General features: G+C 44.4%; 1 protein-coding gene across 6 annotated transcripts; it reads left to right on the top strand.

The window, feature by feature from the left end:
- Positions 1–50,576: 50,576 nt before the first annotated feature.
- Positions 50,577–69,896, top strand: DYRK2 (dual specificity tyrosine phosphorylation regulated kinase 2). Of its 6 annotated transcripts, XM_039519736.1 has the most exons (4): positions 50,914–50,959; positions 51,900–52,036; positions 59,076–59,182; positions 63,778–69,896. In XM_039519736.1, exon 4 carries the CDS (start codon positions 63,799–63,801, stop codon positions 65,377–65,379), a length of 1,581 nt encoding a protein of 526 aa, XP_039375670.1. In that variant the 5' UTR covers positions 50,914–50,959; positions 51,900–52,036; positions 59,076–59,182; positions 63,778–63,798; the 3' UTR covers positions 65,380–69,896. The 6 variants fall into 6 exon arrangements, with proteins under 6 accessions (XP_039375668.1, XP_039375670.1, XP_039375669.1 ...); XM_039519734.1 differs by lacking the exons at positions 50,914–50,959; positions 59,076–59,182 and adding an exon at positions 50,577–50,687; XM_039519735.1 differs by lacking the exon at positions 59,076–59,182 and having other exon boundaries at positions 50,920–50,959.
- Positions 69,897–72,089: the final 2,193 nt, after the last annotated feature.

Here is a 72,089-nt window from a genome sequence, read left to right as displayed (position 1 = left end):
AATGCAGATTTCCTATATTCACTGAGAAATCTCAGGAGTAACAAATTTGATAGAAACTAGACAACTGGAAAAATTCTGTACTGACTTACACCCAACACAATCGAACTGAAGTCTTCAGTTGACTTCACTGATTTTCTTCAGTGAGGTTGCCTGGGGCTGAGTCAGCACTGAATTTGGCTCTATGCATATGACATATCAGACGCTAAAGACCAGAACAACAAAGCCCAGACTCTCTCCTTCTATAGCCACTTTTATGTTAGTTCAATGGTATGAAGTGGCAATGAAGCCAGCATATTTGTCAATCCCAAAATTCCTCCAGGGTAGGGATATCCCAGACGGTGACAGGCTGGCATAGAACCTAGGTGTAGGAAGTATAGAGGACACAGCCGAGGAAAGGGAGTGTGGCCCGAGCACCTCTGTACTCCAGATGTCAGAATGGCCCCCTTGGAGGCCACAGGCAGCTGGTTCAATTTAGAGAGGCCTTTGGGCTGCTTTAAGTTACACCCAGTGGTGCCAAGATCAGATCATTGACTTAAAGCGACCCTTGTATACACATCTCTCTCACTAAACTGCACTGAGAACAGCACATCTGGACCAAAGGCTCTGGCTCTTAGTGACATATGGAAGTTGGGAACAGGTAGCTGGGACTAAGACTCCTGGCTTTGTTCTGCCACAGTTAGCCAAGTCACTTAACTTCTTTGTGCTTCAGTTTATTCATCTGTAAAATGTGTATAAGATATTTCCCTGCATCCTACAGCTATTGTGAGATTTATTGCAGAGTGCCTTGAGAATCCTTGGCCTCAAAAGTACTGTTACTTATTCCTTGCATGGAATGGCAGCCATTCAAGATCTACTTATGCACTCTTTTAGGAGAGTTTTGTGGCAATTTAATATTACCCTAGATACCTCACAAACCAAATTTTCATTTTCAGAGATGATATTACAATTTGTAGGATCCCAGCAAAGAGCTCCAAGCTGCCACAAGGGAGAGATTTCAATCAGGCTCTGGTGCTGCTGCTAGAGGGAAAGAGCCAGTTCAGACTTGTGAGGTATCAGATCAGTGCAGGACTGTGAGTGCCTTCCAAAGCAGGGCCCCCAAAGTAACCGCCCCCATTGCTATACCTAAGACCATTGTTTTACAAACTGTTTGAAAGCATATGCCCAGTTTAGATTACTATTGCTAAAATGATGTGGTTTAAATTAACTGAATGCCTTGGCTTCAGCCTTAGCAGTGTGGATGGTAGTGTAGTATTCGTCATGCTGCATGCAATATTCTTATTATTGAGTCATTCAGTTTGTTCCTTGACGGAGAAAACATGATCAAATTTTACTCCATGATACTCAGTAAATGTGGCAGTGCTAAATAGAAGGAATTTCAGCCAAAATTAAAGCCAGCTCCAGGCATGGCACAGATTGAAAAAGAATGAAAGGGACAGACCAAGAGACCAAGTTTGTTACTGAGCGGATCACATATCTTCTCCCAGGGGAGACGATATGAAAGACACAAGAAATATCATTTGCAGTAATTAGAAGAACAGTGTGACCCTCCTGTATAAATATTTTAGATTTCAGCACATGTCCTGTGTAGGTCATGAACAGAAAGACTAAAAAGGAGGCGGCGGGGCTGGCATCAGCTGTTGACACTGTAGTACTCCAGCAGATAATGTAAATGGCACTGACAGCCCTTCAATGAAACCTTTTGAAAATGATATAAAGGACAAAACCAGAGTCTAAGCAAAGAACTTCAAGATCAGCAAGTGAGATCAGAGAGGTAAATTTAGTGTTACATAGGAACATCCAAATGCCAGGAGAAGACCTAGAGGTTCACTGAGGCTTGTCCTTTAAGCAATATGCTTCAAACAATGTAAAATCAATCTACTCCTCAGCATCTTTTCCCTAGATTCTACAGGTGGCTCTGTACTGTCTGGTTTGGCTCTTCTCTAAAATTCATCTCTGTCTTATGCTGATTTGGACCCTGAATTTGTTCTACACATAGGTGCTGGAACTAGGCGTGCAGGGTGTGCTGCTGCACTCCCTGGCTTGCTGTGGTTTCCATCCTATACAGGATTTAGGGTTTGGTTCAATGGCTTTCAGCACCCCCGCTGTACAAATAGTTCCAGCACCCTTAGTTCTATATTTTCAATTTCCCTCCTGAAAAGAAATTCTGTCTGAATTGCTTATCACCAATCTTCACCCACCATTAAACCGCTTTTTGATCAGCTGTTTTATAAACAGGATTATATCTTTGAGATGACTTTCTTCCTCCAAATGGAAGTGTCTGACTAATTCAGGAAAAGTGAAGTGTAACAAAACTGTCCTCATCTTCCTAATGGAAATTCCAGTAGACTCCATTAGAATCCTTCAGCTGGTCTATGGATTACTACCGGTTTCTATTGCTTTCTACTGGAAGACTCGTATCTCCAGGATGAGCAGAGATCAATAATAAACCCGATGCTCTGTTCCAAAATCGGCTTTCCAACTGGAACTAGTAGGAACCAGTTGCAAGTTTTCATTTGGAATTTCCTCTAGGGCTATCAACCACATCTCCACTAGGAATCATTCCTCCATTCTTTGGAGTGGGCATTACATTACAAAGGCTAGCCCTATCAAGGATAAGGAATAGGGCGCAGGTGCAAAAGGTCAAAATTGTCCACGCCCAACTGTGTGTTAGAGGAGAATCAGCATAACCCCCCAGCATACCAATATATTTCAAACAACACACTGAGCTTAAAACACAAGGTAAGGCACAGTGAAAAAGATGTTTCAGTCAAAAACAAATTATCAGCCCAATCATTTTAAATGTCTTGGCTATATCTCTTTGAAATGCATATGGCTCATTAGCTTTCTCTGCTTGTGACAACGTGGTCCCTTAAAGAAATAGTTTCAAGCTCAAAGTACATGGTAACAGAATATATAGGCTTCACCAGAGACTGGCAAGGAGATATTCTATGTCTCAGCAGAAGACAGACTGTTTCATTAACAATACATGATGTAGTGGGCAGGCAGAACTGTAGGACTGAGATATTTGTTGACCATGCATAGAGGCCATTATTATAAGCTGAGGGTATGTTTACAGTGCAAGGTAAGCATAGGGCATAAACGCAGGCTCAAGCCTAAGCTCCCTTCAGTATACACACAAGTCTCACTAACCCAGAGCTTGGATCCAGGGTCGCAGGATCATATGGAGATGGAGAGTCCAAGCCTGAGTCAAGCCAGGATTCAAGCTCTGTAGTTTTGTAGTGTAGATACAACTCCACTGGACTAGTGCTCTGGGAATTTGCCAAAAGTATTCCATGATTCCATGGGCCGACTTTCTTTGTCTTCTGGACAGTCAACTTGACTGTCCACCAAACTTTCCCCATACTGTACCATGAACAAAGGGCTAGAGCAGCCACGTTTTGGGAGGGTGCTAGGAAGTCTGGGATATGTATATTTGGACTTGGGCCCTCATAATGCAGTGTAGACACTGGAGCCCCAAGTTGGAACTCAGGGTTCAACAATTCCTAACCTGGTGTTACAAATTAGTGTAGATGTTCATGCCCTAGGTTAACAAAGCCAGGGTCTGCTAACTCGAGTTCTAACCCTAGGCTTACATTGCAGTGTAGACATACCCTGTGGGTACAACCTTTCAGTGCTGGGGCTGAAAATTGCTGTGTAGATGTTTGGGCTGAGGTTGAAGCCCAAGCTCTGGGACGCTCTGAAGGTAGCTCGGGCAAGCCAGAACGTCTACACAGCAATTTATAGCCCCACAGCCTGAGCCCCGCAAGCCGGAGTCAGCACCAGCCATGGCCATGCTGTGGGTCTTTTATCCCTGTGTAGACATTCCCTGAGAGGCTAGTGCTTGTCTGCAAGGAGCCGAGTCATCATCTTCCATTCCTGTGTGCCAGGTGTGCTGCCAAATGAGGTCCCTCCTGAAGCCTGTCCCTCTTTCTCCAGTCCCACTCATCATAATACAAAGACCACAGTAACATGTCTTCTGTGAAGGGATTGTTGGGATAGCATGGGTCTGCTAACTGTCACAAATTCAATAATTACCCCTATATACTGAAGAGAAGAAAATGGAAAGCTCTGGGGTTGACCTGGTTGGCAGTAGAAGCCAGACCCTCCTTGAGGGGTGGAAACAAGAAAATATTAGCTGGGAAAACCCTTTTTCTACTAGCATCAAACCTGGGCTGCACTATGTCTTTTGGAACACTCCTGTTAAGCTCTGTCTATAGGTGTTTTTGTTTATTTCATCAGTGCTGAAGATAGCCATTTTGACTTCTTAGGCCTGGTCTACACTAGGAGTTTATGTCGAATTTAGCAGCGTTAATTCGACTTAACTGTGCACCCGTCCACACCAGGAAGCTAATTAGTTTGACCTAGAGGGCTCTTTAGTTCGAATTCTGTATTCCTCCCCGACGAGGGGAGTAGCGCTAAATTTGACATGGCTATGTCGAATTAGGCTAGGTGTGGACAGAAATCGACCTTAGTAGCTCTGGGAGCTATCCCACAGTGCACCACTCTGTTGACGCTCTGGACAGCAGTCTGAGCTTGGAAGTTCTGACCAGCCACACAGGAAAAGCCCCGGGAAAATTTGAATTCATTTTCCTGTCTGGCCAGTTTGAATCTCATTTCCTGGTTGGACATTGGGGTGAGCTCAGCAGCACCGGCAACGATGCAGAGCTCTCCAGCAGAGGAGTCCAGGCAATCTCAGAATAGAAAGAGGGCCCCAGCATGGACTGACCAGGAAGTCTTGGATCTGATCTATGTGTGGGGCGATGAGTCTGTGCTTTCGGAGCTGCACTCCAAAAAACGGAATGCAAAGACCTATGAGAAGGTCTCCAAAGCCATGGCACTCAGAGGATACAGCTGGGATACAACGCAGTGCCGCATGAAAATCAAGGACCTGAGACAAGGCTACCAAAAAATCAAAGTGGCAAATGGACGCTCCGGAGCCCAGCCCTAGACATGCCGCTTCTACGAGGCACTGCATGCCATTCTCAGTGGGTCTGCCACAACTGCCCCACCAGTGACCGTGGACTCCGACGATGGGATAGTGTCAACGGCCAGTTCCTCGGCGATGTTCGCGGACGGGGAAGATGAGGAAGGCGATGAGGAGGAGGAGGCAGTCGACAGCACTTACAACACTGGTTTCCCCGACAGCCAGGATCTCTTCATCACCCTCACGGAGATCCCTTACCAACCCTCCCCATCAGTTACCCCGGACCCTGAATCAGGGGAAGGATCAGTCAGTAAGTGCTTTAAACATGTAAACTTTTATTATTAATGTAACAGGAATCTGAACTATGTGAAAAGGAGGTCTATATATATATATGAGGATAGAACAGAAATCCTCCTGGGAGATCTCCACGAAGCTCTCCTGGAGGTAATCGAAAAACCTCCACATGAGGTTCCAGGGAAGAGCTGCCTTATTGGGTGCTCCGTGGTAGCACACTTTTCCGCACCAGGCTATCCTCAGGTACTCTGGGAGCATTGCCTCCATGAGCATGGCAGCATAGGCCCCTTGTTTGTGCTGGCTTTCACGCAGCATGCGCTCTCTATCTCCTTCAGTGACCCTCCTCAGGGTGATCTTGCTCGGCGACTCCTGCATCTAATTAGGGAAATAACTGTAATGTTACGCCTGGTCCAAAGTATTTTTAAAAAATCTCCAGACAGACGGCATAGCAGAGAGTCGGCACGCTGCTGCGTGACAAGCGTAATGGAAAGCCAAAGAATCAAATGGACGCTCATGGAGGGAGGGAGGGGGGACTGAGGACGCAAGCTATCCCATAGTTCCTGCAGTCTCCGAAAAGCATTTGCATTCTTGGCTGAGCTCCCAATACCTGTAGGGTCAAACACATTGTCCGCGGTGGTTCAGGGCATAGCTCGTCAATGTACCCCCACCCCCAGAAGGAAAAGGGCAAAAAATCGTCTCTTGACTCTTTTAAATGTCACCCTATGTGTACTGAATGCTGCTGGTAGACGCGATGCTGTAGCACTGTACTGTAGCATCCTTCCCCCACCGCCTCATGGGTGGCTGACGGTACAATATGACTGATATCCGTCATCATCATCAGCCTTGCGGCAGATGGTGTAGTGCAATACAACTGCTATCCGTCCTCATCATCAGCCCATGAGTGCTACTGCTTCCCAGTAGACGGTACAGAACGGCTGTTAACCGTCTTCATTATAGCAACAGGGGGCTGAGCTCCATCAGCCCCCGCCCTTCATGTATAAAGAAAAGATTCTGTACTGCCTGGACTATCATAGCAGCAGGATGCTGGTCTCCTCTCCCCCACACTGCTTAATGTCCTGTCTGGACTATCATAGCAGCTGGAGGCTGCCTTCCCCTCATTTCATTTCACTAACAAGTCACGGTTTCTTATTCCTGCATTCTTTATTACTTCAGCACACAAATGGGGGGACACTGCAACGGTAGCCCAGGAAGGCTGGGGGAGGAGGGAAGCAACAGGTGGGGTTGTTGCAGGAGCACCCCCTGTGAATGGCATGCAGCTCATCATTCCTGCATGATCTGACACGGAGCAGCTGTGCTCTCTGGTTCTCTGATACACTGGATCTCTAGTACACTTGCCCCATATTCTAGGCAGGACTGATTCTATTTTTAGATACCATAAAGGAGGGATTGACTCGGGAGTCATTCCCAGTTTTGTCTTTTGCAACCCTGGCTGATCTTGGCCAGGGGCACCTATGACAGCAGCAGAAGGTATAGTGTAATAGGACTGATAACCATCATCTCATCGCCAATTTACAATGGCATGGTTGACGGTACAGAACAGCTGCTAAACATCTCTGCTGTCATGCAAAAGCAAATGAATGCTGCTGTGTAGCGCTGCTGAATCGCCTCTGTCCGCGGCATCTAGTACACATACAGTGACAGTGACAAAAGGCAAAACAGGCTATGTGGTTGCCACGCTATGGCGTCTGCCAGGGCAATCCAGGGAAAAAGGGCACGAAATGATTGTCTGCCGTTGCTTTCCCGGAGGAAGGAACGACTGACGACAGTTACCCAGAACCACCCGCGACAATGATTTTTGCCCCATCAGGTACTGGGATCTCAACCCTGAATTCCAAGGGGCGGGGGAGACTGCGATGGGGTGGAACAGGGGCAGAGTTTGTGCTTTCCGGATTGCCTGCAGCAGGAGTGCGCACGAGACAGGTGCTGTGCATGGTCTTGTTCACAGAGACAGACTAGACTGTGTTCATTGTTTGCAAAAATGTATCTTTGCAAGGAATTCACTCCCTTTTTCCCATCACACAGCTTTGACTGTCTCCAGACCTGCCCCAGCATCCCCCTCACAGAGGCTGGCAAAGATTAGGCAGTGAAAGAAAAAGACACGGGACGAGATGTTCGCTGAACTTATGGGCTGCTCCCAAGCCGAGGCGGCCCAGCAGAGCCAGTGGAGGGAGAACCTCTCTCAGTACCAGCGCTCACACAGCGAATGGGAGACGAGGTGGCGTGAGGAAGACAAGCAGGCGACTCAAACGCTGCTTGGACTAATGAGGGAGCAAACGGACACGCTTGTGGATATTCTGCAGGACCGCAGGCAGGAGGACAGAGCCCCCCTGCAGTGTATCTGCAACCACCCTCCCCCGCCACAAAGTCCCATACCCCCCCACCCAAAATAACAAGAAGGAGGGGCGCCAGGGGCTGTGAAAACTGTCACCGCACCCCAGCAGAGTGTTCAAGTACCCAAAAGCTCCCATTCCCTAAATTTTGAGAAGTCCTTCCCTTCAGACTCACCCAAGCCCCAATCCCAGTTTCATCCCCTAACTGTCTAGTTGATTATTAAAAATACTTTGCTGTTAATTACTGTTTCCGTCATGCTTTTTTACACAACGCTGCGTTTGAAGGGGTGGGGGGTGGGGAAGGGGGTTGGTAATTGCGTAGGACAGTCACCTTTACCAGGGTACAGACACGGGGCAGGATCAGCAGCAGGTCACACACACAGTGCAGTCAGTAGGCACCCTGGTCAGTATGAGAGGTGGTTTCCATGTTCTGTGTGGGTGGGGGGGTACGTGACTTTGTAGCGGGGGAGGGCGGTTACAGATCTTATGCAGCGGTCCTTGTCCTGGACCACAGAGCCATGCAGCAGGGGAATCTGTAGCTGTCCTCCTCCATAACAAGAACACATAGCCCCCGCACACAGAGTCCCAAAAAGGAGGGATGGCAGGCTCCGTTGAAACAACCAGTCCGGCACTGCGGACCGCTCTAGGAGCAGGAGCCTGTCATTCCTCGACTTTAGAGGCGGTCTTTACATCACCGCACACCCTACCCAGCACAGTCTGCATCCCAGTTTCAACCCTTTAACGCAAAGTCATTAATAAAGAAATCTTTGTTAAGTAACAATGGAACATGTATTTTATTTTTACATGTGTGTTGGAAGTGGGGAAACGGGGTGAACGGTGTATGTAACTGCAGAGGATAGTCAACAGTAACTGGGTAAAGAAACAGGGGCAGGTTCAGCTTCTCTGTAAAGAAACTGAACAGTCACAGGTCACGCTGCTCGCTGAGGAACCTAGCTTTCAAAGCCTCCCGGATGCACAGCGCTTCCCGCTGGGCTCTTCTAATCGCACAGCTGTCTGGCTGAGTGTAATCAGCAGCCAGGCGATTTGCCTCAACCTCCCATCCCGCCATAAAGGTCTCCCCCTTGCTCTCACAGAGATTGTGGAGCACACAGCAAGCTGCAATAACAATGGGGATATTGGTTTCGCTGAGATCCAAGCGAGTCAGTAAGCTTCGCCATCTCCCCTTGAGACGTCTGAAAGCACACTCCACCACCATTCTGCACTTGCTCAGCCGGTAGTTGAAGAGTTCCTTGTCGCTGTCCAAGGCGCCTGTATAGGGCTTCATGAGCCAGGGAATTAGCGGGTAGGCTGGGTCCCCGAGGATCACTATAGGCATCTGCACATCCCCAACAGTTATTTTGTGGTCCGGGAAGAAAGTACCTTCCTGCAGGCGTCTAAACAGACCAGAGTTCCTGAAAACACACGCATCATGAACCTTGCCCGGCCACCCGACGTTGATGTTGGTAAAACGTCCCCTATGGTCCACCAGTGCTTGCAGCACCATCGAAAAGTAGCCCGATTTCTCAGCAGCTGACTGTGGAAGAGGTGGACGATAAGGTGCGAGGAGTTGACAACGGCCATAACTACAGCAGGTTCCATGCTCGCAGTGCTGTGGCGTCCGCACTGTCACTGACCAGAAAAGTGCGCGAACAGATTGCCCACAGGCGCTTTCAGGGAGGGATTGCGGGAGTGATGGTTCAATGATGACAGTTACCCAAAAGCACCCTCGACACATTTTTCCCCCAGCAGGCATTGGGGGCTCTACCCAGCATTCCAATGGGCAGCGGGGACTGCGGGAACTGTGGGATAGCTGCCCACAGTGCACCGCTTCCAAAGTCGACGCTTGCCCCGTTAGTGTGGACTCACAAAGTCAAATTAATGTCCTTAGTGTGGATACACAAATTTGACTTCGTAAGGTCGATTCCACAAATTCGACTTAAGTTGAATCGAACTACTCTTGTAGTGTAGACATACCCTTAGTTTCAGTTCTATTTTAGGGTATTTCTAAAGCATATATCATGGTGGTGTCTAATCCAAAGGGTAGGAAAGAGCGTTAAGGTTTTTGTTATTGTTACTGGGTCCTGAAAAATATCTATTTGTCCATCCTTTGAGAGTTTGGGATAGGCAGGACCTGAGATTGCCTGATTTATTAGATGTGTGTGTGTGTGTGTGTGTGTTTCATATCCAAAATATTTCCAAGAAACCACACAGAGCAATCTTAGCATCTGGACAATGAGATCAAAAAGATTGTCCCAGCTGTTTGTATCTGAAGCAGTCTGTCAGAATCCAAAACTATGTATATCCAACTTTTCCATCTTTAGTCCTCAATGTATAAGCATCATCAACAATTCCTTTTCTCCTCATTCTCATTCTATGTATATTCTTTGACTATCTGTTCTGACCTTCCCCATGGCAACAACATCCTGCAGGCAATGTGCATTGTTTCCCTGTCTGCTGTATAGGAAATGTCTCAGTATTCCTATAGTCTCATTCTCAGGCAGGGTCCTCTGTGTCCTTGATCCCTGTGCTCTCTCTGCCATACAAATTCCCAAAGGATGTAGCTACCCATGAAAATACCAGTGCCATCTTAGAGGTCTCATGGAACTCTCCCTTTATGTCCTTCTGTTATTACTTCTTAAACTCTTTCTTCTCCTGTTGGTACCCTGAGCTTCAATAATAAAGTGGGTTTATACTCTGCATCAGAGATGACCAAAGTGTAGTTCAAAGACCACTTCTGGCTTTCTCCAACACAATGATTATTTATTTAATACTATGATTTATTTGTATTGTGAGGCCTCAGTAAGGATGAAGGCCCCACTGTTCTGGGTACTGAACAAATATGGTCCTAGCCCCAAAGAACCTACATTCTGATTTGACGCAGGATGCCATAAGAGAGTGTAATGAGCAATAGGAGGAAAGTAGGGAAGGAGGACAAGGGTAATGGTAGCAAAGGACACGAGTTAGCTGCATACTCAACTTGATGGTTCCAAACAATCCCTGACTGCCGTTAGCTGATTTCCTGAAGGTGGCACATCAGAGCTGCGTCTAGAAGGAGAGGGTAGTAGCTTATCGGATTAGTTCAGGGAGGGTGTGCAGTATGCAAAAGATTGTGTGGAAACAGCACTGAGACCTTTGTAGAAGAAGCAGGAGAATGGGCATTCAAGGCTGACATCACTGTTGAAGCAGAGGGGGCAGTGGAAAAGGTGATAACAGGCCAGAGCAGAAAGAATAAGAATAAGGCCATATCTACACTATGGGCACTACTGCGGCATAGCTATGGTATTGTACCTATAATGCTGTAACCTTAGAGTGTAGATGCTGACCACAGCAACAGAAGGGGCTTTTTCTATCACTGTAGGATCTATCCACCTCCCCTAGAGATGGTAGCTAAATCGATAGAAGAATTCTTTTCTTGACCCATGTCTCCACTTGGGGGGTTTAGATTGGCATAGCTTCACATCCCTGAATGCAGTAGCTATGTCAACCTAAGCTTTAAGTGTAGACCAGGCCTAAAATTGTGCTTAGCCCCTGCACAAGTTGGGAAGAGGCACAATCAATTGCCCTACCCCTACAGTGTGCAAGGATTTTGCACAGTAGTAATCCCTGTGCTCTCTTGATCCTGTTGTATTATTTCCCTTCTCGTTTTTAAAATATGTGATTGGTTGCAGGAACACTATCAAGACACTAACAAACAAACAAAAATAGGAAATCGTTCCAGAAGAAACCTAGACAGTTAAGAATAAATGATGGTTGCTGCCAGTGTTCCAATTGTGACCGCTGTCCAGAACTGAATTAAAATATGATGATGCTGAAATGAGCTGTGCAGAATGCCTTTACTTGGCAGAGAGCAAGGTGCTGTTTATGGCACCACTAAGTAGCGTGAGAATGCTGGGGTGGAGTCCCTCACTGTGTTATTAGAGCTGGAAGAGAAAGCACTTGTGGCCTGAGGCAAGGTGACAAGCTTGTGAGCAGCCTGAAGGATAAAGCCACTGAGAAACACCCAGTCTCCTGCACTAATAACAATATTCATCTGCATCCCTCTGTTCCCACAGCAGGGCACTGCCTGCAACAAATTACAGCTTATGTGCAATGGCACAGTTTCAAAGCTGCACTTAACACACTTGGGATACATTTGACCGGACTTTCTCTACTTGGGAGTAAATGTTTTTAAAATGCCAGGCACCCAGGAAGTCAGAGGCATTATTTGTGCTTGAAGTTTGAATTATTAGAAGCATTTTATTATTAAACTATTGATATTACCCTAGTGCTGGAGGCTGGAGCACCTTTATACCAGCCACTGCACATTTACCTATGAAGATACAGTGCGTACCCTAGAGACCTTACAGGCTCACAAGACGTGACATGCAAAGTGTGAGAGGAGAGGGATACAATCAATTATATACAATTTTTACACGCTGTGATGCTACACCCCATATTCTTTATGAAAGTAAGCTTATGATATGGATATGGCACAACTGAGATATATTTTAGGCAAGATGAGTCTTGTAAGGTATGATCAGAAAGGTTATAATTTACTGAAGGTGATTATTCAATTTGTATGCAGGTATTATTTCTCTATCTAACATTAGGACTATTGACTATGTAACAATTACAACTGTGTGTGTATTCGGGAGGCACCCACCAGACAACAGGCCACCAGGCTTGATGTGCCATTAGGAAGAAACAATAAGACTTAGAAGATATAATTGCTCTCCTTCCTTAGAGGCCTCCTAGGACGTAGCTGTGACACTACTAGGTCAGGTGGTCCTGTCACATGGTACTAAACACCATCTTGGATTTCTAGTAATTTTCCACTAAAAGGTGGTTGAGGTCAATACTAGGAAACAAAAGATTCCCGCCTTGGGAATCTTATTTAAGGCTGGGGAGTAAGGCAAACAGGACTCTTCTCCATTGCCTTCCTGCCCAAGAAGAAAGACTGCTGAAAGTACCTGAAGAGATAAAGGAACTGAGCTGAGGTAAAGGCCCGGGCTGAGTCCAGACTAAGATAGGAGTCTAGTCTGTAAAGAGAAATAAGTGGAACTCTAAGCTACAGAAACTCTGCAACTTGCCTGAAACAACATTTAGGGTGAGAAATTTCTTCTTGAAACCAGTCTACTTAAGAGCTTAAGCTTAGTATGTGTGTTTTGTTTTATTTGCTTGGTAATCTGCTTTGTTCTGTTTGCTACCCCTTGTAATCACTTAAAATCTTACTTTTATAGTTAAAATCTTGTTTTTGTTTGTTATAAAACCCAGTTTGTGCAATTTATAATTCGGGGGTGGCGAGAAGTTGTGCATATCTTCCTCCACATTGAGGGAGGGGGCGAATTTATGATCTTACGTTGTATAGAGTTATCTACAGCACAAGACAATATTAATTTGGTTGTACTTTCCAGAGGTGAGCTGCACTTGAGTGCTGGACAATTTCCTAGCTGAATCTTCCCATAGGGAGCTGCTTGCAGACTCTGTGCGATTCTACAGCTAGTGCATCCCTACCTGTGTGTGTGTGTGTGCTGCATGAGGCCAGAAAGCCTGATTCAGCAAGATACAGGGAGAGGGAGCCCAGGCTAGTGGAACAGGCAGGCTCAGTGAAATCCCAGTACATCAGGTGGCATCCCAGGCAGTGGTTTTCTCCTTATAGAGATATAAATGCCAACTCTGTGCCCCTTGAGCCATCACTAATTTGTTGATTCCTAGTAGGCATTATGGCAAAGGTGGGTTTGGGGAGGCTTAAAGGACAAGAGGGCTTATGAATCAATGTGGGGAGATCATTCCATGTGGGAACACAGACGAAGGCACAGAGAAGCTGACAAACAGGTGAACAGGGCTGACCCTGTAGCTGGAAAGTGGGGGGCAGGGGTCATGTGATAAGAGATGAGAAGGGATAAATAAGAAGGGGCAGAGTTGTGAAGGGCTTTGAATGTGAAGTTGAGACACTTTAACCCAATGTAATGAAAGGGGGGAGCCAGCAGAGGGACTCAGAGGAGTGGGGGTGAGGTCAGTATGATGGGCAAGGAAGACCATCTTAGCAGCTGTATTTTGTATGAACCCAATGAGAGTGTTGTGGGTGTTATAGGACAGAGGAGAGGAGGTCACAGTAATCAAAGCAAGAGGAGATGATGGCCTGGACTAGAGTTTTCATGGTCTGGTTAGTTGGACAGGCAACACATCTTGTCAGTCTAATTGAAAAGTCAATAAGATTTTGTGCAGAGAAATGAGGAAGTAGGAGTAGGGAGAATTTTTAAGAGGGAGTCAATAGGGCTGTACTTAGGGGAGCCAAGGGGGGTATTTACACAGCCCACAACAGCGAGGCTCCTAATCCAGGCTGACAGACTTGGGCCAGTGGGACTTGCACTAGTGCTCTAAAAATAACAGTGTAGACAGCACTTGGAAGTTGCGGCTCACACTGGAGTTTAGGCTCTCAAGCTCACTCCCTCTCACTAGGTTTCAGAGACCAAGGTGTAAATTCAAAACACTGTCTACACAGCTATTTTTAGAGCGCTAGCATGAGCCCTGCTATCCCAAGTCTGTCAACCTGGGTTGGGAGGCTCAATGCTGCAGGCTGTGTAGACCTATCTGATGAGATGGGAAAAACAGTGCTGTTGGGCAAGGCCTATGACAGAACTGAAGGAGGAGAGAACAAACTGGTAATGGATGCAGTCCATGTGGTTGTGAGTTTTTCTCCAGAGGCATTCAGTAGTAGAGATGCAGAGCAGAGGTGGCAGATGTTGGGGGTTAAGGGACAGACTTTGTGGAGAAGTGACACTCAGTATAAATACTACATATGCTGATAGGAGGGGTTCTCCTGTCGGCACAGGTAATCCACCTCCTTGAGAGGTGGTAGTTAGGTCACCAAAAGAATTCTTCCATCAACCTAGCCTCGTCTAAATGGCAGCTTAGATCAGCTTAACTGTCACTCAGGGGCGTGGATTTTTCACACTCCTGAGCGATGTATCTGGGGCAACCTAATTTTCTAGTGTAGACCAGCCCTAGTGAGAGGAGAATCAAGCCCCACATCTCTGATAGGGTGGTTGCAATTGAAATGTCAACTTGTCCCTTACACAAGTGCTGTGAATGCTCTGCTAGCACAGTGTGATGACACGGTTGTCACGAAGCTGCAAAACTCAGCTTCACTAGTAGACAAATACCTCAGCACTGTAGATGTGATGAAAGTAGAATTACATTGCTTGCAGTCATGCAGTATTGGCCTCTGTGAAGCAGTAACACGTTTGGTAATGGATTCAATGTGCAGAACTGATGAATTTGTACAGCAATGAGTGATTGGAGCACGTTAAAAATTGATTACACACTACCCAGCCTAGAGTGTCTCAAGGCTATTATGAAGTGGAGATTATAAAAAAAGGGAAATGGCTAATGGTATTATACCTATGCATGTATCACTGTTATTGTATATCATTAATCATTTACATGGCACCTTACAAAACACAGAAAATGAGAATATAAGGAATAGGTGGAAGTGAGATCATCTGTCCTGTGGGTCCAGTCCCAGCAAATCAAGCTCAAACTCCAACTGCAACATGAACAGCCTCAAAAAATGTGGAGGCCAAAATAAAACCAAACAATTTCCCAAAAGCTCTAGTGGAGCATTTGCAGGCCTAAAGGAAAGTTCTAACAAAGCACTGCTGGTTTGGGAATGCACTGCTAGTGCAATACACAGCTGATTCTTATCATATTGGCAGTTCCAGTGAAACAATTCACACGCAGCTCTGCATACATGATAATAGCACCCAGAGGCACTGGCGTCTAATTTTCCCTGGGGGTCCTCAGCCCCAGGCCCCGCCCCCACTTCACCCCTTCTCCCAAGCCCCTACCCCTGCCCCACCTCTTCCCATCCCCACTCCGCTCCTGTTCTCTCCCCCACACCACCCCTTCTCCCAGGCCCTCACCCTGCCTCTTCCTTCCCCCACTCCGCCCCTGCCCCGCCTCTTTCCTCCCCCTCTCCCAAGCACACTCACTCACCACTCCTCCCCCTCCCTCCAAGTGCCTCCTGCACACCATGGAACAGCTGATCCGCGGTGGGTGGGAGGCACTGGGAGGGAGGGGGAGGAATTGATTGGGTGGGCAGGAGTGGGAGGGAAGAAGGGAAGCTTGGTTGCTGGTGGGTGCTAAGCACCTGCTAATTTTTTTCTGTGGGTGCTCCAGTCCTGGAGCACCTACGGAGTTGGCACATATGATATCACCTATCCAGGCTTCACTAAAGAAGACATTCCTTGAGCATTGAGCTTTAATGAAGTACAACTTTGCCAAGTCATTACACTTGAAAACTAATCCTCAAACTCTGTTTCTTCCCATAAAGAAAAAAAGAGGTTGCCAAATATGTCTGAATATTTGTTACACCTCTACCCTGATATAATGCTGTCCAAAAAATCTTACCGCGTTATAGGTGAAACCGTGTTACATTGAACTTGCTTTGATCTGCCGGCGCGCGCAGCCCCACCCCCCAGAGTGCTGCTTTACCACGTTATATCCAAATTTGTGTTATATTGGGGTAGAGGTGTATTTAATTTGGTTAAGAACTGTTAACTTTTTTAAAAGGACACATTCTATTATGTTATTTATCTAAAAACAGAAGCATGTCCATACAGGGTCAGCCCAATGGTCCATCTAGCCTGGTATCCTGTCTTCCAACAATGGCCAGTGCCAGCTGCTTCAGAGGGATTGAACAGAACATGGTGTCCTGTCCCAGCTTCAGGCAGTCAGAGGTTTAGGGACACCCAATGAGGTTAATCCCTGACCATTTTGGCTAATAGTCATGGTAGACCTATTTTTCATGAATTTATCTAATTCTTTTGTGAACCTAGTGTGTTTTCCAATGTGCATTACTTTGAATTTATTAACATTGAATGTCATCTGCCATTTTGTTGCCTAGTCACCTAGTTAAGATCACCAAGCATCTTAATTTTACACCATTGGATTTACTTCCAATCCAAATTGCTTGTTTTCAGTGAAAATAATATTGTTTGCTCCAGCAGAGCAATGTTCCAGGATCATTCTTGCTGGTGCTTTAGAGCCAGGCAGTTTTCTAGTGCCTCATCCTGGCACAGCAGGGAAGGGAGGAAGGACAAGGCCCTAGAAAATCCAGGAAGAATGAATCACACAATCAGCACTTTTAGGTGCCCACGGAAAGAAGAATTGGTCTGTAAGGTTTTACATCCATACCTTGAGGAGGTACCTCAATTGCTGTAGTCGTAGCTGTGATAGCTTCATAAATCAGGTGATGTTTTAAATGTGTGTAACCCTTCTGCCGGGCCGAAACGATAGCAGCAAGGGCCGGGTTCAATACATAGGGGTCCCTTCCCCACAACATAATGCAAAACCAACTTGAGCCCCCACCCAGTGACCTGGGAAAATTTTACACTCACCCCTGGGTGCCTCGAAGAGGCAATACTTTCCCTTTCGCAAGCACAGAGTCTTGGTGTAGCAGAAAGGTTTAATTACATGACAAACAACAAGCATTAAATTGGGAAAATACCTCAGCTAGAGTTCATAGGTCAAACCGTGAGCAAAGACCCACTCCAGCAAATTGGACCATGTCCTTCTCTCGGGGCCCTTGAGTCCAGCAACCCCCAAATCACCCACAGTCCCAAAAGTCCCACAATCCAAAAGTCTCTGTCCCAGGTCAGTGCAGCCCCAGAGCTCAAGAGTCTCTCTGCAGGGGTCCCCCTCCCCAGCCTGGGTAGAAAGGGGCACCTTACATGGTTTCGGGGCCAACTGCCCTGCCTCTTCGTGGGGTTCTGCTTCCACTAGTCATCTCCGCAAACAGCTTAGCTCCGCTTGCTCTGTGGGCTGCTCCGCTCTGCCAGCTGCTCTGGTCCACCAGCTGTCCTGTGAGCCACTCCAGCCGTCCTCGCGAGCTGCTTGACTCCACTCACCCAGTGGCTGCACAAACTGCTCCACTCCGCTCTGCTAGCTGCTCTGCTCCACAGTATGGCTTCAGGCTCCCCCACTCATTAGCACAGTACTTAGTGCTCTCAGCTCAGCAAGTCCAGCTCTTCAGTGATTCCAGCTCTTAGTAGGGGAGCCCCAGTACCACTGAATTCAGCTCAGTAACCTGCATTTAGATTCTTAACAGAATCAAAACTTAACTCTGACATTCCACAGTGGAGAGAGATATCGGTAGAACTGGTGCTTCTGGCTCACACAAGGAGCCTGCACCACCAAGTACAGATTTCTATCCCCAGCCTCTCTCTCTCTCTCCTTGACTGGATTTTGGAACCCATGTCCCTTGTCTAGCAAGTGCTATTTAGTTGACAATGAAACCCTCTATCATAAGACAGTTTTGTAGTTCCTCATTTACTTAATCGGGATGACAACATTTTATTGCTCCTGCCCCAATAACAACAAAATTGGGGCTCCCATAGCTGTGAAAATAACCATCCCAGGCTGCTTTGCGGTATGCTAAGTGGGGTGGGAGTGCCCATGCAAATAACTGAAATGCTAATGCGAATATTTGAAACTTCTTTCCGCACTCCCAATAATCTACCACCAGATGTCAGGGTAGAGCTCATCCTGACTCTGCTTACATGTGTAAACTGTTTTGTTTGCTTAGTTTATCTTATTGGTCAGTGTTATTAATGGTTACAATCGGTCCCTACGTAGTAACTTTTAATTCCAGTGTGTCTTCAATTTTCTCTCCACTTTGATGTGTGAGACTCACAATTTTATCCTGTTCTTCCCTAGTTTAGGGCCAGATTGTTCCTCGTGTTGAGGTGTGAGGATGTGAACCCCTTGCACAGCCCACTTAAGTGCTAAGTTGAATTGCAGCCCCTGTGCATGATGCTCCAAAAGGGGGTGTGGAGGAAGAGGTGCAATGGCTTGGCCTCCCAACTCCAGCTATCAGAGCTGGTCCACTATGCAGTGGAGGGGAATCAGTCATGCCCCAATAAAAGGGGTAGTAGCAGGCATGCAACTTCTGTGCACCTATTTTCAGAAGTGACTAGTTGTTTTGGGCGCCTTCATTTTTGGGTATCCAGCATGAGACACCTGATTTTCCAAAAGAGCTGAGCAGCCACCCTTGCAAATGCAGGCCCTTTGAGGTTACAATTTGGGCACCCCAAAATGGAGGCAGCCCAACTCTGAGTCACTTAAGCTGGGTAGAATGGTTCACAGAACTCCACATGGAGCAACACAGCTCTGCCCCACCCCTTAAACAGGCTTGTAGTTAAGTGGAAGAATCCAGCCCCAAGGGGTTTTGTTTTTCTAACTGCTATGTCACTTTTCTCTTTCATTTCTCACTACTTGCTTAGGAACATGGACTCTGTTACTATTTGATAGCCACCTGCTGCAAACTGCGCTTGTACTTTTTAATATTATACCCTTTCGTTTCTTTTTTTCCCATACTATTTATTTCAACTCATTTTCTTTATGTGTTTATTGATATTAGCAGGCTTGATTCTCATTTATACTAATCCCCCCCCCCAATACCATTCTGGCAGTGTGAAGGGGTCTTAACGTGAGAATAAATTATGTTTACACACACTATAAGGCCCCTTTTCACTGACAAAGTGGTGTAAGGTGGCTTTAGTGTAAATGAGAATCAGACCCACTAATTTGTGTTTATATATTTTTGTTTCCTAAGAATGAGGCTTCTATTTTGCACAAATAAGTGCCTCTGGAAAGGCAAAAGATTAAACATTTGCTTCTTGTTGTTCTTCCTTTGAATTGTTTAATTCAATAAAGCTATGGAACTGGTAGATATTGTGTTAACATGTTTCTTCTGATAATATTTTTCAGTATTTATATTTGTCAAAGATGTACTTCCAAAAATCCCTTAAGGGATCTCACTTTTTAGAGTTATATACAGATTTCTCTGAGAGATGAAAACAGCAGACATTCGACTCTACTGATATACTTTTTAATTTCAGTTTGATGGGTGGGTCCTATGAATGTTGGCAGGATTTGCTCAATGTTCTCTCTCTCTGGGGTTTCTTGAAGATACATCATCTAGGCCATATGTTCCTAAGGTTCTCATGCACTTCTCCCAAAGGATCCCAAAACATTTCACAAACTCAAGGTCCAGTTCTATCAACATTTGTTACCTGAGTAATAACACTGGTTCTGGTTCTGCACTGTCTTGCCCTTTGTGTAGCTGTTTCTGTCTGTGGATTGTAGATATAAAACATCATGCTTCTGATTTAGTAGCATTTTATGCTCACTAAAAAGGCATAAAACCAAGTCAACTGAGTTAATTGGGATCACTAGACATAACAGCATCAAGCCCTAAGTATGTGAAGCACAGAATGGAATCCAGCTGAACTCTGGGGTGGACTGCGGAATCTAATATAAATCTAAAATATTATTACTGTATATGTTGTGATTATATGACAAAAAAGGGTTTCCTGCTAAAAGATACTGAATGTCAAGGCTAGAGAGATCAGAGGTAATTGCAGGATGAAGCTGGTTGCTTTTTTGTAAAATTATTTTGAAAGGAAATCTTGAGGTTTACCTAAATTAAGGTAAGAGTGTAAGGATAATTATGGTTATACTCTGAAATTAACTTTACACATTCAATTTAGTTGATCTAGTAGTGGAAGGCATTAGAATGAATTGCTCCTTTCTGATTTACCATATTTATCCTCTTTTACAGGTGATGAAATTCAATGGAGTGTTCAGATATTTTTTATGAGTCTTGTCTCGAGTTTGTCATTTTTTTCCTACATCATCAAAACAACCCGGATTTTTGTGCACCATCAGTTCAAAAGGTTCTGCAATTCAATGGCAATCAGTGTGAGCCACAGGATAGTAGTAACTTAAGCAAAGTTTGACAAGTGGACTCCAGTATCTAATAATGCTAATCTACAGTAGTAGATAAGGCAAATTGTTTTACTGTTATTTTTATAGAATATTTCATAAATTTAGTTTGAAATATTTATATTTATTGACTATTATACCGTTTATTTCAGATTTGTTGAGGAAAAACAATCATGTGCAGATGGTAGGTGCATGCAAAGCTACATGCACACATGTAGAGCCTGAATTGAAGCTGTTTGAAAATTTGGCCTCAAAAGTTTGGTTGTCCAATCAACACAGTGGTAGCTGTGGATTAGTTTTAACTTTGACCCTGAAAACTTTCAGATTTGGAACTGCAACTGTGTAATCCTCTTGTTGCACTTGTGGAATCATCTCCATTTTCTGTAATAGATGGACTTTCTTACATCTCTTTCTCTTGCCTGAAGTTGAGATCCTGTTGAACAAAGTGAACTTCAAAGAGAGACATGCATCCGACGAAGTGGGTATTCACCCACGAAAGCTCATGCTCCAATACGTCTGTTAGTCTATAAGGTGCCACAAGACTCTTTGCTGCTTTTACAGATCCAGACTAACACGGCTACCCCTCTGATACTCCGAAGAGAGAGACTAGATTTGGAGACTGCCCTTCATTTGTCTAACAAGAAAAATCTCTGTAGGCTGAAAATGGAATGATTAATCTAGATCCACTTGATAGATTTGACACACTGATAATATCTCATCTGATCTTCAAATACTGAACTAGGAAAAGACTCTGATAAATGGATTTTTTTGGAAAAGCTTGCATGATGAAAGAAATGGTAAGAGATATTGTGGGTCACAATCATGTAGTGCATGCCTCCTCGCTCTTGTCTACTGCAGCTACTTTGTGTCTCCATCAATATTGCTAGTTGCCTAGAGGTGTTTGCTTTGTTACTTTTTGATTGACAGGTTTGAAAGACAAAACCCATACGAAATTCATATTACAAAATAGAACTGTCACCATCTCAGGATTTCCCTTTGATCCAAATTACTAATTTCCTTCATGCCAAAAGCAAGAATGAGTCCTGAAGTCCCATTTGCACCGTTTATAGTATTTGTGAGGCTCATCAGTTCTTAGGCAATGGGGGGTTTCATTTCTTTTTGTCACTTTCATTGAGCTTTTGTGCCTGTGTAGTTCCTTCATGTTAGCTGTGTTGTGCAAAGAGCAGAAGATGCAAGAGCTGTTCTGAGAATTACTGTAAAAACAAAGATCCCTGTGCAGTATTGAAATTCCTTGGAGGTGCCCTTTGGGACCAACAATTCATAGCTTTGGATGTCCAACTGGAAAGACCCTAAAGGGGCCTGATTTTCACAAAGCACTGAGTACCCACTTTCTGAAAAACCTTTAAAGTGTCTCTGCTTGGGCACCCAAAATCACTCATTGCTTTTGAAAATCTTGGCCTGGGTTTCTAACTGAAGGCTTGTTTGTACATGCTTCTTGCAACTGACTACAGCCTGCTGGAATAACAGGTCAGTGATGACCTTAGACTTAGCCACAAAGAGCCCTTCTCTCCCAAAGGCCCTTCTTCACAGGCATATAGACATCTATTTCTCCAGTCCCTAGTCCCCCATCCAGGCTTTGTTCTCACTCTGACACTGGCAGGCTCATCACATCCATCTCCTTGCCTCGTCCTTCCCCTGCTCACTCCAATTCCTGACTTCCTGATGTACTTATGTGAGCACCAAAGGCTGCAAAGTCTCATAAAAATGGAAGGTTGGGTTACCACAGACTGACAGAACAGGATCACAGGTGGGAGAGGGTTGGAGGGATGGTATGATTTGTCGTGGGGATGCAGAGGTGAGGGAGTGAGCTGGATGGAGCCTTGCAGTGCTCATATTATCTTGCCTAGGGTGCTACAGAACTCAGTGTCACTCCTGTAAGAAGCATACAACCCCTAAAAGAACAATGCTATAGTTTTTACAACCGAGGAAATCCATACTATCAACTGTTGACTAAAGAGTGAGCATCATGTCCTAGAATTGAAACATATTTTAAAACTGCAGATTCAAAGGCTACTCTGTTGCTCTTAGTGCCATCAGAGAAATACAAAAGAGAGATGGAATACCACAGGGGATAGCTCTATTTTAATGTAATTCCTAGTCAGAGTTGGATGAAGGGGACATTTGTACAAAGATTTGGTAACTCTTGAAGCCGGTGGTCATTTAACCCGTGATTGGAAAAAGCATTTACAGTGTCTTTTTCTTTGCTTTTCTCTTTACATTTTGTCTATATATTGTTAAGAACATAAGAATGGTCATACTGGGTCAGACCAAAGGTCCATCTAGCCCAGTATCCTGTCTTCCGACAGAATGCCAGATGCCCAGAGGGAATGAACAGAACAGGTAGTCATCAAGTGATCCATTCCCTGTCACCCATTCCCAGCTTCTGGCAAACAAAGGCTAGGGACACCATTCCTGCCATTCCTGGTTAATAGCCTTTGATGGACCTATCCTCCATGAACTTATCTAGTTCTTTTCTGAACCCTGTTATAGTCTTGGCCTTCACAACATCCTCTGGCAAGGAGTTCCACAGGTTGACTGTGTTGTGAGAAAAAATACTTCCTTTTGTTTGTTTTAAATTTGCTGCCTAAATTCATTTGGTGACTCCTAGTTCTTGTGTTTTGAGAAGGAGTAAATAACACTTCCTTATTTATTTTCTCCACACCAGTCATGATTTTATAGACCTCTCACATATCCCCCCTAAGTCTTCTCTTTTCCAAGCTGAAAAGCCCCAGTCTTATTAATCTCTCCTCATACAGAAGCTGTTCCATTCCCCTAATCATTTTTGTTGCCCTTTTCTGAACCTTTTCCAATTCCAATATATCTTTTTCTAGTTGGGGCGATCACATCTGCACACAGTATTCAAGATGTGATCGTACCATGGATTTATATAGAGGCAATATGATATTTTTTGTCTTATTAACTATCCCTTTCCTAATGATTCCCAACATGCTGTTAGCTTTTTTGACTGTCCCTGCACACTGAGTGGATGTTTTCAGAGAACTATCCACAATGACTCCAAGATCTCTTTCTTGAGTGTAACAGCTAATTTTGACCCCATCATTTTATATGTATAGTTGGGATTATGCTTTCCTATATGCATTACTTTGCATTTATCAACATTGAAGTTCATCTGCCATTTTGTTGCCCAGTCACCCAGTTTTGTGAGAGCCTTTTGTAACTCTTTGCAGTCTGCTTGGGACTTAACTATCTTGATTAGTTTTGTATTGTTTGCAAAATTTTCCACTTCACTGTTTACCCCTTTTTTTCAGATCATTTATGAATATGTTGAATAGGACTAGTCCCAGTACAGACCCCTGGGGGACACCACTATTTACCTCTCTCCATTCTGAAAACTGACCATTTATGTCTACCCTTTGTTTCCTATCTTTTAACCAGTTACCAGTCCATGAGAGGACCTTCCCTCTTATCTTGTTGAGTAATTGAATGTTGTTAAAGGCATTGTATTGACAGCCCTGGAGATAAAAGTCCTTTGTTTCACCAGAGAATAGATACATCAGCATAAACATTCCCTACACTCCCACACTAATGTGTCTTTGCTACAGCCTGGAAGGACCACTGCAATGGGGTCTGAGGGTACTGCAGTTTCCAGTTTCAATGGGCTTTGGATCAAGTCCCATGCCCTGGCCTCTCTGCTGATGCTGCCATCAAAGGGTGGCAATACATGATGGAGGGTTTTGTGATGTGTAGTAGCACCGGACTGAGGCAGCTACTCATCTCATGTTTGCCAGCAAACAGCCCTTTATATGTCAGTCACCCTGCAATCTGGCTCAGATGAAATTCACCATTTGTTAAATGATATCTAATATATTTTGTATTTTTTCAGTGTTGCTTCTCCAGCTTTTGAGAACTGTGCTAAGAATTGTGTGTTTGGTATTTGCTCTGATGGCTGATATTTGTTAATCAGTCTCAAAGGCCTTGCTTCTCTTCGTATTGAAGTCATAGCGAGATGCCCATTTACTTCACTGGGATCAATATCAGGTACAGAAATCTTTTTAGGAGGAGAAAGTGGTGAAATTGACCATTTGCAAGCCCTAAGGAAAAGACACATTCAAGCAAAATATTTCTGTGTTTCCTTTTCTCAAGCAAAAACAAGAGTATTCTGGTTGTTTTTCAGGCTTCTACATTTTTTTTAAGGGTTTGTTCATGTCTAGGTAAAAAAACACAACCTTGTATGACATGCCTGGGCTAAGTTGACAAGCATACTGCATGGGTGATGTTTATAGCGAGCAAGACCCAAAGGTGTCCAAAGCAATCTAGTCACAAAAGTAAAAGTTGTCATATTTCTGAATAGGTTTTTAAAGAAAAGTGAACCTCAGTTTTTCTTGTTAAAAATACAATAGAGAAAACCAAAACCATGAGAACATATGTATGTGTGCTTAGCGTTCATGGATAAATGGCTACAACCATCTTAATTTAATAAGCGAGTCATGCACGCTTCTTGTATGCAGGCAATTGATGTCTTCGAATATGTAACTGGCAACTGTGCTGTTCACTAGTTGCTGGTTGTTCATGTTTGCAAAAATGCAGAATAATCACCTGCATTTTGTTTTATTTTCATGTGAGTCTCATGGCAGAGCTGCCACATTGGGTACTGTTCTGTAAATCCAATATCTTCCTTACAGCTCACACAACTGCATGCCCCAGGGCACAATCGCTTTGGCTAAGCCCTTGTACCAGTTCTGTACTATTCTGCAATTACTGTCACTTCAAGGACTTCACATCACAGTGCACAGGGGAGACAGGAGATGAAAAGGCCTCCTCATGAGAGATTAGATTGCTTGAGGTTAGATTTTTTCCTTAAACAAATGTACACTCTTGACTGGATGTCTGTTCAAAGATTGTCATATTTCACAGGCTGAGGTGTTCTGTCTGCCCTTGCAGATGGTGATCTTTATCCACTCACGTAGACGTTGGGGAACTTTTTTTCACAGCAGTAAAGAAGGTGCTTGAATTACTGTGTATGGCATGTGGGTGAAGCATGCGGGGACGGTTCCCTCACATCCACACATTAGTTCCTCTAAAAAACTTATAATGATCTTTCTGTGTAGAAAATAGCTAGTATTCATGCCCCCCAAAAGGACTGGTCATTCTTTCATAGAGCTTCTTCTCATGGATGTTTGAAAATAGACAGGGTCTGTCGTATTCAGCTATCATTCTTATACCATGCCTATTGTCGTGATACATGAATGTCTCCTCCCCTGTGTCTTCCCAAATGATCAATGTGTCCTGATAATTCACATCTCCATCTTTAAAGAACAAAATACATGGAGAAGATCATGTTTCTCCTTAGGAGTTGGTCTCTCTGGATCCAGTTCAGATCCATGGCTAATGGGAGTGCATCCATGTGCCTGAGGGTACTGTTTATAGGGACACTTTGCATTCACATCCTTGCATTCAGGCTTCTGCACTGCAGAAATGAGGCAATTTTTTTAAAGGATACCATGGACAATTTCTGTAAACTACCCTAGAAGAGTTCCATTTCCATTTGGAAAGGTGTGGAGTGTCCGAATTAGCTGGGGGTTCGTTCAAGCTTGGTATTGAGTGAGGAAAAGACAGGCAGGACCAGGGTAACACTGAAAAGCCAAGTGGCTGCGTTTATTTAGGGAAAGGTTACAACTTGGGCCGGGGAAGGAGGCAATTTTCCAACTGGGGGCAGATAAACAATGCAAGCAAATTCAAACCAATAACAATGTACTGTATACTGCTCACCACACTACCAAATAGACAGGCACACCAATCTCTCAAGGTAGGAATCGGGTTCGTCAGGGCGATGCCCGGTGCACACAGAAAAGAGACCCACGGGCCACTGCCTCAGCCACCCTTGCGTTCACACAAAGGATAAATCCAGAGTGTGGTGCGGCTGCAGCTGGGCAGATTCCACCCACTCAGACCGCGGGGACTGGACCCCCTTGGTCAGCTACTCTCTAAGTAGAGACAGCTCCCCAGTTAAACACACACACACTGGACACAGACAGAGCAGTGATTCAATCACAACAACAATTCTGCATTTGACAATCTAATAACGACTGGAACAATTATACATCCTAGCTAGGCAAATATGCAAATCTACAATCCTGAGCAGCACTTGGTATTAAGTTAGGGAGGGGAAAAAATAAAGGGGCTAGCCAAACTAACTGTCAGAAATCAAAAAGTAAATACCGCACTCCAGGCGCAGCTGACCAGCAGAACAGACACCAGAAGCATAACGAGCCAATGGAAATAGATCCAAAACGATAAATCCAAAGTGATAACAAATCCAAAACGACACGACACGAGCTAGCTATATTGGGAGGAGACCCTGGCTGAAAGGTTGATCGGGCCCTTCAGCTGACACGCGGATACTCCACACTACGAGCTAGCTATAACGGGAGGAGACCCTGGCCAAAAGGTTGATCAGGCCCTTCAGCTAACACGCGGATACTCCACCAAAGAAGACGATGGTCAAGACAAGATTTTCTGGGGGGAAACCTAGTTTTATCGAAAGGGCTCACTCCCTTGTGTCGGTCTCTGATTGGCTCCCTGGTTCCCCCTCCCTTCAGGTTTCGAGCTGTTGCCACCCCACGTCGGAAGGATTTGCACACGGCACACTGGAGTATCTGGGCAGAATTAGGTCTCTGTATACAGTACTCTGGAGTTGCTGGGCAGAACTAGCCTGACCTCCAGACGACCGGGCCCAAAAAGAGCGGGAAAAATGCACACAGCACCAAAATGTTGCACACGACACCACAAGTTGCTGGGCAGGATCAGGTCTCTGCACACGGCACTAGCCCGACCCTTAGATGACCCAGCAGGAGAGAGGAGAAAAACAGGAACACAGGAGAGCATACACAGCCAGTGTTGCTGGGCAGGATTGAATCTCTGCCCTCTCCTATGCAACAAGAACCTGGTCCAAGATGGAGGCTGCCCTGTCCTTTTAGCAGGACAAGATGGCCGTGGACCGACAATTGGCCATACAGAGCCATAACTATGCATCGGATTGCAACATGGAGAAGAAGAGTGCATCCTTTCCATTTTAAAGCATAGGTTTCTGGGGGAAAAAATTAAAACTCTCTCTAGAGGAAGTTTACTCCATTCTTCATTAAACTCCAGCTGGTGTGAAGCTGGCATTTCACTGGTAGTGATCTGCATAGCTACAATGAAAAATGAGTTAATCACAGATTTATATGCTGAATGATCCCACTAACCAGGCTCTGAGGGACATTCAGCACAGAAAAAAAAGGTATAACTAACCTTTTTAAAAAATAGATTTCCTTTCTGTTAAATTCACTGGCATTTCCTAGTTTGCTGAGGACCTCCCAGAAATCATTGTGCTATGAAATCGCATCACTGATAACATGGATTGCCCTGAGACTTCTTGGAATTGGTGCCATTCAACACACACTGTTAAGACTGTGAACTCCATTTTTATTTTAGCAGCATAGCGATGTTTTTTTCCACCTGCATGCGCTTAAAATGGCCAGCAGCAGCATAGTGGTTATGAAAAGAACTGTTTTGGCTACACGTTAGTTGCCATCTCAGTCAGATACTCAAAGATTTGTGTTAATGTGAGATAAAGCACTTCCTCTGCAATAAAGGCGTGTGGGGAATGCCAGGTGATATGTTATCTCACAGTGACATGTGCCTTGTGTGTCTGATTGAAACTTAAACATAAGGATGAAAATCTTATCAAGGAAGCTAATTGGTGATGATGTCATCATACCCAAGAGCACATCAATGTCATTTTACACAAATGGTCTTCATCCAAAGCTCTACTGATGTACTTTTTATTAATTACCTGATATAATTACTGAATCTTTTGTAGGAGAACAATATTTATTTTTGATTTATAAAGATTTAATGAGGAAGTTTAGCGCAAAGCCCTGTAGAGTGATCCTTCACTGTAACAGGTATAACTTAGACCTATTCTCCACCCTCCGGTTGTCCTGTAATCAGCCTTTAGGATTGCCAAAGAGACATAATTATTTCACCAGTGCAGATAGCTGATCTGCTTATGCCACCAGTGCTATATTTTCTGGGTTAATTCTTGCAGTTAGTATAGGTTACATTAGAACAACACGGGCCAGTGGATATGGTACTGGACTGTAATCTAGAGCCATAGGTTCTGTTCTTGGCTCTGCCACTGACTAGCTTTGTCACTTCAGATCTCTGCCTCAGTTTCCCAATATGTAAAATGGAGACAACTTGTAAACTACAGGGAGATCTATAGATGAAGAGTACTGTATAAAAACTACATATTAGCACAAAAACCATTTGGCCAGACTTGCTAAACTCAGGAAATTTGTATTCTCTGTGGTTCCTTCACCCGTATAACCTTCAGTTGCACAGCAGATGTTTTGCACAAAATGATTTTGTGCCAACACATCTCAGATCACTCTGTCCTGGCCAGGAACAGAACAACTCAGGACCCATTCTAGATTGTAAACATAAGCGTCAATCTTCTTCTCTGTCTTCAGTATTCTCTCTGAAATCTGCAAAGCACAGTGGCACTGGAACACTTTTAATAGCAGAGGTGCTGAAAACCAGCCCCCTTCCCCCTGTCTGCATCTCCCCCCGGCCCCGAGCTGGGGCCAGGAACAGGGCCATGTCTCCAGGAGGGGGGGGACCTGGACAGGAATAAGGGGGCTGAGGCTGGGGCCACAGCTAGGGGCAGGTGTGTGGCCGGCAGCTGGGACTCCAGGCACTGGGACGTCAGTGGAGCCCTGGGTGTGGGGCTGGGAGCTCGTGTGTGGGGCCAGGAGCAGAGCGTGGATGCAGGGCCAGCAGCCAGGATCCCTCGTGTGGGGATGGCAGCAGAGACCCACGTGAAACCTGAGGGTGCTGCAGCCCCCCTGCAACCCTCGTTCCTGTGCCTATGGCAAAGCGTATCTGCTGGGACTCCCAAGGGGCCGTAAGTCTCTTCTAATGCTTTCCTCGCTTTTTCCCCAGTGCCTCTCTCATCTTCTAGAACTGTCTTGTGTAACACAAAAGCCTGAGCACTCAACAGTATTGGCAATCTGGTGTGATGAGCTTCTGAGTCCCTTACATTCACAGCTCAACGGAGTTGAAATTGTGGTGAACTGTTTTTCAGGGAAAACTTCAGGTACGTACTGCCCTAAAGAGCAAATTGTCCAAGGCCTTGTCTACATGCAAACCTTTCCTGATTTAATTAAACTGTTTTAGTTAAGCCAGTGCAAAACCCCTGAGTGGACACTCCTCATTTTGGTTTAAGAGCACTTTATTTCAACTTAGTTTCAATCTGTTCTCAGTCAACTTAGGCCTGGTGTACACTACAAAGTTAGGCTGACGTAAGTTGCCTTGTGTCGACCTATTTGTGCATATGTCTACACTCCAATTTGTCTGCGGCTGACGTAAGCACCCTGTCGTGGCAATGCAGTAATATCACCTTCCTGAATGGAACTGAGCCGTGGTCAACCTACTGAGAGTGACACAGTGAGAGTGTAGATACTGCTAGACCTATGTTGATCCTTATAGTCCTCCAGCAGCTATCTCACTATGACCTCTCTGGTCTCAAGTGTGAGCTCCACCACCCAGGGATCACGGACACCAAAAGCCAACCCCTCCCCCACTTTAAAACCCTTGTGCATTTTTTAAATGTCTTTTCCTGATTGCCCAGCTTAGCGAGCACACCTGGCAGCACTCCCTTGTTATGTGCAACTGTCCAACTGATCATACCAGTTCCACACACTAGACGTGCTCCTGCCTGGAGTAGGTGGGGGGTATTGGATCTCCAGAGCCTGTGGGGAGAATAAGTTGTGCAGACACAGCTACGACCAGCTGTAGAAACATGAACATCTGTGAAATGATTGCACAGAGGATGCAGACAAAAGGGTATGGCAGGGATCAGTAGCAGTGCCACATGAAAGCACAGGACCTGCAGCATGCCAGAAGGCCAGGGAGACCAACAACTGAGCTGGTGCTGAGCTGCAAACCTCTTGCTTTTACAAAGAGCTGCATGCCTATGGTTGCCAACTGTCTAATCACACAAACCCAAACACCCTTGCCCCGCCCCTGGCCCCCCTCCTGCCACAAGGCCTTGCACTCCCCCTTCTCTGAGGCCCTGCCCCGCTCACTCCATCCCCCCTCCCTCCATCGCTCACTCTCCCCCACTCTCACTCACTTTCATTGGGCTGGGGCAGGGAGTTAGGGTGCGGGAGGGGGTGCAGGAGCAGTAGTGTAGCTACGGGGGGACCAGGGGAGTGGCTGCTCCCCTGAACACTCACTCGGCACTTCCCAGCACGTCTGGGTCTTCGGCGGCACTCACTTCGGGCTCTGTTGTGTGCATCTTGCAGCAGCGGCTCCTGCGGCCAGTGCTTCTCCTGCTCCCCCTGCCCTCGCTTTGTGGCGGCTGGGTGACGCTCCTCCCTGTGCCAGCTGGGGGGGCGCCTGCTACCTTGCGGCTCCTGCTGCACTTGGCTGAGGACCAATCTAGTGCGGGTTTCCCAAAGCAGACAGCTCCGGGTCTTCGGCAGCAATTCAGCAGCAGGTGCTTCAGTCGCTCTGGGTCTTCGGCGGCAATTTGGCAGTGGGTAATTTGGCGTGGTGGGTTCTTCAGTCTTCGGTGGCAAGACCTGGTTTTTCTTTTCTTTTTTTTTCTTCACTGCTTTGCAGCGGGTGGCACCTTTTTTTATGTGTTTGCTCCCCCTGCTCTTAGAACCTGGCTACACCACTGTGCAGGAGGGGGTGTGGGGTGCAAGCTCTGGGAGGGAGTTTGGGTGCTGGAGGGGGCTGAGGACTGGGGCAGGGGGTTGGGGTGCGGGGTACTGGCTCTGGGAGGGAGTTTGGATGCGGGAGGGGGCTCAGGGCTGGGGCAGGAGGTTGGGGTGCTGAAGAGGGTTTGGGGTGCTGGATCCAGGAGGGGGTTATGGGCTGGGGTACGGGGTTGGGGTGCGGGAGTGAGTGAGGGGTGCGGGCTCTGGCCGGGTGGTGCTTACCTTGGGCAGCTCCCATGTGGCGGCGCAGTGGGGCTAAGGTAGGCTTCCTGCCTGCCCTAGCCCCCTGCCACTCCTGGAAGCGGCCAGCACACCCCTACAGCCCGTGGGGGTGGGCCAGGGAGCTCTGCATATTGCCCCTGCCTGCACAGCCCCCGCAGTTCCTGGCCAATGGGAGTTGCGGAGTCGGGACTCAGGGTGGGGGCAGTGTGCGGAGACCCCCTGACCTCTCCCTCTCAGGGCTGCACAGACATGCCATCCTCTTCCAGGAGGGGCGCAGAGCCAGAGCAGGCAGGGAGCCTGCTTTAGCCCCACTGTGCCACTGGATGTTTAACGGCCTAAAATCTCCTGGTTTGGCTTCAGTAGCCTCCAGGAGATGGAGCCTGATTCTAGGAGATGCCTGGCGAAACCGGGAGGGTTGGCAACCCTATGCATGCCATACTTGGTGGCACAGACGGGGTGTGCTCAGTGCGGTTTGCCAGAGCCGTTTTGCAAAAAGAGAACCGACAGAGAACCGGGAGGGGCCTGCCTCTGTGCGTCTAATTCCGCCTCCTGCCCTTCTAATTGCCTTGCTTCTCCCCTTCTGTCCTCCCTCCCCTCGCTTCTCCTTCAGAAGCTCTTCTACCTCCTCTGCGCTTCCCTTCCCCGAAGAGGAAGACTGGGAAGAAGAGAGCGCTGCGGCGCAGGGCAGGGGGGGGCGGCGCTGAGGCCCGAGAGCGGGGCGCCGGGCCCAGCCGGGCCCCCGGCCCTGTCCGCCGACCCCCCCCCGCCCCCCCCGCCCCCCCCCCCCCCGCCCCCCCACCCCCCCCCCCCCCGCCCCCCCCCCGCGCCCCCCCCCACCCCCCCCCACCCCCGCCCCCCGCCCCCCCCCCCCCCCCCCCCCCCCCCCGCCCCCCCCCCCACCCCCCCCCCCCCCCCCCCCCCCCCCCACCCCCCCCCCCCCCCCCCCCCCCCCCTCCCCCCCCCCCCTCCCCCCCCCCCCCCCCCCACCGCCCCCGCCCCCCCCCCCCCTCCCGCGTCCCCCGCCCCGCCCCCAGCGACCCCCGCCCCCCCGTCCCCCCGCCCCCCCCCCCCCCGCCTCCCCCGGCCCCCCCCCTGCGGCGGCCTCCTCCCCCCCCCGCTCCTCTCTGCGGCCTGGCTCGGCGCTGCCCCCCCCCCCCTACCGGGATGCTCTGCTCTGGCCCCCTCCCCCACCCCACTGCCCCACTGGCCCCCTGGCCTCCAGGGCCCCCCTGTTTTGCCAGGGGGGGCGGGCGCAGCGGGCGGCAGGGCGGGCGGCGGCCGCGGCCCCGGCGGCGGCGCCGGCCCCGCAGCCGCCCTGGGCCCACTGGGCCCAGCACCTGGCCACCTGGCCCCTCGCTCCCCTCCTCTCCGCATCCCGCGCTCCGACTCCTGTCCCGCCTCGCCCAGGCAGCATGGTAGGCAGCATGGGGGGGGGAGGGGAGGGGGGGGGGGGCGGGGGGGGGGGGGTGGGGGGGGGGGGGGGGGGGGGAGGAGGGGGGGGGGGGGGAGGGAGCAGGGAGGGGAGCAGTCAGAGCAGAGTTGGTGGGGGGGGGTGGTGGGGTGGGAGAGGACAGAGAGTTGTATGGGGTATGGGTGGGGGGGGGGGGGGGGGGGGAGAGAGAGAGGAGAGGTGGGGGGGGTGGGGGGGGGCACAAATGGGGGGGGGGGGGGGGGGGGGGGGGGGGTCAGTGGTGTGTGTGTGTGAACAGGGGGATGGGGGTTGGATGGGGGGGAGGGGGGGGAGGAGAGGGGAACCCCGTTAAATTTTTTGGAGGAGAGGGAACGGTTGTTAAAAATTTGGCAGCTCATCACTGCTTGGTGGAGACCTCACCAGTATGCCACAGACCACCGAGGATACCTGCAAGGAGCCAGAGGGTACGTCTACACTGGAAAAAAGAACACTCCACAGCAGTGAGTCTCAAAGGCCAGGTCAACTGCCTTGGACTTGTGGGATAAAAATGGCTACCTGGATAAAAATAGCAGTGTAGACATTCCTGGCTGGGCTGGAGCCCAGGCTTTGAAACCCAGTGAGGGGGATGAGTCTCAGAGCCCAGGGTCCAGCCCAAGTGGGAACATCTACACTGCTATTTATAGCCTGGTAGTGTGGGTCCAAGTCAGTTGACACTGACTCTGAGATTTTCTGCTGTGTTTTTTTCTTTTTGAAGTGTAGATGCACCCTGAGACACAGCCCCCTGCCCTGAACAGCAAGGCGGAGGAGGAGGAAGAGGAGGAGGGGGGAAACATGGTGGGGGGTCCAGCTACCTTGCGAGCCAATATCTTTTTGAGACTCCATCGCAGTCCAGCCATTCCTGCCATCTGAGCATGGACTTGGCCGATGAATGGGAAGGAACCTTGGGTAAGCGTGTGCATGCATTTTTCCTTACAGTGCTTAAATGTAAAGATGGAGCCCAACTTAACCCTAAGTTAGCAGGACACAGGTATTGACTTTTCATTGTTTTACTTGTATTAGAAGAGGTATTGGTGCAACAAACTGAGGCATTTCTTTTCAGGAGCTGGCCAGAGGAGAGGAGAGCCACGTGGAGCACTTTATTTATTTACTTTGGGATGTCCCTTGTATTCTCCTGAGAGATCTTGATGAAACTTTCATGGAGGTACTCTGCAATCCTCTCTCAACAGTTTCTGATTATGGCAGCCTATTTCTTTCTTCGCAGTAGGACACTCCCACACCTCTCTGTTATGACTTCAACAGGCACCATGCAGTAAATAGGTTAGGGGCATATGGCCCCAGTGGCTTTGGGACACCAGCAGGAGCTGTGTTCTCTGAGCCTTTGTGACCCTCAGGAGTGAGATATCAGCTAAAATCTCCATGGCTTATCACAGATAGTACCAGCACTCAGTGCCATTGCCCTGCAATCATATTCATAGAAATAGGAGCTGAAATTTTATTTGTTGCATAAAACCAAACAATGGCTCCCAAGAACATAAGAACGGCCATACTGGGTCAGACCAATGGTCCATCTAGTCCAGTATCCTGTCTTCTGACAGTGGCCAATCCCCAATGCTTTAGAGGGAATGAACAGAACAGGTAATCATCAAGTAATCCATCCCTTGTTGTCCACTCCCAGCTTTTGGCAAACAGAGGCTAGGACACTCGGCGCATGGGGTTGCATCCTTGACCGTTTTGGCTAATAGCAACTGATGGACCTATCCTCTATGGACTTATCTAGTTCTTTTTTGAACCCAGTTACAGTTTTGGCTTTCACAACATCCCCTGGCAACAAGTTCCACAGGTTGACTGTGTGTTGTGTGAAGAACAAAATTTCGTTTTGTTTATTAAAAACCTGCTGCCTATTAATTTAATCGGATGACACCCGGCTCTTGTGTTATCTGAAGGAGTAAATAACACGTCCTTATTCATTTCTCCACACCAGTCATGATTTTATAGACCTCTATCCTATCTCCCCTTAGTTGTCTCTTTTCTAAGCTGAAAAGTCCAAGTCATTTTAATCTTTCCTTGTATTGAAGCTGTTCCATACCCCTAATCACTTCTGTTCATAGAATCATAGAATCATAGAATCTCAGGGTTGGAAGGGACCTCAGGAGGTCATCTAGTCCAACCCCCTGCTCAAAGCAGGACCAAACCCAACTAAATCATCCCAGCCAGGGCTTTGTCAAGCCTGACCTTAAAAACCTCTAAGGAAGGAGATTCCACCACCTCCCTAGGTAACCCTTCTCTGTTGCCCTTCTCTGTATCTTTTCCATTTCTAATATATCTTTTTTTGAGATGAGGTGAACAGAACTGCATGCAGCATTCAAGTTGTGGGCTTACCATGGATTTATATAGAGGCATTATCATATTTTCTATCTTATTATCTATCCCTTTCCTAATGGTTCCTAACATTCTGTTCACTTTTTGAACTGTGGCTGTACGTTGAGAAGATGTTTTCAGAGAACTATCCACCATGATTAGAAGATCTTTCTTGAGCGGTAACAGCTAGTTTACACCTCATCATTTTGTATGTGTAGCTGGGATTATGTTTTCCAATGTGCATTACTTTGCATTTATCAACATTGAATTTCATCTGCCATTTTCTTGCCCAGTCACCAAATTTTGTGAGATCCCTTTGTAACTTCGCAGTCAGCTTTGGACTTAACTGCAGTAAAAGCTGTGTGTGACGGTGTACTCTAATATGTTTTATGCTACATATTCCATGTAACATATCTATATAAAGGTTATGATCTACTGAATACATTCCTCCTATTTGTATGCATGTATCATTTTTGTACTTGAAGTTAGGAATATTGGCTGTATACTTGCTTGGCTTCTAAGTAGCGTTTGTAAAGCATTTGGTCAGCTTCTTGAGAAAGGAATGTGCAAATTAAGTGCCCAATCAGGAAGCACTTAAGGGACAATGGATCTTGGGAGGCTCCAATCCACATAAGAAATCTACATGAGGATGTTCAAGGTAGCAGGTAAGCTATGGCTGTTGCCTGTAAAAACTGAGTCATGCATGGACATGTGACTTGCCCATGTGATTCCAAAACTCCATCTTTGAGCTGGACTTTGCATAGGAGAGAGGAGGGGGTCTCCACCAGAAGAGAAAGTCTACTTAAATCCTTAGGAGACCCCCCCATTTTGTCTTCAGCCGGCTAAAGAGATAGCCACTCCCAAGGATACCTGAAAGAAACTGGAACAAAGGACAATAACTACAGAAGGTGTAATTCCTGGACCCAGACTAGAGGGAGAATAATCTGTAAAAGGAAGCTTACTGGGTGAGGTTTTTATTTGTATTCAGTTTTCTTAGACATAGGCTTTCATGTTCTATTTTATTTTGCTTGGTAATTCACTTTGTTCTGTCTGTTACTACTTGGAACCACTTAAATCCTACTTTCTGTATTTAATAAAATCACTTTTTACTTATTAATTAACCCAGAGTATGTATTAATACCTGGGGGGGGGGGAACAGCTGTGCATATCTCTCTATCAGTGTTATAGAGGGCGAACAATTTATGAGTAGAAAGCTTATACAGGGTAAAACAGATTTATTTGGGGGTTTGGATCCCATTGGGAGTTGGGCATCTGAGTGTTAAAGGCAGGAACACTTCTGTAAGCTGCTTTCAGTTAAGTCTGCAGGTTTGGGGCATGTGGTTCAGACCCATGGTCTGTGTTGGAGCTGACTGGTGTGTCTGGCTCAACAAGACAGGGTGCTGGAATCCCAGGCTGGCAAGGAAAGCAGGGGCAGAAGTTGTCTTGGCACATCAGTCGGCATTTCCCAAGAGGGGTTCTGTGATCCAACTCATCACACCGTGTTATCCGGCACTTTACTAACTGAAAATCTCTATAAACTGGCATTTCTGATCTTCATTGAAAGCCCAGTTTATAGTACAGTTGGTGCAGGGCTGGCAGGCTCCCTACCTGGCTTCCTGGAAGCGGTGACATGTCCCTGCTGCTCCAAGGCAGAGGAACGGCCACGGGGGCTCTGTGCGCTGTCCCCGCGCCGAGCGCTGGCTCTGCAGCTCCCATTGGCTGGGAACCATGGCCAATGGGAGCTGCAGGGGTGGCGCCTGCGGGTGGAGGCAGTGTGCAGAGCTGCCTGTCTGTGCCTCCGCCTAGGAGCAGCAGGGACATGTTGCCACTTGTGGGGAGGCACCTGAGGTGAGCGCCACCTGGACAGGATACTGGGCTTGATGGACCTTGTCGGTGGCAAGCGACTTCATCCAAAGGGGTCGCCACCGAAATTCAGTGGCATTTCAGCGGATGCTCGACAGCTGGCCAGGACACGGGCGCATTTAGATGCCCCCGTGGGCGCCATGGTGCCCACGGGCACCACGTTGGGGACCTCTGGTGTAGCTCCTCTGATGTCAGTGGAATTGCACCAGAATAGAAGTGCTGTAAAATTGTGTGGAATCAGGCCAAAGGAGAAGAAATAAATTTGGTTTTAAAAAATGCAAGTTATACCTGGAGGAAAAATAATCTAAAACTAATAGGACTGGTCTACATGCAGTCTTTGTATTGCTTTAACTATCTGTGGTTTTTGTTTGTTTGTTCATTTGTGGTTTTTCTGTTTTGTTTTTCCGTATCTTTTCTCCTTTATTGCTTATTGCCACTGAATGCAACAGAATGAATGATGTCTGGGTTTTGTTTTTTGCTCCCCCTCCCACTGAACTAACTTTTCAAAACTCCTCAACTTTGGAAGAGTTTCAGGTTGGAACTCTTCCAAAGTTGAGAACAGGAAGCATGAAACATCATAGAGCCGATGCTCTAACTTTGCAAAAGTTGGAGAAATCGGAGAGCAGAAAGAAAAATTAAAAGAAAGAAAGAAAGAAAGAAAGAAAGAAAGAAAACAAGTAAGTGGGGAAGAAGGGGGAAAGCTTGAAAATCTGACAGTTCAAAACTTTTCAGAAATGTAGTTCATGAAAAATATTAGGAAATTTAAAAATTGCTCCCTTTCAAACCTGCAGAATAGAAATAACTTAACATTTTCACAGAATTGTCCCCCCCCCTTTATTCTTTTTTTACTAGTGCAGCCTTAGTTTGATTTGGAGAATGGTATTTTGTCCTGTCTGTGTTACATACAAGTAATGGGTGATGCTACCGGGCAAGTAAATGGGTGGTGTCACCGGGCTATATATTTTAGATTTTTTGAATGCGAAGTTTAAAAAATGTAAGACTTCACATTCAGCAGTATCACCTTAATCCTTGCCCATAGCTATTATATTCTCTGTTGGTTCTTATACCATGCTCATCACCAGAATCCAAAGGCAGAGAGAGAGAAAGAAGTGGCTTAGACAAGGTCATATCAGTATCAGAGACAAGCCTAGAACCCAAGCGCCTGACTGCTATGCCATTTCTTCATCCACTATACCACGCTACTTTCCTTTTTTTCTCTTGTACAACTAGCTTAAAGAGCCAACAGGGGATTCCCATTGTGGTATAATGCCAGCATAGGGGCCTTTACAGTGAGACGCCATGTCTACACTACCACTTTTGTCACTATAATCTATGTTGCTCAGGAGTGTGAAAAAACACTCCACCTGAACGACATAAGTTACACTGACAGAAGTGCCGGAGTGGACAACGCCATGTTGGCAAGAGGGCTTCTCCCGCTGACATCGCTATCACTGCTCGTGGAGGTGGTTTTATTATGGCATAGAGCAGCTACATGAGCGATGTTCCAGAGGAGCAGCTGCATCGGTACAGCTGTGCCGCTGTAAATTCGCTAGTGCAGACATGGCCTTAGAGTTGTTCTAATTTTTGCTGAAGTCAAGTGCTGCCTGGCCAGCCCTGGAATTGGGCAGCGAGAGCAGATGTGTAAAAGCAGCATAAAGCTGCCTCTAATCAGGACCTCTCAGATCCTGCCTGAGCACAGCTGTGGTGAAGCCAACAATCAGGGCCTTGTTCACAACATCTAGCATTAGTTACCCACCACCCAGGCATGTGTGTGAGCCAGTGATAAGCACTGCAGAGGGGTCTATAAATAAGTTATCATATATAATTACAATATGTGCAGATGTATGAAATTTACAGGCCATAGCTTTCTACATGATACAGTATCAACTAACTCTATTGTAAGTTCCAAAACAAAGAGTTAGTAACATGGGCTGCAGACTCTTAGCTACTGTGCCATTACCAAGCACTACTACAATAACAAATGTTGCTGCTTTGAACTTCAGAGTTGTTTCCTTTGTTTCTCGTTGACACTCATTTGGAAAGCCAGGATTCTGCACAGAAGCTCTGGCAGGGTTTTCACTATCTTTGCTGAAGTGAAAATACAAATTTCAGAGGCAAGGGGAATTTGTAGGGGGTGTTGGGATTGGTTTTATTTTTGTACTTCGTTAGGGTTTTTAGAGACAGGGTGGGGTGAGTCTAGGTGAAACAGATACCTTCTCCTAGTCTCCCCAGTCTAATATCCCAACTTACTCTCCCAGACTTTTCATGTGCACCCCCTTCTCACAGATCACCTCTGAATTTGGCTCACTTAGTGCAGCAGAGATTAAGCTGGTGTAATGCCAGGACACCAGCAAAAGGAATACAGCAAGAAAAGCGGCTAACAGGAGGGTGTGAGGCAGTATAAGTTAAAGCAGGCCAGCCCCTTCTTTACCGTACACATTCTCATAGCTCTTTCCTTTTCCTCAGGATGTACATTTCAAAACTTTCTGAAGTCCCAGCATTTTGTTTTAGACCTATCTGCTCAGTTTTTACGTTGTTACCTACATTTTGTTATGCCCAGGGCTGGCCTTAGGAATGGGTGAACAGAGCAGTCGCCCTGGGCACTAAATTCTGGGAAGGGTTCCAAATCAACATGAAGAGAGGGGACGGCCATTTTGTTTTGTTTTATTTTCACAGTCACCATTTCAGATAGAGGTGAGGGGGGCACAGTTTTCAGCCCTGGGTGGCACAACACCTAGGGCCAGCCCTGATTGTGCCATACAATGCCTCAAGCATCTTGTCAGGGAAACACTTTTATATTATCCTACATAATGTATAAATTATTCTCATCAGAACCCTGAATACACCCGGAATCCAGAATGGGTTTGAATGCTAGTCCTACCCTTCGTGAACATTTGGTGGAGCTGCCTTATGATATTTACACAGTACAGCACCCTACCACCCACCCGAGGCCCTGGGCCCTCATTCCAAACCACTGTATTGTTATCTTCAAGGCACAGGTGTCTTGATTGCTCATTCCTAAGCCCCCTCTCCTGAATCTTCAGAGGGCATCAGGTAGCTGCTTTCTCTAGATTTGATGGTGGTTGTCTAATATGGTCCATTGTTTCCTCACATCCAGAGACTCTTCTGCAGTGTTAGCAATCAGACTGACTCTCCTCCAGTAGTGAGCAAGAGAGAGAGGTAACACTCCTCCAACTGCTGTTACGCCCTAGATGAACTGGAGGTGCAAGTAGAGCTACCTACTAGGGCTTCCCTTAGAGTTGTCTGCTCAGCCTCCTATGGTGCTGCATTGCTCTTGCAGTTAGTTTAGGAGCTGGCCGCTGCAGGAGAGGGAGTGCTTCCTCTCTTCGACTGTCTGTACAGGGAAGACGGGCTGCTTCCTGATGGCTCTGAAGGCTGTGTGGATGCTGAAGGAACGTGACTAACGCTAGAAGGTCCCCAAAGCTAGAAAATGGAGACATCAGTCACCCGATACATCACAGAGTCCCCAGGCATAAGTCATGGTGGGCTAGGAACAGCCCATCAAGAGATAGAGGGGATCAGGCCATCGGCCTCGCCAGAAGATGGCTGTCAAGGTTCCTCCCCGACTCTGAACTTTAGGGTACAGATGTGGGGACTTGCATGGACACTTCTAAGCTTAATTACTAGCTTAGATCTGGTAACACTTCCACCATCCAGAAATTTCAGTGTCTGGATCACTTTCTGTCCCCCCAAAACCTTCCCCTCCCTGGGCAGCCTTGAGAGGCTTTTTCACCAAGTTCCTGGTGAACACCGATCCAACCCCTTGGATCTTAACACAAGAAGAATTTAACCATCCCCCCTCCCTTCCCCCACCAATTCCTGGTGAGTCCAGATCCAATACCCTTGGATCTTAACACAAGGAAAAATCAATCAGGTTCTTAAAAAGAAAGCTTTTAATTAAAGAAAGAAAGGTAAAAATTATCTCTGTAAAATCAGGATGGAAAATACTTTACAGGGTAATAATCAGATTCATATAGCCCAGAGGAACCCTCTTTAGCCTTAGGTTCAAAGTTACAGCAAACAGAGGTAAAATCCTCTCAGCAAAAAGGAACATTTACAAGTTGAGAAAACAAAAATAAGACTAACACGCCTTGCCTGGCTATTACTTACAAGTTTGAAACATGAGAGACTGATTCAGAAAGATTTGGAGAGCCTGGATTGATGTCTGGTCCCTCTTAGTCCCAAGAGCGAACAACCCCCAAACAAAGAGCACAAACAAAAGACTTCCCTCCACCAAGATTTGAAAGTATCTTGTCCCCTTATTGGTCCTCTGGTCAGGTGTCAGCCAGGTTTACTGAGCTTCTTAACCCTTTACAGGTAAAGAGACATTAACCCTTAACTATCCGTTTATGACATGGCAAAGGTAAGACTTGGGAGTTCCAAGGCCTGGATGAGTTCCTGGGTGGTAGTGAGCTCTCCACTCATCCCTGTGGGATGCAGTTTCCTGGAGATTCAGGTCCTCTAGAACGCATACCTCCAGGTGAACTAGGACGGGCTCAAGAAAAACATCCAAACTTCTCAGCATATTAGCAGCAGCTAACCCATGCCAGGGAACCCCCACATTCCAATCGATGAACCCATATAAACCAGACCTTGCAAGGTTCACTGAATCCTTGTTATCTTCCTTTTATTGCTGTAAGTTACTGATATTGGAAATGCTCTTTCAGAAAACACAAGGTTCAGAAGATATTCTTTGTGCATTCTATTAATCTCCTACATTATTATGTGGGCACTGAGAGATATGAAGAAAGACAAAGGACTGAAAAGGGCCAAGAGACAAGGCAAAGAGAGAAAATATAGAATAGAAAGTACCAGGAGAGAGAGAGAGAGAGACAACGAATTTACACAAAACAGGAAAGCACAGATGGTGATAATACCGACTGAAGGAAGAGAGAAAGAGACAGGGGTCACAGGTAAAAGGAATGCTTATGCCAGCAGATAAAAGGTGACTATCTTTTCACCCCTTAGCTTCCCCTTCTTCCTTAATTTCCTTTTTCTTAGCATTCCTACTGCCTATTGTGTGCCTTTCCTGCGTCTGAGCTATTTACCACCTCGTCATCATTGTGCTTTCTAATCAGAGAGATAGATAAAGGATCGTTAACCTCTATGTACTAAAGTTAAACTATATATAAATATACTTATCACATTCCAACACCTTTGACTGACAGAGTCATTGCATACTGCTTGCGTGAGGCAGTATTCTTAATAGAGTTCTTTACAAGGGGCAGAAAGGACAAGAATTCATGGGTTGTACACCACATGATAGACCACTTCAAACAAAAAGGAACAATTAATATAATGCTCATATTGTGCCTTTCATCTTATGGCCTCAAAATATTCTAAAGACATATATTAATAAGCCTCGCAATATCCCTGGCGAGTAGGTAGATAATATTTTTATACTTATTTTGCAGCTGGGTAAAGTGAGGTGCAGCCAGGTTATTGGCCTGATTTTCAGAGACACTGCATACTCACAACTCCCATTGACTTCAGCACCTCTGAAAATTAGGCCATAAGTGCCTAAGATGACACAGCAAGTCAATGGCAGATAGAACCAATTTCCTTCTGATATCATCTGAATCCCAGTTAATAGGTTCTGATCACTAGCCAGTGTTGTCAGAGCTGTACCAGTGTGGTGCTCTGCTGTCTCCTTGTTGATATCACTCGGCTGCGTGCGTGAGTTCCCTCTGTGTGCTGCCCCAGCTCTGCGCAGATAGCTGACACAGCAGACCCGACGAGAACCCCCAATAACCACAGAGTCCAGTAAGATGCAAAGTCACGTCGACTAGGTTTATTGCGATCTCGGACACAATGGCAGTTCCCTGTAGGTTTCTTAGCCTAATTCAGGGCATACTACGAGAAAGTGCCTCTTGGCAAGGACCCGGCTTAGTGGCGGGACTTTCCACTCCCCCTTTATCAGGGCCTGTACTTACTACAGCCAATGCTTCCTCCAATCTACAGTTTAGAAAGCAAAGTTAAAATTACAACTGAGCAAATAATGCTTAAGTGTTTCTTGGATGAGAACCTTATTCTCTTTTTCTGTTTGCAGAATGTCTGTGAGAAGAATTCCCTTGCATTAATTTATTATTCAGTGATTTTTAAATTTCATGTATTTATTTTTGCAATTTTCCCTCCTCTGTGGATTAATTGCAAACAGTTTGTTTGAGCATGTAGGTGTACACATCAATTTAGGAACATGAGTACAAATTATAGTGAACTAAAACTTTCTATTTTAATTTTCACTCTGTCACAAAAAAATTGTACCTGCAATTTAACACACAGACACCTGCACACAGACACCTTTCTTCTCATCCAAATCTTGGTCTGACCCTCTTCACTTGAAACAGTGGGCTTATTTATGGCTCTTACAATCCTGAGCTGCACTGAAGAGAGTAAAATGGCATATTGCCAAATAAAGATTTTATGCCTCTGAACGGCATAATACATTCCGAGCTCTGGAGGAACATGGATAAGAGATTCCCTTGCTACACCCATACAACAGGTTTAGCCAGCATTTCCTACAGCATGACTACACAGGGGGTGGAGCCAGGACCACGCTCTTGCTTCAGTGAGAAATGCCCTCTAGTGTTTCTGAGCCAGCCACCCTAACAATGCTTAGAGCCATTCCAGATATGCATTGCACGCTGGCAAGTGCACAAAGTAGAGGTTTGAGGAGTTCCCAATACTCTTTCTCCCCTTCCGATATACCAGAGGGAGGCATAATTTAGCCCAGTACATCAGGATGATTCCTTTCCTGTTGCCCTAACATGAGCCCTGAATATATTTTAATGAAAAAGGTGTTCCCTAGCATGAACCCTTAATTTTGATTTTCAGCACATAGTTCACAGCTTAACTCAGAAGCCTGCGTGTAAATCCTGGCAGTAGATCACATCAGTGAATGATAGCGGGCCTTGGGACACACAGTTCATTCCTTAGTTGTAATGAATCATTTTCCTTTTATGATTAATAAATTCTCCCCAGAGACATCCCGTCTGAGGAAAGAATTTGGTTGGAGTGAGTTCCTTTTGGATACTGTGGATCTCTGACACAATTTAATTATGTCTTACTTTGGTTCTTTTGTAGAATGATCATTTAAATGAGGTTTATCATAAATGGCCTAGATTTGTAATGTAACGGTTTTAGTGCATCCTGTGAGGTAATGAGTTCCCTCCGGGACTTCAAAGGGAGCTGAGGACATGCAGCACCATACAGAATTAAGCACCGATCTCTACAAAATATTGCAGTGGAAGAGAGCTCCCCTCTTCCTCTCCTTCCCTGTGAAGGATTGTCATACTTACACATAAGGTGGGAGGAGTAAAGATTACAAGAGTTTCTTTTGCTGGGAGGAGCCCTACCTTTGTGTGAACAGCTGGTTTGGAAACAAAGCCCTAGAAACTGATTCACCCACACATCAGTTGCAAGAGAGATTGCACAGTTTCTAAATTGGCTTTCAATGTGGTTGGAGAGAGGAAACTAGTGCAGGGGAAAACAGGCTATAACAAGCTGGTGATTTTTCACTGAAAGAATCTGTTATAAACTCTGATTGTATCAACTGATTATTAGCCTACTTGGGTTATTTCAGATTCAAGTTTTAGTAAAAGTCAATATGAGGTTGAGATTAAGAACCAGTCATTTTCAACCGCACCTAAGAGCCTGAGCATATCCCTGTGCTCTGCCCTTGTCTACATGACTGGGAATGAAAGAGAGCCACCTTTTTAAAGCCATCTCTGCCCCTGGGCATGTAGAGGAAATGTGGTGGATCCAGTGTCCATGCATGGGAATGGGGTACAAGAAGAAGGACCAGGATGATGGGCATCATTCCCTTCAGTCCTGCAGTACATCTTCTCAGGAGTTCATGCAGATGAAGGCTGTATCAACTACTGAGAAGAACCAACAGACTTTATGCTGTGGAATGTTATTTCAAGAGGAGGTCAAGAGGCAGCTGTGGCTAGAAGTCACTGTTTCAGCATTGCTTCAGAGGAGCAGGGGGACAGCAATAATGGCAGGAGTCAGCCAGCATAGAGGCTGAGCTCTGTATGGATTTCCATAGCTTCCTTTGGACCCTGGCAGATCCCTGGAGTTTGTAATCCCTCTTATTCTGCAGGGAAGCAACCCCCTTCTGCCCTTTCTGACAGAAGAATTTGGAGGAAGCTCTATAAGGAGAAATTTATGGATTTTTCTCCTCATACAAATAAAAACAATTTTCCACGAGAAGGAGTGATAGAACCCGCAGGATGAGAAAATAAAATCTCTCCATCTCCTTTACCTGTTCCCTCTCTTCATTCCTTTTATCATCTCCTCAAAGCTTTATCCTTTTCACTCACTTTCTTCCTCCATCCCTTCTTTCCCTTCATTTTCCCTTTGCCCCTTCATCTGCTTCTATTTGTTATCCTTCACCTCCTTCTGCTCGCTCTTCCGTCATTCCTCTTCCCTATATTTGATCCAGAGAAGTTGCTTGTTCATGCATATTGCTACATGTTAATATAAATCAGATACAGATGGTAACTAAGAAAACAAAACTCATGCTGAGGGAAAGGAAGGTGGGGAAAGAATGAAGAAAAGCAACCAAGTTGTTCCTATTCCTACTTCATGATTGACCAGGACTCTGCTGCATTTTCCATGTTTGGAGAGTTGAGAAAGGCAATGGACTGACCTTATATAACACATTAATTCATTACAAGTGTTAAAAAATATTTGGACCTGATTCTCTTCCGCTCTCACTAACACTAGTTTTACACCAGTGCTACTTCCTCAACTCTAGTGAAGTTGATCCTCATTTACAGGGGTGTAACTGAGAAAGAAACAGGAGCCGTTGTCTCCAAATTACCCATGCTGAGAATTTAGGCAATAACAGATGTTGAAAGGATAAATCTAAAATTGTTTGAGAAGACAACATGGAAAAAGAAATGACAAAGAGCAATGGAGGGAGACCTGGGGCAGTTTCCTCAACAATCTGTACAAAACCAAATGAGAATGAACAAAGGGTATGTCTACACTGAGTCTGGGAGCAAACCTCCCAGCCTGGGTCCATAGACCTGTGCTAGCAGGGCTCATGCTAGTATGCTAAAAATAGCTGTGTAGATGGTGCTTTGAGGTTGGGACTCAGTCTGGAGCTGGGGCTCTGAAACCCCCTCCTTTTGTGGCTGCAGAGCCCAAGCACCAGTGTCTACAGAGCTAATTTAAGCATGCTATCACGAGCCCTGCTAACACAAGTCTGTGGACCCACGCTGGGAAGCTTGCTGTTAGATGCAGTGTAGACATATCCTGTGAAACTGAACATGAATGCTATAAGATTCCAGAAAAGATACAGCAAATCTGCAATATGGAGACTTAGAAATGTTGGAGTAACCTAGGGAGGAGGCAAAGCATTTCCAGTAGTGGATGGTGGACCTGTCCTAAGATGCAAGTATACTGGAAGCTTAACTGCTTCACAAAATAGCTTTAATAATATAAGGATGAAATTACCATTAGGCCTGCAGTCTCATACAGTACCTCAGAGCATGCTTTTAGGGGTATATTCATAGACCAATAAAAAATCCCTGGTATCTTAATGCTATAATAAAAGTGGCAGCTTATGTGTTCTTAGAGTGCAGGATGAAAACACCATAAACTGTGAGAATGTAGTGTAGCTGGAGTGGTTTATGAGTGCCAGCAGATATTTGAACCTTGCAAATGATTTCAGCTTGGTACTATATTCCCACCAGGGCTTGCTAACACACATTCTACAGTTCTCTGGTAATGGCCCTCCAAATACAATACTTTCCTGTCTGATGCTATACATTCCCCTCTATATCAACAAAAAGCAACCCCATTTTTCAAAATTGTGTTGAAATATAATCTTAACCCTGGCTGCAACGGAAGTTGTGTTTGGAAAATAAGATGTTGGGAAGAAAGGTGGATGGGGTCATCAATTACAGATTTGAATGTACACGACTCAGAAAGGATGGGCCTGATCCTGCTTCCAAAGAAAATTCCCAGACATTTCAATGGCATCAGGAGTGGGTCTTAAGGCAATTCAGACCTAGCATTGAAATTCAGTCCAGATTCTCTGTTCTTCCCAAGCTCTGCTTGGCATGGGCAGGGAGGGCAGGGTTAGTAGTAAAGGAAGATTTGAGCCACCTTTGTACTTCCCCACTTCTGGGCTCAGCCCCCAGTATAAGTTGGAGTAGCCTTACTTTATGCTTGGCTGGCTACGGCCAGAATGGGCTGTTATGACAGCCGAGAATAGCCAGAACACAGCAATGCCCCTGCTCCCCACCCATGAAGCCTACACTGGGGGTGGCAGAGCGCTATCACTCCACCTTTGTGCCACAGGCAGATTCCCTTTTTAGGAGGGAATTCCTCAATAGGCAGATCAATGAGTTTTATAACCCCATAGTGCCACAGGAGAGGATGAAATGGTGTCTAATGTAACACACAATCAGGCTCTGTACCTCTCCCTGCAGTACTGGGACATTGGTGAAGAATTCTATAATGGCATTTTTTTATGTACCATCTAATCAGCAATAACCATATACAAGAGGCTGACTTTCCTGATGGACTTTCCTGATTCTAGCTTCTCTTGGTTTTGTGGTTTTAAGATAGAATTTTAGCTGTATTTTATTATTTAATCATTTGTGATTTAGACTAATAGTGGCCAAGCATTTGACGAGACTGTGTACCAGTTTACCAGATTAAGACTTTAACTGTAACAGCCAGTGGTCAATTTGCCCAACTTCCCAGGCAGCCAGCTAACTTTCTCCTCTTCTTCTGCAGCCAGTGGCCTTCTTGCCCCACTTCCCTTCCAGTCAGTGACCTTTGCCCTTATTTCCCTTAATAATTAATCTGGGGCCACCCCGTGTGCTGAGCCCTTGTGCACCAATAGCGTCTGCCTCCCATTCAGCTGTCTGCATTCTCATCTGAAGTGGAGCTTGTGCACTGAAAGTCCCAAAGCGGCAAGATCATCTGAGACCAGGATCTTCATATATCTGTTTTAAAAACAAATGCTTCAGTGCTATTTTTCCTAAATCCCTTGCAAATAATTTACTGCTTATGACCACACTATAATGCACTAGTGTACATGGGATGGCGGGAACATTACTCTTTCATTAAGGCAACGGACTGTGTAGGAACAGGAGACAGGGTTAAGAAAACTCGGATTAGTTTTTCCTTCTAATCTCAGTATTGTATCTGTCTCTTCCAGCCGGGGTCTAGTATACTTTACTACGATGGGTGTTGAACTTGTCTGTGACCCTCGTCACTGGGTTATGCTGTCCCCCCACGCTCTCTTGTGTGCTGTTCAAAAGCCTCAGCTTGGCTCTTTTATTGACTACCTTTATGCTTCACATTTCCTTCCATATATGTGTGCCTATGCTTGTGGAGGTTGTTGTTGAGTGTTGCCACTTACAGTGTCATTTGTAACTGTTTCATCTTCCTTCTCCCTCTCTATAGGCCAAATCCACAGAGATGCTCTCAGCTGCAGTTAATGTAAATTACAGGTGCTCAGCACCTCTCAAGAATTGTCTCTCTACCTGTCATTCCTAAAGTACCATCACCATAGCCTAGCATGCAGCCATCAAGTACACAATTAAGACATGCAAAATATCATCCACAAAGATAACATTCTCTGCTCTCCATGATCTCACCATCATTTTTCTAAGGGGAATGTTCTTTCTTGTTTCTTTTCCTGGAAAAAAAGCTGTCAGCCATTCGTTAATCATCATTGCAGTAAGGCATATGTAGAGGTGTTTGGTGCTGTGTTCTGTGACAGGCTTGTCCCGATCTCCAGTTTCACTGAAGACACCATTAGCCACAGTGTGCCCATTGAGCTCAGCTGTCAAGCTGGGTTGCACAGAATCTTTGAGATATCTAGGCCCCAGCCCATTGAAATATTTGAAGATTAGCGCTAAAATCTTGAAATGGATGTAGAATTGCATAGGGAGCCAGATGGGAGGATCAAGCACCAATGTGATGTGCTCTTGTTGGTCGGACTTATCTAAATGGCTGTTCACTGCATGAGGAACCAGCTAACTTTTCTATGTAGCCTTCATAGTAGTTCAATGCTGAACAAATTGTAGTAGGCAAGCCTTAAAGTGGCACTGGTATTGATCACCTGATAGGAAAGAGTGCAGGCTCCTAGCTTGCTGAAACTGGAAAAAGCCATATTTCTGCTATTTGGATGTTTTGGAGATCCAGTGAGCCGAGAAGGAGCACAAGGCTGTACCTCATCATGGCAATCAGGGCAGACATCTTCCATAAAGGTAAGACCAGAGCTTCTGCTAGTTCTTTGTTTTCCTCATATCAACCTAATTTCTTTATCTGGATTGAATTTAAACTAGCTACTTTTTCACCTCAATATTTATCTTGCTCACACTTCCCTCTCTCCATATATAGTAATCCTGCATTTCTCATGACCATTCCTTGAACTGCTGTGCTATCAGTGTGTTTTATGAGAAATGATAATGTTCCCATGGTGACTGTCATCTTGGGTGCTGCTGATGTGCAGTTTCATTGCTCGTATACATTTTTCCACTTTTTGGCACAATCGGAGTCCTAAATGGTAGTTAGACACCAGCATTTATACAACTTCATTTAGTTTTTTAAAAAATGTAACTGCCATAGAAACAGGACTCTGTTTCAGTTTATTTTTCCTCCAGACCCTTCTCCTTTGTCCTTCTAGTTTTGCTTCAGTGTTTTCTGAGGTCTCATAGTTAAGGCTAAGATTTTGTCATGATTTTTAGTAAAAGTCACGAACAGGTCTTGGGCAATAAACCAAAATCCACGAAAGCTGTGACCTGTCTGTGACTTTTGCTGCTGCAGCTCCATGGTTTCCCCCACCACAGTGGTGGTGGGGAGCTGTGGGGGTCCCTGTCTGCCTGCAGCAGCTGGAAGCTGCAGGGGAGCCCCCCTCCACCCATAGTGCCTGGGAGCTGCAGGGTGACCAAAGAGAAAACAGGACACCCCAGCTGCTTGCCCCAGGCATCCAGCCCTCTCCCCCCCCACACACACACTTGGGGCTGTTGCACATCTCTGGAAATGTGACGAGGGCCCCCTCAGAAGTCTATCACCTGTCACTGGAACTTTGCAGGAGGCCTGCTGTCGCTGCTGTCACCTGTCGCTGGAACCCTGCCAGGGCTCCACTGGCTATCAGCTCCAGAGTCTCTGCAGCCCCTTAGTCAGAGTCAACGTAGCCTTAATCATAGTTGGTACCACCCTCATCCCAACATTGTTTCAGCTCTTCCCAACCCCATCCACTTCTATTCCCCATCTCTGTCCTCTCCCCATTGGTGGCCTGGCCACCTTGAGCTCTCCAGGTTTGAGCCCGGATGATGGGTTCTGCTCATCATCCAAATACAGGTGATTGAGAATGTTTTTTTTTTGGAGGGGAGGGAGGGGGAATAGTTTGTAGCTGTCACCCTTTGTGAGTGTCATGGAATCGACTGCCCTCAGCCAGGCAAGTGGAGAAAGGGGGAAGGAAATTATTTCTTTGGAATGGGGACCCCCTTCCTCCACTTGCCAGACAGAGAAGAGGAAGGGAGGGAGCCAGACCTTTCCTTTCTTGCCCCAGGCAGGAAGTCTCTTTCTGGCATTGGGGAAAGAGTTGCTAATTTTTGCATGGCGAGCTGCGGCCAACAGCCACGGGCTTGCAGCTCATGTCAGGAGAGCTCTGCCTCCCCCGGGGAGCACTGCACAGACCAGGAGGCAGGAGATGGTCACCGCGGCCGCCCAGCCCAGGCCCTCGGGGAGTAAGGGAAGGAGCGGAGGGAGGGATGGGGGCGGGGAGTGGTTCCCCTTTGGGGTTGCTGGGAATTTCGGGGCGTGCCCGTGCGGCTCTTAGCTTCTGAAAGTGAAAGTGGCGGCGTTTGGGGCCAGGCGAGCGCAGGGGGTTGGAGGGCGGGGAGGGACGCGGCTGGGGGCGGAGATTGCCCAGCCGGAGCTGTTTGTTCCTATTGCTCTGGGTGTGCGGGGGGAGGAGGGTCCTGGCCGGCCGCCTTCCCCTGCTCTCGCCGTGCTCTATGTGAGGGGCTCGGGGAGCTGATGTGCCTGGGCAGGGGCCGGGGCGGCGGCGGCGCCGCTGCTGGCGGAGGAGGCGGCTAGCGGGGCTGCGGTCTGTCCGGCGGGCCCGGGGCCGGGGGGATGCAGCGGAGCGTGGCCTGGGGGGGGAGCTGATCGGAGAGGGAAGGCAGCCGCCGCCGCCGCCCGGAGAGGCCGAGGACTCAGGCGGAGCAGCCGAGACATGCCTTTCCCGCTGCCTGCTCTCCAGCGGCCATGTTAGCCAGGAAAGCCTCGGCGAGCGCGGCCGCGGGAGCTGCCTGCCCGGCGGGTAAGGGGAAGGCCGGGCGCGGAGCCCGGGAGCAGCCCGCCCCGCCAGCCGGGACACGCGGCCTCTGCTCGGCAGCCGGGGAAAGGGCTCAGCCCGCTGCCCTGCCGGCCGCAGAAGAAGGATTTGCCCTGGGCCGGGGCACGGGGGAAGCCGGCGCTGGGCAGTGTTGCCGCTTCGCCCAGAGCCTGCCGCTCCCCCCCGGAGGGGCGCGGATCCCGATCCCGCCTCGCCGCCCTCCTCCTTCCCCCGCAGGCTCGGGATCCCCGGGGCTGGAAGAGCGGAAGCGGCGGAAATCGGATTGGCCGCGTGGGGGGTTTCTCGGCCAGACGGCGCGGGCGGCGCCCATCCAGGCTGCGCTGCCCCTTGGCATGTGCCCGGCGGCGGGGTCCATCGCGGCCGCAGGGCTGCGCTTGGCTGACAAGCTCCGCGCACACGCGGGGCCCGATCCCGGTCCTTCCTGCTCCCCCCGCTGTGCCACGTTTGCGGGCCGCTTCCCAGGGCTTTCTGCGTCTGCAAACCAGAGTCTGGTGGCGGCAGGAGGCTTCCCCTCCTTCCCCAGCCCCCGTGCTGTCCGCCAGGTCCGCCCCACCGGGCTCCTCTCCTCGCTCACCCTCTGCTCTCCCTTCCTCCGCAGGCAGGGGAGGGGAGAGTGGCCGCCAGCTGCAGCCTTCCCCGGGCATCGGAGTCGGGGGATCCCGGACGGGAGCTGGGACCGGCCCGGCATCACCGATCGCCTTGCCGCCGCTTAGGTCCAGCAACACCGCCCACACGGTGAGAGCCGGGAGTGGTGGGGGCAGGGGGCAAAGGCCTGGCTTGATCTATTAGCAGCGACCCTGTGCGGGCCACAGGACCCTCCCCATCCTCCCCGTGATGCCTGGGGCTCTGCAGCGCCAGAGCATGTTCATTCTCAAAATGCAATAACCTCCCACCAGCCGCCTCCCCCTTCGTATTAATAGAAATAAATGTGCTAGGTGCAGTCAGGCTGCCAGCCAGCCCGTCTGCCAGAGAGCCGGGAATGAGGCTAGAAAGGACAGAAGCCGGTAGGATCCCTATTAATTATCCTGCCTGTCTCATCATGTCTCATTATTCCTATTACCAACCTGGTTTCAACAGGTATTCTAATAGGGCTGAGGGGACTTTTTTTAGTCACTTGAAGTTTGCATGGTTGGGATAGAATCCCTGGCCTCCCTGAGTCCTGTGTGAAGGGGTAAGGCTGAGGGAGGTGAGGAGGAGGAGGGTTTGCCAGGTTGTTATCTGTAAAATGAATAATGCATAAACACTGCTCATTTCATTTTAAAGGGTCTGGTTATATGTTGCATGACTGGTTTTGAAGCTGGCACCTTGCATGGATTTGCATGGAAGGCCTGTGCTGGTACATGTGTTCCCATGAAATGACATTGTTTTGAAAATGAGGTTAGTCACTGTCATTAGAGGACGGCCTTTACTACGTGGGAAATGAAAGCTGCTCTTTCCTCATTTGTCTGATTAGCTCAGGCTGATAGCTCTTTCCCAGGGTAACAATTATTACTGTATTCAGGAGCAGTAAGTGGATGAAAGACTGACACTGCTGCTACAGCACAGTGTACCTAAAGAAGCATGTGCTGCTTGACCTGAAGGAGATTTTTATTTTTCAGGTCTGTGATATCTCACATTATCTTCCAGTCCTAGCTAATCCCGTTGGAATGGAAATTCACAAGTGTAGCACTATTTATGGATGCAAGAGGGCATATCTCTTCTTAATGTGTGACTGAGTGGATAGGCAGGTCTATATGGTTATATATTTGCACTAAATATCTCATTTTTTTATTGCATAGATTTAAATGGGTGAAAAATATATTATTTAAAAGGCATTGCTAGAATATTTTTCTTTGAGCTAATTGTTACATTATTGGATGCTCACATGCTATCTTGGTAAACATATGGCAGAGCTTTAAACTGTAATGTGATTATGGGCTGATGGAAGGTGAAACTGCATTTGGATATTACTGTTACACTGACTTTCTATTCTTTTGTGTTAAAAGCATCGGCCATTTACAATAAGAATAGTCTTTTAATGAAATAATACATTTAGGGTGCACTGGAAAAGAGTGTGATCATCTACAAATTGTGTCTGCATACACAAAATCAATATTACTATATATATAAAATACAGTATGTGTCCACAAATACAAATGCCAAATTTTGTTCTGAGTTACACATAAGTGAATGAGTTGAAGTGCTGATTGAGTTAAAAAGAATTAAAGGCAGGTTTTAAAATTTCCTTTCAAGAACAGAACATAAGACATAGTAACAAAAAACTTAAGCAATGATTGTGCAGACTCACGAGTCCATTCTTGTGGAGCTCCCTGGACTTAATTGGGGCTCTGCATGGGCATATAGTGATCCACTTGCATAGTTCTACTTACAGAGTTGGGACATAGTCTTGACAGTACAGACCCCCAATCTGGTGCTGGTGGTGGAGGCATTGTTTTTTTTTAATGCACACGGATTGCCAAGCACTGGGATTGTTAGCTTTTGGGTCCTTATAACTTATGATTGTTAGAATCTGTGCTTTTGGGATATATGTTCTACCACACACAACATATTTAGCCTTGAATACTGTTTTAGAAATATTGCAGGCTGTCTCTCTGAATTTTGTAGGTTGTTATTTTGTGGTTGGTTGGTAGAAGATGCTAACATAACTTTTTATAGCAAGAATCAGATGTGACATTAGAATAGCGGATTGTAACTTTAAAACCCATTTAGATATGTTTGTTAAATGATCAATCTAGGAACTGTAGTCCCAGTGACCTCAGTTAACACTGACTAAAATCCCTTTAATTTTATGTCCCACTGCTTCCTCAAATTCGTCATGTCTAAAATGGAACTTCTCATCTTTCTATCTGAACTGTTCTCCCTCCCTCTATCCGTTTACTTAAATGGCCCCCATCACCACAGTGTCTGAGTGCCTCCCAAGTAACTAAAAATAAAAATAACAATCTCTCCCTTTTGCCTTCCCAGACTGTAGGAGAAATAGCTTGGCTAGTTTACTGGGTTTGAGTGTGTTGTATATATGAAGAATTTATCGAGGGAAGAAATGAGTTTTGCATTTAATTCTGAAACTGAAGAGATCCATTGTCATTCTTACCTCTTACAGGAGTGAGTTAAGTAGTCGAGGTCCAACAACTGTCAAAATTCTGTCTCCCACCTTGTTGGTCAACAGTTTAATTGTTGCTGTAGTATAGCTTCATGGCGGATCATGGTCAGAGAGGTAGAGGTGTGAAGATGAGGACAGAGGTTGTGTAATCATGGCAATTTGTGTTGCTAACCAGACAGGCTGCTGTGTATGCACCCAGTAGAGGTTTTTTTTTAAAAAAAAGTGTGTGGCTTCCTTCTAATTCTTTCCTTCTCCCTTTCCATTGATACTGCCACTGTCTTTCTGGTCAGTAAGGCTCAAAAAAATGGGAGAACCTCTGATTCTTCTTTGTCCTTCTCTTCTCCAAAATCTGCCCTTTCCTCTCTATTCCTTCCTTTCAAAATCCTTCCTTTCTTGCCTAAACTACTGTAACTTTTTCTCTTCAGTCTCTCATCTCTCCACTGTTGTATCCAATCAACATGCTGCAGCAAAGATAATCTTCCTTACCTGATGCCCTCATCATGTAAATCCCCACCCCTCTGTGAGTCTGCTGGAATTATTATTATTAATATAGAATACTGCCACAATGCCAGTTTCACCATAAATTCCTTTATTAAATCTAATGGCTGAATAGTAGTTCTACAGTTGCTCTAAACATGTCTAAAAAGCCTAAATTAAATGCAGTTTAATACATCCATACAATAACAAGCATTTATAATCATTTGATCATAATACTCACAAAAGGGCTAACCTTAGGGGTGCTTGGACCCATGCTGATCAGCTCCAACTTGATCAGGCTGCTATTACGAACCCTTAAAGAGTTCACCCTTTTATACCCTTTATCATTGTTTCTCACTTAGCTAAAAACCAGGTTTTGGCTAGTTTGGAGTTATTGCTGGTTCAACACACACAATCCTTCTGTATTATTTACTGTGCGTCATAGAAGGAAGAAAAGGCCCCAATTATCTTATCAGTTACCTTTCAGGTCCAGTTTTTCCAATTAGGCCATATTCTTTCAAGGTCTTCCTATTACTGCCAACAGACTGAACCTTACATGACCTTATATATTCATTTCAAATCAGCTCAACCCTTTGTGTCCTACAGGGTCCATCTACCAGCTTATCTCTGCCCTCTGCTCCCATCTACATCTGTGCTTTTATTACCTGTTGCACCCACTCTTGTACACTCCACTCTGCCAGCTTCTCTAGTATTACTGCAATTCTTCGTCTCCTTCTCCCAGTACCTAGGACTGGATTGACCTTCCTTCTACAATGCATCAAGCAACTTTGTTCTCCTTCTTCATGACTCTCCTCAAATTTCCCTCTTTCTAGTTAGCTTTCCATTACTGACCATCTTCCATCTGCGCCCTATTCTTTTGCCTCAACTCATAATCCTAACATTTAACTTAAATCGCAGTATAACAGAGGTTCCCAAACTGTGATTGGTCACATGCTGCTAATTGTCCTTGCTAAATCTCATCAAGACAGCTGAAAATACATTACTTTCCCCACTGTTACTGTTCCATATAATCAGGTACTCTCATTGCCACAATTGCTCATGTTTGAGTGGAAACGTCTATACAATCATGAATGAGAGGAGAAACATTCGTAAGACAGTCTCTTTATTAAGAGGTGGTCCATGCTATGAAAATTGCTTGTGCTTTAAATATCTAATACTGAGTGCAAGCTCTTCAGGGCAGACACTTTGTCTTAGATCTGTAAAACACATGATAATAATCAAAATCATTTCAATAATGCTGCTAAGTTGGTGTAACATTGGCTAATAAAGAGATATTTTTAGAAGTTATGAAGCACAGAAGCACTTTAATCCATCTATCAAAAAAAAAAAGGCATTCATACAGATGCATACTTGTGTGGCAAGCAGCTAAATGAGCAATGGAGTGTGCTACACCTGATACCCATATGTCTCTGGTGTGTTATGAGCAACAAGGCTGAAAGCCAAGTACCTTGACCTAGCGTAGAGAGAAGAGTATGTTGTGTAACAGTCTTTCTAGAAAGAATTTTATTGCTTTTACAAAATGTTTTCCCCCCACCTATTTTAGTAACATCAGATTGACAAGTCTTGGTTCTGCTTGATATCTCTACAATCAGAGCCTTTGTCAGCCCATCATGTTGCTTGTTTAATATGATTCACTTTATCATTTTGGGGTTCTGATGACAACATAAACTATTGTTTGGGCTTTGGTGGAATTAATTGTAAATAATTGTAGCACAACTCTTTCCGTTGCATGGTTTTATAGGGTACAGTGCCTGAGACCAAGTGAGATTAAAAGATGAAAAATAATTCCCTCAGTGTTGACTACACAGAGCGCCACATTGCTACTAGGAAATGCAATTAGCAAGTGAAAATGCCAGGAAGATTTATGGACTACTATGGATAAGGCTTATACTTGATCCTACAGTGATGGGCAGAATAGAAAATCCTAAAATAGATTTATGTTTTGCTTGGGTATCATCCATACATGTACAACTGATTGCTAATCAGTCCCATTTGGTTTTAAACACTGGACACAATTTATACTATTAAAGTATTTACAACTAGTATAGTTGTGGTAGAACAGATTGTGGTAGAACAGTTTCCCTTGAAACCTCTTGTCCAAACCTCTTGTCCTCACACATTGATACATTTCTGAAACATATATTTATTTTGGGCTGAATTTTTCCGTGATGGGTCTCTATTTGAAGGGGATATGTGGATGTTTTGTACCTCATCCTACCCATTTCCACAACATGAACAAACAAAGGTTTGCAGCAGCCAATTTAGCATTATGAAATGGTAAAGAGAGAAAACATTTTTACTTCTATTTTTTTTTCTTTTGTAATTTATATTCCCAAATAACTCAAGCAGAGGAATTTTTCAACTTCAGACATTATACGTAGATAAGTTTTTAGTGAACACTATGTGCCTTGATAAGTGTGAGAAGAAATGACCTATACAGAAAGTTCTGACTTTGAAAATGTGGGTAGGAAAACATCGTATTAGGCTGTATATGCTGCACAGGTATATGCAGATGTATAGCTTTGTAGTTGTTTGGTTACAGGAATTTACAAACTCAACTGCAGAAGCAAGAGTTTATAAACCTCTCAGGCTTACACTGTCAGATGAAACGATTGTGAGTGCAACAAGCAGTTCACTGCTGGACTACGAAGCGTATAGCCCCTTATAGCTCCACAGGCCCATTAAGTTGGGTTCATGGAACTTACAAGCTTCCCCAGTGAAGCTTGTAGGTTCTACAAGTCTGAGCTTGAAAAAAATATCCAGCGCTACTATCCAGAGGATTATACCTGCTAGGCCAGGGGTCGGCAACCTTTCAAAGAAGAAGAGCCATTTTTTTGTTTTTGTCTTTGACCAAAATATTTTGAGAGCCGCATCACATGCAAAGCTACTTGTAGAGTTAGAATTTATCAGCTAATAATAATTAAACATACTAAAGCTATTACTAGTCACCAATACTTCTAATGTGACTTCTGCTGTTGGACATCTTTAGAGAGTTGCTCAATGTTCGGTGAATATGCCGTGATTTTCATTTTCAAGCAGGACTCAAGACTAACATCTTGCAGTTGGCTCCTCAGTTTGTTTTTGAGGAAATTCATGTTGGAAAACACTTGTTCACAGAAGTACGTTGAACTGAAGATTGAGAGAAGCCCAAATGGGTACTTCTTCAGCTGACTGTATGTATCCAGTAGACAATTCCAAACGTTGAATATAATCTGTCTTGCCATTTAAGGTCGTCCATTTCAGAGCACTTGTGTTGTAGCCCCAGGATGGATTTCTGCCTTTCCAGATTTTCAAGTTCAGGGACAAGATCTTTCAATTTTGAATTCCATAAATCCTTGTTTTGCAAGTCCGCTAATTCAAGTTCAAATTGCGCTCAATCAATTCCTGCAAATGCTGAAAAATTCAATGCAGAAGTGTCAGCTTCAAGCGGTTTCAACAGAAATGACAAAGTGGCCTTTTCCCTTCTGAACTTGTGAAATTGGTCAGCAAATGCAGCCTGCATTTTGATGACTGTTTCTGCAAGGAACCTAATGTCAATGTCACAGTCGTTTGTTTGTATTACTTCAGAGTTAGGAAATGCACTAACATGCCCATCTCAATGTCCCTTACAAACTAAGACAGTTTTTGTGCAAATGGAAGAACTTCTTCCAAAACCGAATTTGCAGTATTTCCTTTTCCCTGTACCTTCCGATTCAACACGTTTGAATGAGAAGTTAAATCCACCATGAAACTGAATTTTTGCAGCCAGTGAGGATCCGTTAGCGCTGCATCTTTAAGGCCCTTTTCTCGGAGGAACACCCTAATTTCCTCAAGATATGACGCAAACCTCATCAAGACTGCACCTCTGGAAAGCCATCTTATCTTGTTATACATGAGAAGATCAAAATATTGGCTGTTAACTTCTTGAAGAAGCTTGCAAAACTGCTGATGATTGAGAGCACTTGCCATTATTTTGTTAACAATCTGCATGACCATTCCCATTACTTTTGAGATTTCCTCTGGAAAGGTTTGTGCACACAGCGCCTCCTGGTGGATTATGCAGTGAAATGAAATTACATTGTGCTCTGTACTTTTCTTAAGTAAAAAAACAAAATCTTTGTGTGCCCCCTTCATGCTCGGTGCTCCATCTGTAGCAATAGCAGTTATTCTGTTGATGTCAATATCTTTTTGTTTCAGACATTCAGTGACAGCAGATGCAATATCTTCACCCTGAATTTGTCCTTTGAGTGGCAATGACACGATCAACTCTTCTTGAGGACCTTTATCATTAACAGATCTGCCGAGTAAGGCAACCTGAGTGATGTCATTCACATTGCATGTCTCATCGCAGGCAATAGAAAAACCTGGTGCTAATCTAATGTCACTAACCTACTGGCTGATTATGTCTATGGCCATCTTAATAGTTCTGTCCTTTACAGTCTTCGCAGATAATTGCATTTCTCTAATTTTCTTAAATATGTCATCTTTGTTTCTAAAATCGCCAAAGAGGTGCTTAGATGTTTTAATGAAATGTTCTTTTACATATTCTCCATCTATGAATGGTTTCCCTCATTTTACAATTTCTTGAGCTGCCATGAAATTAGCAGTAGTGGTTCCACTTGGAGCCTTCATCCATTTAACAAACATCTTGTTTTGCTCTGCTTTGTGTCGGAGCTCCTCTACTGCTTTTTTCCTCGCATCACCAGCTGGATAAGTTTCAGCAAATGTCCAATGTTTCTTTTTAAAATGTCTTTGAGGGTTTTATTTATTATTGTTGGATAGTTTTTTGTTGAAAATGGGACACAACGGGAGTTGAGCTGAACTTGCTATAAAATTGTAAGATTCAATCATTTTGAAATTCTCAAGAAGCGGCTGGGTGAAACTGAATGACTGGTCAGCAGCAGCAGAAGTACTATCTAGAATCCAGTGAGAAGCAGTAAAAAAAACTTAGCAGTCTTGTTAGTTTCATTCATCTGCTTAGAAAACCTATGTGCAGCAGGAGAAACACTGAAACTGTCTAAAGGCTCAGGAAGGCAGAACTATATTGTTTAAGATTTGGAAAGCTTATCTGAAAGCTTCATTAGGAAACAATTCCTACTCACTACTGGTGGTGAGTGGATAAATGGATTTGTTTTTTAACTCCTGGTACAAGACAAATAACTACATTTCAAGAATGTTACATCCTATAGTGAAACCTACAGTACTTCTAAACTGCGTAAGCCAAATAGTCCTTAAAACCAGGAGAGTCAACTTAAAAAACTAAAGTGAATTCAAGGTTTAGATTGTGGCATTGAGCACTTAAAGAAATTCTGAGAGAGATGTTTTCTTCCTCAACACCATCTCAGGTCTCATTGCTTATAAGTAGTATTTTCTACTCCTGTCTTAAGTATGTTCTAGTTTTGTTGTTAATGTGTATCATAAAATGTTGTTGAATTAATGTTGCAGAAGAAATCTTTACTTCTCCGATTTCTTGGCTTTAGTGTTTTCAACCTGAACTTTGCACTAATGCCACATTTTTATGTGATTCTTATTTACACAGTCTTTTAATTCTACGTATACTGAACCCTTCCCCGCAGCCCTCTCCCAAACCCAAGAAACCCTCTAAGTAATTTGGTGCTTGGGAAATATGCCTTCCTGATAGCTCTGTGGACAGAAGTCCTCTCTTTACCCACCAGAGGAGCAACATTCCAGACCCTGCCCACCAATATTCTTCAAACTTGACCTGGAGGAATTGTCCGGAGGGGTCACAGGGCTGTTAAGTCTTCTTGGTGGTTTAATTAATGGTGTTTCTGAGAATTTAAGCAAGGGAGGCAGTTAGTTCAATATTCTGTATCTCTCCACTATGCTTGAATGATACAAGTTTCTTTGCTCTGAATGCTAGTGTGTTGTAAAACTTCATTTAAGATCAGTCAGATTTGATGGCCCAGGCCCAAATAGCTTTGCAAATAAACATATGCAGTGAAGTTACAATCTTGAAATAAAATAGACCTGTTATTAGATCTGAGTCACAATGTATGTAGAAAAATAATAAACTCAGCAGAAAGAATCCCCAGGAACTCTAGAGGCTTTCCATATTATGAAAACTTAAGATTTGCAAACTGAAAGAATATAATCAAAACATAAAACTTGCATCCAGGTTGTCTGCTCTTTGGGAAATGAATGATTTTACAAAGAAATGTCTGTCATATTAGAGTAAAACCCTTAATAAAATAATGTAATATGCTAACGGTGCACTACATGGGGGATTTTCTCCTGGGGAAGCCCTTTCCTCTGCAGTTAAAACATTGCCTGAAATCAGAGTGTACTCTAGTCATTTCTGAATTTCACTTTAACATTAGAGCACTTTTGGTTAGTGATTTGGCATAAATTTTGAGGCCAATAAGTCAGGTGGTGAGATGGCAGGAGAATTCTTCACACATTTGTGTAAGACCAAGCTGAAAGAATGACGAGTTATTTCTATTACAGTAAAATTTAGAGGCCTCAACCAAGAGTGGTGTTGCATTTTGTCCATTGGTGCACCATACAAACAGGTGGTAAGAGACAGTCATGCTCTAAGTAGCTTACACTCTAAATAGACAAGCAGTCAAAGGGTGGAAGAAAGGAAGTATTTCCTTCCTATTTTACTGATACGGAATTGAGGCGTCAAATGATTAAAGGAAATCTGTGGTAGAGCTGGGAGATCTCCAAAGTCCCAGTCCAGTGCGTTAACTGCAAAACCATCTTTCCTCTCTGTTCTGCCTTTTAGTGTCTGTTACTGGTAAAAACTGAAAGTTTGTTATTGACAAGATTTTATCAAGACATTCACCCAGTAATCTTTGTCCAGTACGTTAATGGAAAACTAACCAAAGACAATGCCTTTATTTTGTTTATGTCCCACGTGAGTAATAGCACAGTGGTAGTCTGGCATTATGGTTTGACTATTTTTGAAATGAATCAATGAGTGTCATTCACAGCCCATGTCTTGATATTGGAGTTGTGAAATTGACTTCAAAGATTGATGTGGTTGTGTTGATGATTTAGAACCTGTATTTGTAAATGAATCTTAAAACACTCAGGGTTGCATAGCATTAGCTTCACTATTTTATCCTTTCACGTTTTTCCAATAAATTAATGTAGAAAAATCAGACCCCACATTGTAATAACTGATATATCCAAGGTCATTACAAGCAGGAATGAAGAAGATGCATTTCAGTTCTTAAGGCCTCTTTGTCAGAAGTACTGAGCGTCCACAACTTCACTTGAAGTCATTGGGAATTGTGGGCTCTGAGACCACATAAAAATCAGGTCCTTAGAACCAAGCTCTTCCACAAGTAACTCCATTGACTACATTTTTGTTACTGTAATTTGAATTAATTAGTTACATTAAAACTTAGTTTTGTTACCCTTTTACTCTAACTCAAATTTATTCTTCCACTGACTTCAGTTGAGTTACTCTAAGGATGAATTTGAGTTGTAAAGTTACAGAAAGTTATTTTTTATTTTAATCATTTTACTTTACAGCTTGAAATTAATGTATTTACAGATTGTTTAAGGCCCTTTTTACGAGAGAGAATATCCTCCACATAGAGCAAATGAGAAATTACAAAGATATCAGTGTTAGGAACAAGGGTTTGCTTATATATTTCTTGTTTCTCATTACGAATATCTGTTATGCAAATAGTTGCTTTTCACAACTCTGATCACATATTTTATTGTTTGAAAATGCTTGAGATTCATGCTTAGTCCATCATACAAACTATAAAAAAACCCAAAACGTAATTTCTAAAACCAGTCCTAATTTTTTTAATCACAGAGGGTGGAAAATAGATTTTGATTGTACGCTCTTTGAGGCATGGATTTTTTTTTTATGATTTAGTGTTTGTACAGTGTTCGGCACTCAATCCTGATCAGTGCTATAGTAATACAAATACAGTACTCAGTTCGGCAAAGTGCTTAAGCATGTGCTTTAAGTCCTGTTGATGTAAGTGCATTGCTGAATTGTGGCTATAGACTCTGTAAATGTTAAACTCAGTCTCTTGCACTTTCATAACGTCCAGATTTTTTTTCTTTTGAAATGTCAAAACTCATTCCCTTCAGTTTAAAATTCTATGTGACAGCTTTTGTCCCGCACCAAATTTTGGAAGGAGTTAAAATCCTGATTTTTAACAATTTGTAGAGGTGAGAGAACTAAAGGTGCCTTATCAATAGAAGTTCCTGCAGATGATGGGAATCTTTAGCACAACTGAAACTGCTACTTTGTATTCTCTAGAGTCAAGTTTAATTTCCCTCCAGCATATTTTTTGATATTATTGAGCTGTTGCCTTACAGATTCTCTGGAAAAATTATTAGCCCATGATAGTGCCTTGTTGCAAACCTCTTATTTAAATGGTCATGACAGTGAGGAAAGTTTAGAACAGGAGTCGGCAACCTTTCAGAAGCGGTGGGCCAAGTCTTCATTTATTCACTCTAATTTAAGGTTTCACGTGCCAGTAATACATTTTAATGTTTTTAGAAGGTCTCTTTCTATTAGTCCATAATATATAACTAAACTATTGTTGTATGTAACGTAAATAAGGTTTTTAAAATGTTTAAGAAGCTTCATTTAAAATTAAAATGCAGGACCCGGGCAGTGTGACTGCCACTGAAAATCAGCTCACGTGCTGCCTTTGGCACGTGTGCCATTGGTTGTCTACCCTGGTCTAGAAGATTCTAAGAGATTCTAAGATCTTTAAAATGGGACCAGTAATGAAAGATATCATGGGATATTGGTCATATGTTTAATCTAGCTGTAAGCAGCTTTAGAAAAATGGTTAATTGAAGTAAGTTGGGCCTGGTGGGGGATAGAAGAAGGAATTTTGAAACATTAAAAAAAGTGTAGAACTGAATGTTCTAATTGGAAAAATATTGTTTTGAATTTTAGGTTGGAGGCAATAAGCACACAATGAATGAGCCCCTGCACGTTGGTAGCCACGGACAGATTCAGGTTCAACAGCTGTTTGAAGATAATAGCAACAAGAGGACAGTTCTAACAACACAACCAAATGGGCTTGCAGCAGTAAGCAAATCTGGATTGTCAGTGGTGCCGGACAGACAGATAGACAGTGCTCATAGACGACAGGGGAGCTCCAGTTCTTTAAAATCAACAGATGGAACAGGGAAGGTGAAAGCCTCCTTTATGACACCAGAGCAAGCAATGAAGCAATACATGCAAAAACTAACAACCTTTGAGCATCATGAAATTTTCAATTACCCTGAAATATACTTTTTGGGTCCAAATGCAAAGAAGCGGCCAGGTGTGATTGGAGGTCCAAACAATTCCGGTTATGATGATGACCAGGGGTCTTACGTGCAAGTACCCCATGATCATATTGCATACAGGTATGAAGTCCTGAAAGTAATAGGGAAAGGAAGTTTTGGGCAAGTTGTGAAGGCTTATGATCACAAGACCCATCAACATGTGGCGTTAAAAATGGTGAGAAATGAAAAACGTTTCCACCGCCAAGCTGCAGAAGAAATTAGAATTCTGGAGCACCTAAGGAAGCAGGATAAGGATAACAACATGAATGTTATTCACATGCTGGAAAACTTTACATTCCGCAGCCATATCTGCATGACATTTGAGTTGCTGAGCATGAACCTTTACGAGCTAATAAAGAAAAACAAATTTCAGGGCTTCAGCCTGCCATTAGTCCGTAAGTTTGCCCACTCTATTTTACAGTGCTTAGATGCTTTGCACAAAAATAGAATCATTCACTGTGACCTTAAACCAGAGAACATTCTGTTGAAGCAACAGGGTAGAAGTGGTATTAAAGTTATTGATTTTGGCTCTAGTTGTTATGAGCATCAACGTGTCTATACTTACATTCAGTCACGTTTCTACCGTGCTCCGGAAGTGATCCTGGGTGCTCGTTATGGGATGCCTATCGATATGTGGAGCTTGGGCTGCATTCTAGCAGAGCTTTTAACAGGTTACCCGCTCTTACCTGGAGAAGATGAAGGGGACCAACTGGCTTGTATGATAGAGCTACTGGGCATGCCCTCCCAAAAACTACTGGATTCATCCAAACGAGCCAAAAATTTTGTGAGCTCTAAAGGTTATCCCCGTTATTGTACCATTACCACGTTGTCTGATGGTTCTATAATACTCAATGGTGGCCGCTCCCGAAGGGGAAAATTGCGTGGCCCACCGGAGAGCCGAGAGTGGGGGAACGCATTAAAGGGATGTGATGATCCCCTCTTCCTTGACTTCTTAAAACAGTGTTTAGAATGGGATCCTGCTATACGCATGACACCCAGCCAGGCTTTACGGCATCCCTGGCTTAGGAGACGTTTGCCAAAGCCTCCAACTGGAGAGAAGATATCGGCAAAACGAATAACAGAAAGCACTGGTGCTATAACGTCAATTTCCAAGTTACCTCCAACATCAAGCTCGGCTTCAAAACTTAGGACTAATTTGGCACAGATGACAGATGCCAATGGGAATATTCAGCAGAGAACAGTGTTGCCAAAACTCGTTAGCTGAGTTTGAATAACCCAATGCTGGTCATACGAGAAACTCTACACTGCTGAGCCTTATTCGTAAGAAGAAGTAGCTCAGATTTTTATTTGCTCAATAACTTTATTCATTTGTATCTTTTCAGCACTCATTTTAAATGTAAGAAATGTTGATTTTGTTTTTATAAAAATATGGGGACAATGCTTTAAGTTTTTATACTTATTTTTAAAAGTGTTTGTTTTCTAAAGTACAATTAGCCTTACTGTAATTAGTATGGTACAGTAATAAACACCAGTGGCAGGCCACTGGTTACAACACAACTGTCATGCATTACAACTTAGTGTCAAAGGTGTTAACCATTTTTTTCCACATGGTCCATATTAGTTTTCCCTAGGGCAGAGGTGAAAGTGGGCCGCTATGGGCTGGTCCGGTGTACTGGTACAAAGTGGCCACCGGTACCGACCCGTACACAGCTGACATTAAAGCGCTTTAATGTCACTGCCCATTTTGCCCCCCCCCCTTAGGGCTGCCAATGCGGGAGCAAAAGGGGCAGCTGCCTCAGGGCCTGGTGATTTAAAAGGGCCAGGGGCTCCTGGCTTCCGTTACTGCAGCAGCAGCTGGAGCTCAAGGGCCCTTTAAATTGCCACTGGAACCCCAAGTGGTGCAGCCCAGGCAGTGTGGAAGGGCTGGCTGCAGGAGGCTGACCCCCCCCCCCCCCGAACCCCTCCCCTTCCGGGGGCCCAGACCCAGGTCCCTGTACCAGTAAATCTTTTATCTTACTTTCACCCCTGCCCTTGTGTTAGATTTGCAATACTCTTCCTTCTCTGAATTCATTTACAGATATAGGTCCTGATCCTACAAACACTTACAAAGTGCTTAATTTGATGCTGGTGGGTCTAGTCACATGAGTACAGTCAAGCACCTGTGGAAGTGTTTGCAGAATTGGGGCCACAGCATGTTTTCATTTTCCATATAGTAGCTTGGAAAAAATGATATTTTGTAACAATGATATAGCTGCATCCTATAGGTTTTTTAAAAGAAAAAACAACATTAATTATTATAACAAATGTTCAAATGTAAGCCAAAAAAAGAAAAAAAAAACAACCCTGTGTCCAGCACTACAATTACCCTATTGGCATTCATACTGTGTATAAAAGAGAGAGATGAGCAGACAATGGGAGAATAAATGAAGGTGGATATTTGTGTGTTCCTCTAAAACTTAACATGACAGATGAGCTACTTTCTATAGATGAAGTTACATAAAGCAAAATGTTTTGCACATAATTTGAGGTGTACAACCTATATTCATGTTTGGTTTCCTTTTTTTCTCCTGTTTTCTTCTCTCGCTGCTTAAGTGCAGCTAGGCCTCCCCACGTCACACATTCAGAGCTGTTTGCTCCGTCATTTTCATACTGTATCTTCCAGACTGTTAATGCAACACAAATTTCACAGATTTTTTTTTCTAGATAATCTGTTTGATGGATTATGAATTCTTTGGTGTATTTTAACTTCAGAGCAAATCAGTGTACAATGGTAAATGTTTTGCTCCTTTGAGATAACTATTCATTTTTAGAAAACAAGACACCAGACAAGAAAACCACTAACCTGAAGATTGTTAATTCTGAGCATCTGCAAGTGTTAATTGTTTCCTTGGTGGAATGATTGGAAGACATAAACTTAATCAGTGAAATAAACTGATGCACTACATCTCTAAGGGAAAAAACATTAAGGAAATGATAAGTGGTTTGAATTAATCTTTAGCATGGTAGCTGAAGAGAACTTTGAAGGAACGGTAGAGATTTAAGTAGATTTATGTTTGTGTGGGTTTTTTTTTTTAAAACTGCACTCAGAGAAGGAAGATGGTCTTTTTCAATGAGTGATCGCTAGACTTAGGATGAGAATGGTCACATATGTAATATGTTTTCGCTAGTAATAGTCTGTAAAATCAGTATTATGTAACAAGCAATGACCGTGATCTACCTTGGATGTATAAAGTACATGAAAAGGAAATTTTGAAGAAAGTGGAACATAATTTAGCAGGATTTGCAGATGTCAGAACGAGAAGTTTGGGTGGGTTGCATAAAACTTCAATAACTTTATTATAAACAATGTTTATATGCACCGATTGCATTAAATTACTTGTAAAAGTTATTAAAAATACTTAAAGCATGGTCCCCAGAGAGGCCAAGAAAGTTTCCGGTTAAGTTTTAATTCATATTCATTCAGATTTTTCATTTAAAAAGAAAGCAACATAAGTTTTATTTAACTTAAGATTCTGGGGGCGGGGTATGGAAAAGAAATTACACTATTCTCAGGAAACATATAATACAACTATTTGCCAAAAAGTCAGTATACAAAGAAATCCTGAAAATTAATTTCTGATAAAGGATGGTGTTTATTGATGATTGATAACTTTAAACATTCGATCACTGATAAACTAACTTTTCTTACTATATTTTTAAAATTATAGTTTCCTGCCTCTAGTCAAATTTAAAATTATTTAGAAAATGTTAAATGTAAACAATTTTATACAATATGTGGAAGTGCAATATGTAAACATGTATGGAATCATATTCAAAAATGAAATATAATACAAATAGGTAACAGTGGCTTCTGGAATCTAAATATCTGGTGATTGATAATTGGTAATTTCTAGGTCTGGAAAAACATTTATTTACATGTAAAATAAACCAGTTAAGCTCCTACCCCCCAGCTATTTAGGAAATCAGCAAGGGATAAAACAGGAATTCCATTATGTTAGAAAAAATGATTTCCCCCAATATATTTGTTAAATTAAACATTGGAACCTGTACTTGCCCTTAATGTAAATTTAAGGTGAAAATATACATAATGTTCATGGGTCATTAGTAGACTAAAACCACTACATTTTATTTTTCATGTAACTGGTTTTTTAAATGCCAATAATGCATTTGTGATTGACTTTATTCATAAATGCTACCGGAAACTTTTAAGCCAAAATATAGTGTGCAGAGCTATTTTTAACCCAAATACAGTAAACTTCCTCTACATTTAAAAGAGCAGCTATATTATGGATTTTAGTGATATAGCTCTTGTTATTGTAGTTTATTTATAAATGTAAAAAGGAGGTGGGGGGGGGGAACTGATATTGCCTCTTGCTTTGATGTGATTTAATGATAAGGGCTCTGATAATTAGGCTGATAGAAGTGGCTTGGAAACAGTGCTTAGTCTCACATGTTACCATTGTCTTGAGATGTCTGAGCTATTTTCAGATTTAGTAATAGCACAGTGTTGTCTTGTCTTTGGTTGCAGTCTCTTTTGGCTCAGTTTCATGCACCACTGGAGTGTTCATTACCACTTAAGTGTTTTGGAACAACAGAGTGATGCAAGATGTGTAGAATAACAACACAGGATAAATTGTGCTCTTGGTGTTAACAATGTGCCTTTTGTTATAAATGCCATGTTGTAGGGCAGCCATCTTGGCCTCTTTAACCCTTTGAGTACTTGAGAATAAGGATGAAATCTATTTTTAAATGCTCTATCTATCTTAAAACATCCTGTTCGTTTTCAAGGCCTTAATAGAAAACATAAGGCAATCACACTATGTTGGATAAAACATTCTGTTATTGTAGTAACTTCTGTGTTGCTTAAAAGGGGTTAAAGATGGCACTTCATGGTTAGTTGTATCTTAGCATCAGACTGATTTTTTTAAATATGTTTTTGTTATGGTAACACTAGCAGACATCAACTGTATTTGTAAAAATTTACCTCAAACTGTTTAATTTTATAGTGTGATTTAATCCCAGGGCATTTGGTATGAACCAAAGTGCATTCCTTTTATATGTGCCTGGCTCTAATAAAGATGGCCAGGGATTTTTACAATTTGGGTGCAAGGCACTTAAGCCACTTTTAACTTGGTGGGTGGTTTGGAGCCATAAAGGACTCCATAAGAATGTTAAAACACTTTAGACATAAGTAGCATTGGGCTATATTTGAATCTTTAGGAATGTGTGTGCATTATTTGATACTCTCCATTTTTGTAACACTTTTTTTTTCCCCATCAAGAATATTTCTGGCAAGTAGGAGACTTTTTTTTTTTTTAATTCTTGCTGTCAGTAAAGATTTTAATATTGCCCAACTGGATGCTGCGGTAGCATTTAAATAAAAAAAAAAAAGCATTTGTGAATTATTGTTTGTAGGGGCTTGTACATCTCTGCTACAAATTGTAATTACTCGGCTCAACTGCTACAATTACGTCTAAGCAGTAGCTTGGGTTTGTATTGAGCAACGACTTAGACACGTGACTGTAATATGCTGCAACTGTGTGTACTGAAAACGTGAAAAATGATTGAATGTGGACTGTGTATATATGTTTGTATAATTTTCTGTGAGATGCTGCTGTCGCCACTTAACATTAAATATGTTGTAGTGGATTTTAATCCTAGTGGCCAGTTTTATGATACTGTATGTATTGTACAGCTGATGACAGGAGTAAGACTGTTTTAGTGCATATTTGTTACAGTTTATTGTTGTGGCCAGAGATCATTTCAGAATAAAACTTTATGTCCTACCTTTTCTTTTTCTACTGCAGTTTGCGTTTTGTCTGACCGTGAAGAGCCCTTGGAATGCTGGCATTTCCTAGACAAATAAAGGCCTCTTCCTGTGTCCGTTGAAGTCAATGGCAAAGTGCCCTTTGTCTTCAGCAGTGCAGTATGAGGCCTAAGGCCAAGATCCTCAAAGGTATTTAGGTGCCTAACTCTCATTGATTGAGTTAGGCACCTTAATACCTTTGAGGATCTGGGCCTAAATGTTTAGTGGGACCGATATACAGTATCTACACATTAATGGAGCCTGATTTTTGTTGATTTTTTCACAGCCCTTAAATATTGTTCAAAGGCAGCTTTTGGCTTCAAATTTCTAATGTTCATCTCGGGAGCTGGAGTGTAATTCTTAAAATGATTTTTAAAGTCAAGTTGTTGCCATGCTCCAAAGAAAATATGCTTTGATGAAAGTTTTGCCTGTATAAAGACGGCAGGACTTGGTCTTGAGTTGCTTTTAAACACTATTTTAAATTATTTTAATGTCTTCTGTGATTGTCATAAATCTTTTATGAAAACAAATCTGTTTTTTCTTTTTTTCAAAACTTCCAGTAAAAAATAAACGTCAGACTCAGTTATGGGATTGGTCAACATGACAACAAACAGATATTGGAGACTCTGCATGAGTGTATTTGTGAGACTTTGCAGAGAGACCGATGTATTCCTCAGTGCTAAATGTGTGTTTTGGGCCAAATTCTGTTCTTAGTTAAATTGGTGTGAATCCAGAATAACTTTATTCTTCAATACCAGATTATATGGGTCCCTAGTTACAGTTAATGGGCCAAATTCTCTTCTCAGTTACACCTGTGTATATCCAGGGCAACTTCATTGAAGAAAGACACTGGTATAACTGAGAATAAACTGACATTGAGGGCCTGTGGAATTGGATGGCACTTTTAGTACCCTTTTCTCACTGTGGCTGGGGAATTTCTGCAACATATTAAAGTAATTTCTGCAATAGGACAATGACTGCATAGAAATCTAAATACCAATTAAATTAAGTGTATATTCCCAAATTCACATAACCAATTCCAATACAATTTTATACTATAAGAGTAAAAATTAATTTTTGTAACCAACACGTAGAAGTTCACCATTTGGTCCATCTCCATGCTCTTTTGGGGTCAGGACAGATGCTGTATTTCATTTTAAAGGATTCCCTTTTCCTCCTAAATGTGTTGCCTTTCCTTTGTTCTTCCTTACCCCAGCCCTGTATCCTTCTATGTAAACTCCTCTCTGTATCTGCCACTTCTGCTTATTCATGTAATATGTTACTATGTATTCAACAGCATTTTCAATGCAAGCAGTAAAGTTGCAAGAACAGGAGGGGAAAATGTCATTATATCGCTGTATAAATGTGCATGGCGCTTCAGCAGCTGAGTTACACCTATGTATTTCCTGTGGCTGCTTCTATCTTTGCAATACTTTCCATGGCCAGGTAACTGTGGTGTACAATCAGTACCGATTATAATTCTCTAGGTTTCCTATACATTGATCCAAATAAAGAATATAAGAAGCATAAATATTCATGATGTTATAGGACAGCATTCCTCAATACGTGCTGCTGCTGCTTTCCTTTTAAATTCCATTTTGGCTCTAAGTTTTAAGACCCTTTTTCAATATTCGGAATCAGCTTAAAGTTGTCCCTTATCCTATTTCAAAACATGACAAGAAAGGCTAATGGTCTGGTCAAGCAGGTCAGGGAGGGCTGTCTGTGCAGAGGGCGAGCTGTGTGGAAAGGCACAAAGACATTGATAGGAGAAAAACAGACAGTTGTGTTTGAGGTCAGTGTTTCCTATCGAAATGAATGTGGTCTAACAAATTCCGCTTTATGGCTTCATTGCAGGATCAGGTAAGACTACTAGATGGGGCTTAGATAGGATCAACCTTAAATAAGAATAAGTATTTGAAAACTATTTCTGACTAAACTATTTCAGTATAAAAGTGTCTTTAACATTAGCATTACTGCTCTGCTTTTGAGGCTTGACATTTTAAATCCTACGCTAATAAAGGATAATTTTAAACTGATTTTTTTATGCTAAACTTCATAACATTGTTACAACTTTCCTTTAAAAATGTAATTGCTATTCATGAGAGAGACAAGGTGGGTGAGGTAAGATATTTATTGGACCAACTTCTGTAATGATACTGTTAGCACAA

Source organism: Mauremys reevesii, linkage group 1, assembly GCF_016161935.1.
Source record: "Mauremys reevesii isolate NIE-2019 linkage group 1, ASM1616193v1, whole genome shotgun sequence".
NCBI classification, from domain to species: domain Eukaryota; kingdom Metazoa; phylum Chordata; order Testudines; family Geoemydidae; genus Mauremys; species Mauremys reevesii.
The sequence above is the reverse complement of the archived record's forward strand: the minus strand, read 5'-3'. Positions and strand labels throughout refer to the sequence as shown.

Coding starts and splice junctions, on each gene's coding strand:
- DYRK2 (XM_039519733.1), top strand. CDS start 51,211: ATGTTAGCCAGGAAAGCCTCGGCGAGCGCGGCCGCGGGAGCTGCCTGC. Junction 51,266..51,899: donor GGGAGCTGCCTGCCCGGCGG/GTAAGGGGAAGG, acceptor CTTCCTCCGCAG/GCAGGGGAGGGGAGAGTGGC. Junction 52,037..63,777: donor CCAGCAACACCGCCCACACG/GTGAGAGCCGGG, acceptor TTTGAATTTTAG/GTTGGAGGCAATAAGCACAC.